Source organism: Alnus glutinosa, chromosome 7, assembly GCF_958979055.1.
Source record: "Alnus glutinosa chromosome 7, dhAlnGlut1.1, whole genome shotgun sequence".
NCBI classification, from domain to species: domain Eukaryota; kingdom Viridiplantae; phylum Streptophyta; class Magnoliopsida; order Fagales; family Betulaceae; genus Alnus; species Alnus glutinosa.
The window spans coordinates 4,016,626-4,077,573 of NC_084892.1; the positions used below are offsets into that span (position 1 = coordinate 4,016,626).

Sequence of the window (60,948 nt, forward strand, 5' to 3'; positions counted from 1 at the left end):
GTTAATTAGCTTATAGTTTAATTGAACTTTTAATTAATTTTCTTTTACAATATAATCTTATTGTTTTTTCCAATTTCATGCCAAGTCAATAGTATGTAACTACTTTGACTTGCAATTACTAATTCATCTTGATATCTTCCATTATAAAGTACAATTGCATTTATTACAGGATTTCTCATTTTTCTTTTTGGTATTAAGTGAAAGAAATGGACTTTGAAAGTTTTTATTTCTTGATGAAAATAACTGAGGTATACAGTGATATATATACATAGCTAATGCATGTAGTTTACAAGGCAATCTCATAATTGTGGGATTGTTAATTACATCGAATAATCGATGATAAGAGAGAAAGATTTATGAGTATGTTGTCTTGTGTGCAGAATCCTTTGATGAGAATGATTATCATTTCACGTGCAGCATTGCTTCTCATGTTTTGCATAATTTACTTGTTGTGCATTCCTTATTTGTAAGTTGTCAATTTCTCTGATGAGAACTTCCCTTGTTGGTTGGAGATCTTTTCTTGTTGGGTGTCCCTATTTTCCCTTAGCATAGCTTGCCGCCTTACCTGTTATAGGATGTTTTTCGGGATTGACAGTGGAGTGAATTGCGAGTTCATGATTGACAGTGAAGTGCATTGTGGGTTGGCAGTGGCTCGTTTGGGAAGTATTGCCTTAGTTTTAACTGAAGAAAATTATTTTATAAGAAAATTTGTTAAGTAACTGATCTACGACATTGAGAACTCAACAAAAACTCATCAAAATTGAGATCTCAATAAAACGAGAAATTCTATAAATATATATCCACCTACTACGATTGATGCACAGTGCTAAAGCATACTGTGGGGACCTTAGTAATAGTGCTCCTATTAGAATACCAGACATAGTGGTTTCATTAACTGCTCACCGTGTAGTGAATAACCACAAAAATGATATAAAGAGTGATATGATAAATTTTAGATATATGGTGGACAAGTTCACAAACGATCATCTGAAGAAAAGTGGGTGTGAGATTGAATTCATTCAACTGGCAGTTGATTTAATTTCTTATTTTCTTATTGTTTTTAATTCAGCCAATTAAATAAGGTAGCTTCTTGCAGTTCTTTCATCCCATTTTTTTAAATGGAGAAAACCGAATTAAATTTATTACCTTGGTCATGCACTTTCGAAAGATTAATCAGAAACTGTTTGATAAGAACTTGAAGCAGAACTGTATAGAATTTGGGCTACACAACATAAAAGACTAGACCAAGAAGATCACAAACGGCGTTTTACATACAACACTGAAACAGTCACCGGCTATTGATCCAAGAATAGAAGGCAATGAATATTATGGTGAAATACCAAATTACACGAGAAAATGTTTATATTCATTGCACTGACTACTACATGTATGTATACGTATGTAATTTTAATTTGTTCAATTGATATAATTCCACAAATTATACTAATGCATTTTATACTAATGCATTTTTTTTTCTTTTGCTATGTATTAAAGGAATCATTCTCAAGACTACTATGATGATTGGCTTAATAAGATATTTACTTCAGTATGCTCAAAGCTTCTGGATTGTGTTATCAACTAGTTGCTTTCACATAATTTTCGAGATTCTAATTTTCATGCACTTCTAAAGCAACAAGGTATGGGTTTTGCTTCAGAAAATTACATTTAGTAATGTGGGCGGCAGAGGCCGTGGGCACGGTGGAGCTTCAATATATTAGCCGTGGAAAGAGTAGTGCTGATGGTAGAGCTTTTATTAGCCGTGGAAAGAGTTCTGCCGGCTCCTCGAGGAAGAAGAATCTGAAATAGTATAATTAACTTTGATGCTTATCTTCTCATTACCTCTATTTAGTTTATTGGTAAGTTACATGTACACGGTGGGATCTAAACCCATGGCCACACTCTTCAGGTGCTACAAAGTGAGGAAGTACCATTTGAGATGAAACTCGTTAATTAGCTTATAGTTCAATCGAACTTTTAATTAATTCTCTTTTATAATATAATCTTATTGTTTTTTCCAGTTTCATGGCAAGTCAATAGTATGTAACTACTTTGACTTGCAATTACTAATTCATCTTGATATCTTCATTATAAAGTACAATTGCATGTATTACAAGATTTCCCATTTTTCTTATTCGTATTAAGTGAAAGAAAGAGACTTTGAAAGTTTTTATTTCTTGATGAAAATAACTGAGGTATATAGTGATATATATACATAGATAATGTGTGTATGTTTACAAGGCAATCTCATAATTGTGGAATTGTTAATTACAGAGAATAATTGATGATTAGAGAGAATAATTGATGCGTATATTGTCTTGTATGCAGAATCCTTTGATGAGCATAATTATCGTTTCACGTGTAGCCTTGCTTCCCATGTTCAACATAATTAACTTGTTTTGCATTCCTTATTTGTAAGTTGTCAATTTCTCTGATAAGAACTACCCTTTTTTGTTAGAGATCTTTCCTTGTTGGGTGTCCCTAGTTTCCCTTAGTATAGCTTGACGCCTTAGCTGTTATGAGATGATTTTCGGGATTGACAGTGGAGTGGATTTCGGATTTATGATTGACAGTAGAGTGTAATGTGTGATTGGCAGTAGCTTGTTTGGGAAGTATTGCCTTAGTTTTAATTAAAGAAAATTATTTTATAAGAAAATTTGTTAAGTAATTGATCCACACTGCCAATGAGATCTCAACAAGAGCTCGTAAAAATTGAGAATTCAACAAAACGAGAAATGATATAAATACATATCCACCTACTACGATTGATGCAAAATGCTAAAGTATACTGTGGGAACCTCAGTAATAGGGTTTCTATTAGTATACCAGACTTGATGGTATCATTAATTGCTCACCCTTAGCGAATGACCACAAAAATTGTATAAAAGGTGATATAAGAAATTTTAGATATATGGTGGACAAGTTCATAAACGATGATATGTAGAAAAGTAGGTGTGAAACTGAATTCATTCAACTAGTAGTTGATTTTAATCTCTTTTTTTCTTGTTTTTTTTTTTTTTTTTTTTTTTTTTTGGGTGCCAATTAAAGAGGGTAGCTTCTTGCTGTTCTTTCATCCCATATTTTTTAATGTAGAAGACCGAATTAAATTTATTACCTTGGTTACGTACTATCGAAAGATTAATCAGAAACTGTTTGATTAGAACCTGTAACGTCCCGCCTTTTAAAAAAAATGCGTAAGTAAAAATTTCGATTTCCACGTGACATTACGACATTATTAGAGTTAAATATTGGCAGCGGAATATATATATTTTTTTCTTTACAATAACACATCAGAGCTGACTGAATACCTCAATATATAAAATAATAACCTTTGTTTTGATAATATAAATACATCTCAAATAATAACATACGTGCCACAAGCGGCACTTAATAAAATATTAATAATACCAAAATATCATAGCATCAAAGAGAGATACAAAAAGAGTTTGACATATGTACATGAAATGATAGACTAAGCAGGGTAGTCCATCACATCCAAGGGTCCACAACACAGGAGGCAACCTAACCTCAAAAGACTGCTACTCAGATCCATCTAAGCATCGGGATAGTCTTGATACTCTTCATCCTCAAATCCTGTATTAATAAATAATACAGATAGAAATAATAATACAAAAATACTTAAATGAGTCAACTGTTTCCAATAATATTATCAATGCTGATTTATTTATGAAATGCAACATAATGAAATAAAATAAAATAAAGATTATATATATATATATATATATACAATTCATGGCCTATGGTTGCAAGTCATAGTCATAGATTGAATATGTATATGTATATATAAATAAATAAAGAAATGGCATGACAGTTTTAAATGCAGAATTTTAATTGCATCTTTAAATCACTCATCTCGTGATGGATCCTACGGTCCGTATTAGCGTGTTGATTGGGACCCTGCGGTCCCCCTTTTACAAGTCATCTCACCAAGTTTTATAAATATTTTACTGGAATCCTACAGTTCCAACATAACTGAAATCTTACGGTTTCAGTGGTTTGTTTATTATTCATTCACGGGAACCTAAGGTCCCACTGGCAGCCATCACCCCCTCGCTGCATACCAGCTTTGTTATTAACCAGGTTAGTTAAAACAAGAAAATATGCAAATTCACATGCGCAACCAAATAAATAAAACAGTAAACACAATATTAAAGAAAAGGTCCACCAGCATCACCCTCAGTAAGTATAAAGATATTTATCTTCTTTTGCTTCCAAAAGGGTTTCCATACAATTGGTGACAAAGGCTTCTAGAAAAATGGGTAAAACTGCACCCTTGCTGTAATACACGAAACAGAGTATTTTTTTGCTTTCCTTTTAAAAGATATGTAACCCGTAAGAGCAACAAGGTGTTTCTTCATTTTGTTTTCTTCATTCTTTTCCCTTTCATTAACATCATAAACTGAACACACAAGGATACATTGCAATACATTTTAATGCACACAATAGTGAATCAATATAATTCACTAACAATACATTCCAAAACTATTTTAACTTGCAAATCTTAACTTAATTTCCTATTATTATTCTGACATAGTAACAGCAAATAAAATTAGTCAAATTACATTACTAATCTTTTTATGCGGACTTTGTTACGGCATTTATCAAGACCCTTAAATAAAATTAGTCAAATAAAATTAGTCGAATGCTCCTGTAGGATTTTTTTTCTTTTTTCTTTTTTTTTTTCTTTTTTTTCCTGCGTGAGAACTGGTTTTTACTCACGTTAAATTAGCTTGATTAATTTGATTTGATGAGGACCCTGAAAACATGTATGCACAAAAATATTTTATTTTGTGATGAATATTTATTTAAAGTTATTTGTTGAGACTCCACATAGAAAAAATTATCTACAGTAAAAATTATTATCCTGAATAAATAATTAATGTAAATATCCCCACTTGAGCATTCTTTTTAAAGCAAATTAGTGATAAAGAAACAGTAGCTAGCTAGCTAGGTAAGAGGCCTTCTATAAACTGGCTTAAATAAACAATGCCATAACGGTCAAGATATATACTAGACCATTTCTTCATTTATCGTTGTCAATTCTTAAAATAATTGCAAGTATTTTTATATTCCATGTGATTTGATTTTTGACCCTATCTGTTTGCAATTAAGTAGCATTACTCCTGTTCCTCTAAGCATATAAGAATGAGGTGAAGTGTGTGTATCTACCTAATTAAACCCCTCAAAAAAATTCTGGTTTTCACATGTGATTTAACTATCATGCACAACATGGTTTTAACAGAAAATTCTAATAGATGGTTAAAATTAAAAAAAAAAATTGAAAGATGGATACACTAAATTGAGAGTTTTTTAAATTTATGAGACTAATTGCAAATGTGATGAATGTTTAAGGGGGTTTAGTGAAGTTTCTCTTTTATTTTATTTTTTATTTTTGAGAGAACCCTTGTCCAACACAAGCAAATTAATTAAACTATTTAAAGGATTTTTGGGTGTGTTTGGCAAAGAGTTCTTTATTTTTCTTTTGAAAAAGCCAACTTCATTTCATCACCTTAACAAATAACTTTCTTCATTTTTCTCTCAAAAAAAAAAAAAAAAAAAAACAATTTTTTGTACTTTATATTACACCAATCGATTTTTTTTTTTTGTTAGATTACCCCCCTTTAATTTTACTTTTCATGTAATCTTCCTTTTCTGCCTTCTCCTTCTTGATATATTTATTATTTATTTATTTATTTCTCTTCGAAGATACAACAGGCCGGGGAGAATGAAGGGGGAATTTCTTCATCCTTTATTTGTTGATGAGTAACACTAATATCCTTGTTTTTGTTAGAAAATATAAAAATGATTACATTCAAAAACTCTCAGATCAGGGGAAAAACAAGAGAATGGAATTTAAGGTAAAAATTTTTGACAAACCGGTTTGTAAGAAATTTCATATAACTAACATATAAGAGTGACATGTGTCATTTAAACATGTGAGAAACACATGTTTTTTTATTAATGCTATTAAAAAAGCATGTGAGAAACACATGCTATTTATTAAAACAATATGTTTTTCTCCCATGTCAAAGGACAAATGTCACTCTTATATGTGAGTTGTATGAAATTTCTTACAAACCAATTTGTAGAAAATTCATGTCCGTCCAGCAATAGCCATTGTAAGAGTCTCAACGACAGTAACAACCATTGGAAGAGTAGTAAACCTACAAACGCCAGAGAGCCCACCAGTCCAGCGCCAAACTCGCTGCCACCACTTGCTTTGGCCGATCTCGCTCTGGATTGTTGTTCCTCACCGTCACAGTCGCTGCCTTCGCCACAAGCGCCGCTGCAATCGCCTCCATCTCACAGAAGAAGTACATATATGGGTTCTTCGTGGTTCAAGAGTCTTCCTTTTGTTTGGATGGATAAGGAAAAGTTTAGTTTGTATGGTAAAAGGGGTGTGAGCTGTCAAACTTTGTGTATTCCAAAAAAAAAATCAAAAGGAAAATCGAAAAAGAAAGGAAACTGAAAAAAGAAAAAGAAAAAGAAAAAAGTGAAAATTTATTTTTTATTTTTTTTAAACAAAAAACAAAAGAGGCCAAGTTGCCCATTTCAACCCATAGTTGGCTCTCATTTCAGCCCATAAGTTGTTCTTATTTTGGCCCTTAGTCTTTGTGGTATTGGTTAAAACCTAAGCCTATTTCAGCTCATAGTTGGCTCATCTTTTTTTTGGTACTTGTGGTATTGTTTAAAGCCCATGCCTTTTTTAGCCCATAGTTAGCTTTGATTTTGGTTCATAATTAGCCTTTTGAAATTTAAGTCGCATCTCTAATCACTGTCTCCAACCGCCTCCGGTCATTGCCATCGATCTTTGTTATCTCCAAACGAAGAAGATTGATTTATTGCAAACTCAAGCTTCTAGCATCCTTGCACCTTGAGTTTGAGGAGGGATGTTAGAGTATATTTGCCTGAAGTTAGGGATTTGATGAGAATTGTATTGCCTTTGATATAGATTAGATTACCATGAATTTAGGGATATGTTAATATTGAATCACCCTAATTAAGGAATTTGATTATGATTATATTTCATCTGTAAGCTCTATAAATTTTTTATATTGTAAGATCATCTAGAAATAAAAGCATAATGTAGTCAAATAAAAGCATAATGTAGTCATTTGAGCTTTATTCTATGGACGTAAGTAGTAGACCTAACCATATAAAATTATTTATGTTTTATTTTATTATTTTTGCTATTATCTTTATTTTTCTATCTAATTATTTATCTTTTCTTTCACTAATTACGTACATTTTCAGAATGATAGGATTTTCAAAATGTGTATCTGATCGATCATATGATGTTCGCTGCATCTTAGTTGAGGTCTATTGTAAGTTGAAGGAGAGGATGTTAGATGTGAAGGTTGTTTGCGTCAAATGTCAATAAAAATAAGACGGACCGCGCCATTTCTTGCTTTTTCCCTCGATATTCCTTTCTTTTTAAGCGCTTGGCATATGGTTGAAGCATTTGACATGATTCTGACTCTTGGGCTTAGATTGGTACTCGAAAATCTAAGCCCAAGAGTAGTTAAGGCCCATATATAATTGAATTTCCTTTGTCGATCTGGCCATTACAAACAGACGGTCTTTATCTTTGTCCTCATAATTATGTTTTTTTTAAAATTATTATTAACTTTTTGTGATGAATTGCTATTAAATTTTGATCCAATAATAATTTTAAAAGTCACATTAATTTTGAAATAATAAAAAGATAGACAAAAAAAATAGTTCCTACCATTGTGCTGCTACTAGATACCCATTAGTCCTGCCTCGCTTGTCAATGCCCCCAATGCAAGTTATATGCATGAACGAACGCGCAAAGGATCAAATGAAAGCCAAAAATTTGGTTAGTTTAAGAGACGATCGTGGGACTTACCTATTTCGGGCAATATAAAATTTGTGATTCACCTGTTCGTAGTAAATGAGCCTTACAATCTTTTCTTTTAAACTGTCTAAACTTCTATAAAATTCAATCCAGGCTTACGACTCAGTTTAGGCCTTATGTTTCCCCAATGCTCAACATGGAGCTTCCAAAACATTCAGTATGGCAGTGTTGGGCAATGAAATATGGAGGTGCAGGTATAGGCCTATTTAAAGGTTTAGCCTTATTGAATTTTAATATATCATGTGTTTAAGTGATTTTTCATGTCAGTCAATTTAAACAAAAAAATGTGTATTAATTTATTAAAAAAATGTTAATAAATGAGTATGAAGAATAATAATACTCACTATCGACCTTTCTTTCTGCTACACCTATAACCTTTTTATAACTTGTTAATACGTGTAAATATATGATAGGAGTTACGTTAGTCATTACAAAAAAACATTAACAATCTCCAATCATATCAGAACGTATGTCGTCATATTGTAAAATAATTAGCTTTTAAGATCAAAGCACCTTAAATCTGTGTTTCTTTTTCTCTTTTTCTACAAATTATCTTCCGTTGTGTTTTTTTATTATTTATATTTAACATGATATATATTTAGTGATATGATATTTGTATATCTTTTATACATCTTATTTTTAAATTTATCATTAAATTTCACAAATTCAATGGTAGATTTAAAAACTTAGTTGTATACATGGAAATGTACAAGATATGTAGGAGTGACATACAATTACCATTTCTCATATATTTTACCTACTCAGTGATATCCAGTACTTGAATTTTACCTCTTTATTAATATTAATAGGCAATTAGCCATGTTGGAGTTGTTAGTTATTTTATTATTATTTTAATATTTTTAAATATCTGTTTTTATTATTATTCTTATATATACTTATAACCATTTCAAGTGGTACAATTAATTAAACACCTTGAGCCTATTCAACACATTTCTTCCGTTATTTTTTCGGTCCCAAATAATAGTCAATCATCTGATATATAAGAAAATTTATGGGTTAAGTATGATCAGTTTCTATATATCTTTTTTTAATTAGATTAAAAAAATAAAGTCCACTATGCAGTATCTGATCCATTAGTTCACACAACGATTATGGAGAAAATTAATGGGAATAAATATTAATTGTACTCTTTATTTATTTACAAAAAAGTAAGAAACAAAAATACATGAAAAGAAAAAACCATAATATATATATGACATAGTATGAAAGAAAAACGTAGGCATCAGTACCTCACCCACCAGGGAAAAAAAACACCCAAACCATCATGAAGACATCAACATAATAGAAAATCAAAAAAAAAAAAAAAAAACATGAACAAGACTCAAAATGATCAGAAACCGATGTCGCACTTGGTAGTCTCGAAACCAACAACTGATATTCCATTAGAACTCAAAGGAACCTTCAAGTCGCAATTGATCTTGGGCTTCATCCTCCATGTCTTGACCTTGCCCAACTTAAATCTAACCCGGAGATTGAGCTTAACATGAATATCAAAAACCCCAAGATTCTTCTCCGAATTAAGCACGGAAAGCTCATTAGCTCCAAGCAAAGCAAACTGTTGCCCTTTAAACACCGGAGTTAGAACGGTCGTGTTCTTGTGGCCTTGGTAAAACGGGGTCAACGCGTCCGTGCCAAACCTCTGGTCCTCGTAGAAAGCGTTGGCTTCGATGCGATCGTAGTATATGCCGATCTTTTTGTTTGGGTTTCTGATGGTGACGTCGAGAGCGAGATTGTAGTAGAGCATGTTGGTGGTGGTGGTGAAGTTGAACTGGGTGAGCGAGGCATCGGTGACTTGAAACTTGATCCTGTTGGGGCGGAAGACGAGCCAGAAGATGAGCACCGCAAGGCCTACAACGACAACAACGCCGCCGATGAGTTTCAAAAGGCAGCCGCAGCAGCCGCACCCTCCGTCGTGGCCCTGGCTGTGGTAGGATCGGCTGGGTGGCGGGACTGAAGGGCCGTAGTAGGCTCCGTTCAAGTGGGGTTGTTTCTCTGCCATGGCAATGTGAAGGAAGAGGCGGACACACACAGAGTTTGTTAAAAGAAAAATGGAGTCGAAAGAGGGGTGGGTATAGAGTTGGTGTATATAGGGGTTGCTGAAGAGAGTGGGAATAATTAAAAAGAAAGAATTGTGTAAGGACTTGGGGTACGTAAGCCGCGCGCGGTGCTGTTTTCTAATATGGAAAGGATTACGGCACAGCCGCGTGAGATCGTAGTCTGAAAACCCGTACTCTTAAAGGTTAGGTGAATGGAGAGGTGGTTCCTGGTAGCTTCGTCCACTTCGTTTTGACAGATATTTCGAAGGACGACGTATATTTCTTGCTGGTTTGGGTTAAAGTACGTGTCATTTTTAGTATCTGAAAAATTATGTATGTATTTAATAATATTATTAAAAAAAACACAACACTTTAAATAATCGAGTTAATTTCAGGACTTCCAATGCCAAATTTATATTCATATTTGGAGCAGGTTTATTTTTTATTTGTTTGTTTAAATATTTTTAGCAATAAAAAAAAAAAAAAGGCCTTTCATGCTTCGATCCGTACGTGGAGTTTGAAGTGATTTTTTTTTTTTAAAAAAAGGAAAATTGTTATTCAATTCCGGCTAGGATCCCAATCCAGAAAAACAACTCAATAAATAAATAACGTAAGAGTGGTTTCTCCCTAGTGACGACATTTCATGATAGGTGATTCCTTATTTCTTTTTGTTTTTACCTCTTATTTTATTGCCAAAGAACTTAGAAAGCCGAATCCGACAATAAATAGCCCACAGACCCAATTAACAAAGGTTTTGATCAATTTAAGTTCACATCGTAAGTTACTTAAAACGATATGTCATCCCATATAACATAAATATAATAAATAAATCTAAAGAGTAATATTATTCTTTACTAAATAAAAGTCAAGCAGTCGAACAATAACCACTAAAAATCATCTCAAAACGAGCATCAAATAAGAAAGAGGGGACAACAAAACAAAACAAAACAAAAAGGTATGGCATTGAGAACCCAACACTCCATCTCTTCTAGCTCCATTGGGCTTGAGTAGGTGCCACTCCAATAATCTTGTACAATTCTAACAACATTTGTTAAAAAAAAAAAAAAAATCAACTATTGAATACGGAGAATTCACATTTAGAAAATAGATCTAATTATCAATTTGAAAAAAAAAATTATTAAAATTGTACAAAAATTGTAATAAATAATTTCTCTTACAAATAATAGTTCAGGCCAGCCGTGCAAAAATCAAGCGTATGCCAGAAGAAAAACTAGATGCCTAACGTACGTAATGATACGGGGTTGCTCTAGCTTCAATTCTGAAGTTTATCATGACTGTTATAAATTGATGGGAATTAACCACTTATAATAGCAAGGGTAATATATCGTATCATTATAATTATGTACTCATCAATTTCATGTTATATGCATCAAATTCAAAAAATAATGCTCCGTTTGTTTTGACGTAAAATGATTTCCGTTGTAAAATATTTTCGACGAAATCATTTTTCAGAAAAAATGATTTTCTCGAAAATATTTTTCGGCGTTTGACTCGTACAAAAAAATTACCAACGGTGAAAAACAAAATCTGACAACTGCTGCTGGAATTCAGCAATCGTCGCCGGATTCCGGCAAACTGACCAGAATCCTGCCAATTGGCTAGATTTCAATCGTTCTCTTGCTAGATTTCGAACAGAACGACCGGATTCTGGCGTCGGCGATCGGATGTTGCTGGATTACGACACCGGCAGGATTCCAACGGTCAACATTATTGCTAGATTCTGGCAGTCCGATACCAAAATTTGGACCTTCAACGGTAGACTCGAGCTATCAACAAACTCCAATATTAAATGATGGCAGATTTCTACAAACATGCCGGCAAGAATAAAGAGTTTAAATTTGAAAAACGATTTACGATTTTCAAAATTCTAAATCGTTTTCTAAAAATTAAAGAAGCTTTTACGGTAAAACTAAAAATGATTTTCGTTAGCCATTATTTTCGCTCCTATCAAACACCGTAAAATGCTAAAAATATTTTACGCCGAAACAAACGAATTATAACATTACTTCATAATATAATCAAGAAAGACAAACTAAAGAGGCTGTGTGAAAAATTAAAAAATAATTGAAACGTTACGTATGATACCCACATCCTTTCGTAATTTTTGTGGAATGTAATATGTATCATAATATTAATAGGCATGCCAGCTCAGTATAGAGTATATGCACCCGCTGCAATTATCCAATTTCATGGACAAACGCTATTATATTTATACAATAGTATTTTTATTTTTTATTTTTATTCTTAAAAAAATAATTAGTAATGCTCTAACTTAATAAAATAGAGAAATGATTGATTTCATTCTCTTGCATATTTCTTATCCATTTCCGTATTTCATTTTCTTGCACATTTCTAATCCATCTCGGTATAAAAAATGTGTAAATTTATTATTGTATTTATGAGACTACATGTGGATTCCACAAATTCAATAGCAAAATTTATAAAAGATGTGTAAGAAAATAACACCAAATAATGTGACTTGTGAAAAAAGAAAATCACGGGCTTTTGAGAAGTTCAACAAACATAGCCTAGATTTTTGGATAAGCTTAAGTAAATTAAATCAAGTGAATTAAGGCCTTTATGTACTTTTTATCATTTTAACCTTTTAGATTCTAATTTTTAACTTGATATATTAGTGGCTCCAGCCTCAGCTATATAGGTCTCAATTCAAGTTGTACAGAAATTTCCTACAACTTAGGCGATAAGAATTCTTTTTACCCAATATTTAAAAAGTAACATATTATTTAGAAAAATATGTGAAAAATACATACTATTAAAAAATATATATATTTCCCTCGTAATAAATGACACATATCACTTTCTTTTGTTTTTCACAAAACTTTTTCTGTCCATTTGACACTTATCTTCTAAACGTAAGTCTTTTAGAAGCCAATGACTTGTTCTTACGAAACTGGCCAATTAATAATATATTCAGTCTCGTTTTTAACTTATTATAATATTGGGAAACATAAAATAAACAAAAGTCTAGAGGCATTGCATAAGCATTGTCGAAAAACTCAAGAATCGTGGCTATATTTATGATTAATTTATTTATTTACACGCATAACGAAAGTAACAGATAAAAATATGATAAAGTCCAATAATAAAAGCATATCATCATGATCAGCAAATACAATCCGTATGCGTGAATAAGCTAGAAGAATGATAACATACACAATAAAAAATAATAATAATAATAATAATAAATAAATAAATAAAAATAGTGGACTCAATCAAACATAAAGAAGGTCGGACGATCAGAAATCGACATCGCACTTGGTATTCTGAAAAACAACTGCTGAATTTCCAGTAGAACTCAGAGGAACTTTCAGGTCGCACTTAACCTTAGGCTTCAACCGGCCGGTCTTCACCTTTCCTACCTTGAACCGGATCCGGAGATTGAGCTTCACGTCAATGGTGTAAACCCCGGCAGTCTTCTCCGCATTGAACTGCGAGAGCTCATCAGTCCCAAGCAACACCAATTGCTGCCCTTCAAACGCCGTGTTCAGATAGCTCGTAGTCTTGTGCCCTTGGTAAAACGGCGTCAAGCTTTTCGTACCGAACCGCTGGTCCTCGTAGTACGCGTTGGCCTCGATGGTGTCGTAGTAGACTCCGATCTTCCTGTTGGGGTTTCTGACGGTGATGTTGACGGCAAGGTTGTACTGCAAAGTGTTGTTGCCGGTGAAAGTGAACTCCGTGAGCGAGGCGTCCGTGACGTAGAACTTGACGTTGGTGGGGCGGAATATGAGCCAAAAGATGAGAGCAGCAAGGCCAATGATGACAACAAGGGAGACTACGAGCTTCAAAAGGAAGCCAAAGAGGCAGCAGCAGCCGCACCCCCGGCCACGGCCATGGCGGTGGTAGGATTGGGTTGGTGGTGGGACTGCCGGGCCGTAGTAGGCACCGTTCAGGTGGGATTGTTTCTCAGCCATGGTGTTTTATTAAAAGAAAGCTAGCAAGAGAAAATGTGCTGTGGAATTCTATAAGATGATGGAAGAGTATATATGGGAGATAATATGAAGGAGAAGGGTTTGATGCGCGCATGTATTTATAGGGTTCGAGAATGGAGCAGGAAAGCCTCGTTAGCCGCGTTACATGGTTTTTTTTTTTTGAGCTTACGGCACGGCTGCATGAGAGCGTGACGTCGGTTCAGGAATCAGGATCAACGCGTTTGCTTTTGAAAGAGTGAAATGGGGGAGTTTCGTGTTCTCTTCCTACGAAATGTTGTGTGTGAACTGTGAAATTAATTAGGAAGATTTCTCAGAACTCTTTTTGATGCGCTGTACGCGTAGTATATCATTTTGGACCATGCATGTCAATTACTTTGATATTCTTGCCCTTAGCTTCTTGAATTAATTTAATGCCTTTTAATTCAGTTTTTTAATACATAATCCAATATTTAACTGTTCTGCCTTTTTCATCCAATTTCATCTCATAATTTAGCCATACACAACCTTGTGACAATTGCAGTTTTATTGCGGATTTGGGTCTCAGATTAGCGTTGCTTACGCCTTTGTTTCAATGCATGTTTATATAAGGTATTTATAGCATTCATCTATATATATATAGATGAGGTTTTTATAGCTTAGAACTGCATTACTCTATGAGAATTAGAAGCGTTTCTTCTTCTTCTTCTTCTTCTTCTTCTTTTTTAATTTATTTATTTATTGTTTATTATAAATTGTGTGGATTTCCAGACTCTAGAACTGTGGAACACAAGCAAGAACATGCAAGACAATGACTTTACATGCGCATGACAAACTAGTCTATGCCTTAGCAGTAGTATCAAATGTTACGGGTTTAAATGGTAACTTCAGCTAGTCATGACAAGTGTTTTAAATTAGTGCCCTTGGCAGAGAACAAGGAGTTTATACCCACCAATAATAACATGCCACGTCACTTTCGTATACCAGAACACATCAAAACAATATAGGTTGAAAACACCCGATCATGCCAAATTCATGAAAAATAAAATAAAATGAAGCTCCTCAACCCGTCAGCCGACTACCACTTCGCCGTCATCGGACGGCTGGTCCTCCAGCCACAGAGATTCGATGACCACCGGCGAGCCTCCAGATCCTCTTTCCCGCGACCTCCCGACACCGTCGACAGAGATCCGGCCTGAGCCTCGTCCTCTCCCGGGATCTCTCCCTCTCGTCAGCCATTCTCCCCTCTCGCCCCTCTAGTGGTTTTCGGTGATCAGATCTGGTCGGTGATCACATCTGGTCCGATGATTTCGTGCTCTCAGCATTCTGGTTCAACCGGAGATGGTGAATGGCGATGTGATCGAGGTCGAACCAGGGTCGGCCACGTGGTGGCGCGGCTTCCACCTAGGCTACGCCAGTTTGTTGTCTAGGTCAGGGTTAGTGGTTGGGGCTGGGTTTCCAACATGAAGACGCCCATCTCTCTCCCTCGATCTCTTCATTTCACTGCAAGAAAATTGGGTGTTTTGCCTGTATTTGATTTTCTTGCTCTAGGCTTACGAGTCAACTTCTCATTAGCAAACAAACAAAGACTAGTTTCTACCACGACCGAATTAAAGTTATTCCCGTTTTAAATAACTTTCAATTTTGGTAGCTTCAACTAGTCATCAAAAGCAAAAGTCCCAGTTGGGATATCGCCGAGAAAATGCTGCAATTATGATATGGGGCATGACATATTTTAAATAGCTTTCAATTTTATTTTATTTTTGTTAAGTGGTTGATAGTATAAGTAACTTAAAACAGTATATCATTCGAGATAACATAGATGTAATAAATAAGTTTAAAGAGTAATATTATTCATCACTCAATTAAAGTCGATTGCGTGGCAAGCAGTCAAGCAATAACCACTAAGAACCATCTCAAAATGAGCATCGAGTTAGAAAGAGGGGACACCTAAAAAAAAAAGGGTATGGCATTGAGAACCAACACTCTCTTCTCCACTGGCCTTGAGTTGGCACCGGCCACTCTAATAACCTTATTTTACAAATAGAGATATGATTCGTTTATAACTTCTGTATAACTCTTGTACAATTTTAATAATTTTTTTAAAAAAAAAAAAAAAAAAAAAAAAAATCAACTCTTGGAGACATAGGACCCATATGTAGAAAATAGATCAAATGATTAATTTAAAAAAAAAAATTGTTGAAATTATATAAAAGTTATACAAAAATTATAAAGTATAATTTCTATTTCAAATAACAGTTCAGCCAGCCGTGCCAAAATCAGAGTATGCAGGAAGAAAATCGTGAAGCCTATCAACGACTCCATGGCCCAATGGATAAGGCGCTGGTCTACGAAACCAGAGATTCTGGGTTCGATCCCCAATGGAGTCGAACTACTAAAGCATTCATTTTAATTGTTTAAAAAAAAAAAAAATCCGGCCAGATGCCTAACGCAAAGAGACGGGGTTGCTCTAGCTTCAACTCTGAAGCAGTGAAGTTTATCACGACTGTTATAAATTGTTGGGGAATCCACGTATAATAGCAATTGTAATATATCATTATAATTATGTACTCATCAATTTCATGTTATATGCACCAAATTCCAAAAATAAGATTACTTTAGAAAATAATCAAGAAATACAAACTTATAAAGAAGCTGTGTGAATAATTAAAAAATAATTGAAACATCTCCTCGTAATTTTTGTGGAATGTAATATGTATCATAATATTAATAGGCATGCCAGCTCAGTTATATACACGGATACACCCGCTGCAATTATTCAATTTCATGGACAAAAGCTATTATTTATACAATTGCATTATTACTTTTTATTCTTAAAAAAAATTAATTAGTAATGCTCTACCGTAATAAAATAGAGAAAATGATTGATTTTATTCTCTTGCATATATATAATATCCATCTTTGTATTTCATTCTCTTGCACGTTTCTAATTTATCTCGGTATAAGAGATGTGTAAATTTATTATTAAATCTATGAAATCACATGTGAGTTCCACAGATTTAATAGTAAATTTATTAAAGAGATGTGCCAAAAAATGACACCAAATACATCTCAAAAAATTAAGTGCCTATCTTTTTCATATTCCTCTAATTATATAGCTTATAAGAGCATTTTTAGTAGCCTCACCAAATTAGTTTTTTAGCTATTTTGGTGAGCCAATTTGATGAAAACTCTTACTAGTCAAATTAGACCAGGCATTTTCACTCAACAACCCACTCACCAAATTTTGTTTCAATTTCTCTCTCACATGATTAGCACACTTTTTTCCTTTTTTCTCTCATTTTCTTCTCTCATCTCCCATCTCTCACACGATAATGTCCTTATTTCATGGATATAAATGATTTTTTATAAAAATATTATATAGAGAAAAAATAAAGAAATATGAAAAAATTATTATTTAAATAGAATAGTGAATATTGACTAGTTAAAATGGTGAGGCTGCTGGGGGAATTTTAATAAAGTGGCTCATCAGAATAGAAAAAAGTAATTTTTAGTTATTTTGGTGAGTAAAATTTGGTGAGGCTACTAGGAATGCTCTAAGGTATATAAAGTTTCTAAAAAGTATGTTGTATTTTGTATTTTGAAAAATATTTGTGTTTTATTTTTAAAAATTGTTCTGAGTTCTATGTTTTAAAAAGTGAATTATTTGTTAAAATCTAATGTCATTTAAAAGATTGTTATACGACAACTATATGTACAATTAATTGAGATGTGTGACTTGTGAAAAAACAAAATCTAAGGGCTTTTGAATGTTTGTGTTTTTAAAACAGATTAAAGGCTTTTGAGAAGTTCAACAAACATAGCCTAGATTTTTTGATAAGCTTAAGTAAATTAAATCAAGTGAAGGCCTTTATGTACTTTTTATCATTTTAACTTTTTAGGTTCTATTTTTTAACTTGATAAATTAGTGGCTTTAGCTATATAGGTCTCATTTCAAGTTGTACAGAAATTTTCTACAACTTAGGCGGTAGGAATTATTCGTACCCAATATTCAAAAAGTGACAAGTCATTTAAGAAAACATGTAAAAATACATGCTATTAAAAATAATATATATTTCTCTGACAATAAAAGACACATCACTTTTTTTCTTTTTTCTTTTTGGCTAAATTATAAGAACTCTTACTGCCCAATTTGTAAAACATTTTCTGTCCATTTGACAAATATCTTCTAAACGTAAGTCTTGTAGAAGCCAATGGCTTGTTCTTAACTTCTTAGGAAACTGGCCAATTAATTAATGTCTTCAGTCTCCTTTTTAACTTATTATAATGGGAAACATAAAATAAACAAAAGTCTAGAAGCATTGCATAAGCATCGTTGAAAAACTCAAGAATCGTGGCTATATTTATGATTTGTTTATTTATTTACACGCATAACGAAAGTAACAAATAAAAATATGATAAAGTCGATCAGCAAATACAATCCGTATGCGTGAATACGCTAGAAGAATGATAACATACACCAAAAAAAAAAAAAAATGAATAAAGAAAAAGAAAAAATAGTGCACTCAATCAAACATGGAGAAGGTCGGACGATCAGAAATCGACGTCGCACTTGGTATTCTGAAAAACAACTGCGGAATTTCCAGTAGAACTCAGTGGAACTTTCAGGTCGCACTTAACCTTAGGCTTCAACCGGCCGATCCTCACCTTCCCTACCTTGAACCGGATCCGGAGATAGAGTTTCACGTCAACGGTGTAAACCCCGGCAGTCTTCTCCGCATTGAACTGCGAGAGCTCATCAGTCCCAAGCAACACCAAATGCTGCCCTTCAAACGCCGTGTTCAGATAGCTCGTAGTCTTGTGCCCTTGGTAAAACGGTGTCAAGCTTTCCGTATCGAACCGCTGGTCCTCGTAGTACGCCCTGGCCTCGATGGTGTCGTAATAGACTCCGATCTTTCTGTTGGGGTTTCTGACGGTGATGTTGACGGCAAGGTTGTACTGCAGAGTGTTGTTGCCGGTAAAAGTGAACTCCGTGAGCGAGGCGTCCGTGACGTAGAACTTGACGTTGGTGGGACGGAATATGAGCCAAAAGATGAGAGCAGCAAGGCCAATGATGACAACAAGGGAGACTACGAGCTTCAAAAGGAAGCCAAAGAGGCAGCAGCAGCCACACCCCCGGCCACGGCCATGGCGGTGGTAGGTTTGGGTTGGTGGTGGGACTGCCGGGCCGTAGTAGGCACCGTTCAGGTTGGATTGTTTCTCAGCCATGGTGAATTAAAAGAAAGCAAGAGAAAATGGGCTGTGGAATTCTATTCTTCTATAATATGAGATGGAAGATCAGTATGGGAGATATGAAGGAGAAGGGTTTGATGCGTGTATTTATAGGGCTCGAGAATGGAGCAGGAAAGTCTCGTCAGCCGCGTTACATGGTTTTTTATGAGTTTACGGTACCGGCTGCATGAGAGCGTGACGTCGGTTCAGGAATCAGCATCAACGCGTTTGCTTTTGGAAGATTGAAATGGCGGCGTTTCCTGTTCTCTTCCTACGAAATGTTGTGTGTGAATTGTGAAATTAGGAAGATTCCTCAGAACTCTTTTTGATGCGCTGTACGCGTAGCATATCACTTTGGACCATGTCAATTACTTTAATACTCTTGCCCTTCTTGAATTAATTTAATGCTTTTTAATTCAGTTTTTTAATACATAATCCAATATTTTTAACTCTTAAACCAGATCATGAGCGACGGACTTTAATTTAAATAAAATAAAATAAAATAAGACAAACTTCTACCTCAAGGGATTTACAAAATTAATTTATTTAGAAATTTTTTTCTTTCCTCTCTTCCATTATTTAATTTGAGGAATGCTAGAATTCTTTTTGTGTTCTTCTGGTATCCATCTAAAAGGACATAAATGTAATAAAAAAAATTACATCTATGTCACTCAGATAGATATAGATGTAATTTTTTTTTATTATATTTATGTCATTTTAGATGAACAGCATAAGAACGGTAGAAAGAATTTCAGCATCCTTCATTTAATTTAACTAAAACCATATATGTATGTCTAGGCCTTTTGCATCCCAGTATTTTATATTTTTATGCGTGGATAATTTACGAGAATTTATTAAATTTCGTTCAAAAATATTTATTTACTATATATATGATAATGGGATGTGCCTAATTCCATCTATATGTAATATTTCTCTTTCTTTATTTACTATATATATATATATAAATAAAAAGAAATAAAACTCCAGGATGTGATGTGGGTCGATAGAAAAATGATTTTGAACAGGCCTTTTGCAGATAGATATGCACATACATTTTCCAATGGGCGATTGTTGATTAGTCGTTGGTAGGAATCACCCGTGTGCTCGAGTTGAATTCAGCAATATTAATGTGTGCTATTCTAAGAGATAAGTCTTACACGCACGTAATGCGATATTGACTGCTATTAATTGATCAGTAATTTTCTATGAATTTGATCGATCCGTTATACACTATTGCACATAAGACGGTGTGTAACTCTACGGATTTAATTTTCAAAAAAAAAAAAAAAAAAAAACTCTACGGATTTAATAGGATTAATGTTCCATAAAATCGCTTTAATTGACAGGTAAATTTATTTCCCACATTATTGGGTGATGTTCAAATCTCCTGAATTATCTAAACTACTAGTCCACTAGTGTGAAGTGATCTTAAGGGTACATTTTCATTGTATTTAATTATTTAGATCTTTATTACATTAGATGGTATTTATAGAGAATTTAAAGTAAATAAGAAAAGGTAGGTAATTTACGTCAATTGATGGAAATGGACGATCTTCGGTGGAAACAGCGGGCCAAGCGTTGTTGGTGCAAGCATGGAGATAGAAACACTAAATAATTTCATGCTTGGGCCAATCAACGAAGACGAAAAAATCAAATTGAAACAGTGATGAATCAAGAGGCAGCGTAATCGGTTGTCCCAGCAACAGGATATTGGAGAAGCTTAATTTTATTGACTATTTCCAAAAGCTTTTTTCTACTGCTAGACATGTGGGAGTGGATGAGTGTCTAGCTGGTGTTGTTCCCCGAGTGACAAATGAGATGAACATAATGTTGACCGGAGCTTTCTCTCTTGAGGAGGTTAATGTAGCTTTATCTTAGATGCAGCCTTTGAAGGCCCTGGGACCTCATGGTTACAGGGTTTATTTCTATCAGAAGCATTGGGAGATAGTGGGTGGCGAGGTAAAATTGGTTGTTTTGGATTTTCTTAATAATGGTATTATGAACCTCTTATTAACTCTACGTACATTGTTTTAATTCCAAAAAAGTCTTTTGCTACTACTGTGTGTGGTTTTCGGCCTATAAGCCTATGTAATGTATTGTACAAATTGATAGCAAATGTTTTAGCCAAAAGGTTAAAATTGGTCTTGCCCTCCATTATATCACAACACCAGAGTGCTTTTTGTCTTGGGTCGACTTATTACTGACATTCTAGTGGCGTACGAGACTCTCCATTTGATGGATTCTAGAATGAGGGGGAAGAAGGGATTTATGACTATCAAACTTGATATGAGTAAGGCTTATGATCGGGTGGAATTAAATTTTTTTAGAGGAGATGATGCCGAAATTGGGTTTTTTCGGAGAGGTGGATTGATATTATTATGAAATGTGTTAGCTCAGTCTCCTATTCAGTTCTTATTAATGGTAGTCCTTTAAAAAGGGTGACTCTCACAAGAGGTCTCAAACAAGGGGACCCCTTATCCCTGTATCTATTTCTTCTTTGTGTGGAGAGTTTGAGTTCTTTGTTGCAGAGGGTTGAAAGGGATGGAAGGGTAACGAGAGTTCTTATTTCCGCTGGAGGGTTCTATTTGACTCACATTTTCTTTGCAATGACAATCTTCTCTTTTATCGAGCAAACTTTACATAATGGGGGAATGTGCTACAGATGTTGCATACCTACGAGCTAGCTTCGAGCAAAAGTTAAATAATGAGAAGACTTCCATTTTCTTCAACATAAATACTAGGAGGGAATTCAAAAACCATATTTGCTCATCTGTGGGAATACAATGCTACTTGTTTTGAGAAGTATAAGGGCCTCCCGGCTCTCGTAGGCAGATAAAAAATGCAAACTTTTGCAAGGATAAAAAGTAGAGTGCAACACAAGCTGGATGGGTGGAAGGAGAAGTTTTTATCCCAGACAAGGAGAGAGATTCTTATTAAAGCAGTTGTTCAGGCTATCCCTACTTATAGCATGGAGGTATTCTTATTACCCAATGCTTTATGTAACAAGCTCAACTCGTTGATGAACAGGTTTTGGTGGAGCCACCAAAAGGGGGGTTCGGGTATTTCATGGATGAATTGGGCTAAGTTGAGCTTATCCAAAGATATTGTAGGATTGGGTTTTCGGGATTTGGAAATCTTTATTCTCACTATGCTTTCTAAATAGGGATGGAGATTATTCCAAAATCCCGATTCTTTGGCGGCTCAGATTTTGAAGGAAAAATATTTCCATGCGAGTGATTTTCTTCATGCAAATTTAGGGCGGCGCCCCTCGTTTGCACGACAGAGCATCATCAAAGCTAGGGCGGTTTTAGAAGAGCGGCTTGTTTGGATAGTGGGTAATGGAGAGAATACAAGGATTTAGGGAGACAAATGGCTTATTTTCACCTCTTCCCATCTGATTTGTTCACCCGTGAAGGAGCTGGAGCCGGATGCAAAGGCTAGTAATATTATTGACCAGAATTCAGGTTGGTAGAATTTTAATTTGATATGATAGGGTTTTGAGTCGGTTGAGGCAGAGTGCATTTGTGCAATGGCTTTGAGTCTCCTTTGAAATCCCAATTGGCTAGTTTGGAGTGGCACGAAGAACGGGCTTTTTAATTTTCGGTTAAGAGGGCCTACCATTTAGAGCTACAATGGAGGGCCAAGATCACAGGTGAGAGCTCTTCTATTATGGAGGACCAGGAGATATAGAGGAAATTATGGGCATTGAAATTGTCTAGGGTGACAAAGAATTTTCTGTGGAAAATATGCCATAACCTGCTCCTAACTAAAGAGAGGTTGTTCCATAAAAATATTGTTTCTGACCCTCTTTGTCCCTTTTGCCTTTCAAAAGCCGAAACTAGTTGCCAAATCTTGTGTTATTGCCTTTCTTCTTTGGCCGTGTGGCAGGACTGTAGCAGTGTGTACATGAATTGTCAATTACAGGTTGTGAAGGGAGACGCAATGTGAGGATTTTGTTGAAAAAATTACATGAAGAAGAGCTCAAAGAAGTCTTCATAGTGGCTCATCTTATGTGGATGAGAAGAAACTCCTTTATTTTTGAAGGGGATTTTCTTTCTCCCTAACAGGTGGCTTCCAATGCAAGGTTTGATGTTGGACAATTTCAAATGGGCAAACAATGACCAAACTGAGGCTGAAAGGCCAGAAGGGGGGCAGGTAAAAATTAATTGGGACGCATCTCTAGACCTTTTACAAAAAAGAATGGGAGTGGGGGTGGTTGTGCGAGATGAGGACAGCTTTGTGGTAGCAGCAATGGCCAAGACCATTCCTTTCATTACGGACCCAACTGTTGCAGAAGCAGTGGCTGTGTGGCAGGCAATACAATTTTGTGGAGAGTTGGGGTTTTAGAGAGCAGTCTTTGAAGGTATTCTTTGATTGTCATTTCAACTTTGTAACAAGATTCCTCTTGTATTGGCTGGGCTGCGGGCAATTGTTGGATGATAGCAAGACTAAGCTTAATAATTTTCCTTTTCATGATGTGCAGCATATTCAATGGGACATCAACACAACGGCCCATCAAATGACCAAGGTAGTTTTATCATAGTGTTTAGATCAAGTCTGGATAGAGCAGTGTTCATTCTTTTATTTGAAGTATTGTACTTGATTAATGACATCTATTATCATTTCTTTCAAAAAAAAAAAAAAAGAAAAAAAAAGAAAAAGGTGCATAGGTCAGCAAACATCGATCATGTTGCACAATCTCATCCAATCGGCTTCGTAATGTCCATCTACTTTCAAGTTCTATATTTTCTTATCTCACAATATCCCCATTTTATCAAAGGAAACTGTTTGAGGTACGTATTACACTTTTTATTACAATTTCACATGGCAGTACACAATTTATGAAACTGATTGTTACTTGGACTCGGGCGGAGGGATGGGGTCGAGAGGGGTCAAACGACTCTCCCTTCAACCCCCAAAAATTACTCTTAGCCCTGTAGAAAATCTTCTAAAATGTACTAGTTGTCCACCCTTAGCTACTCATCAGGGACAATTGACATTATCCTCAACCATTCTACCACCCACTCATAAGCAAACGATTGTAGCAGCAAAGTCTTGATTATTTTTTTTTCTGCACAGTTTCAGCTTTCAGGCTTTTAGGCTTTTAGGTTAGACGAGAGAAGAAAATGACCCTTTATTATTTCTTTAAAACGCGTCATTTCAATAAGTTTTGTTGTTAGACCGTTAATTAACCACACGATCATTTAACTCCGAACACATCGTTTATCCCTTTGTTTTTTAACGCTTTAAGGCAGCGTGAGACTCCAAAGTCCAAACGCATCGTTTAAACAAGGTGCTATATTTCAACGCGTCACTTTTCTTTTTTTTCTTTCTTTGTATTAACTATTAAGTAATGGCGTCAGACTTGATTTTGTTTGAAAGTCACCAAACCGACTTAAAATATTTTATATATATATGTGCCATGTTGATCTATTTAAGGGGCCGACGAAAAAAGAAAATCTAAAGTATATATTTCAACTATTTTCTTTTTCTAATTGTATATATTTCAACTATTGAGTTGTGAAATGTGATTCTGCCAAATTCTTCTTATGGTAGTTTTTTAAGTCTCCTTTTTTCTGTTTTTTTTTCAAGCCATTCAACAATTTGGATTAATTGCTTAGCTATTTGTTTTGAGACAGTGAGAAGTTTACATTAAAAAGACTGTTCAGAATAGAGCAAAAATTCAACTCTTTTTTTTGACAATTTCTCCATCTTGAAAAATTTCAGATACATAATCAGATTTTTACATGGATTAATGATTAAGCTTTTATATTTTGATTGTTGTTTTAAATTAATTATTTATGAATATATATAATTTTTGTCACATATTTAAATTGTATGAAATATGTAATTGTACTTACGTGATGTTATGGAGAACCACTTTGATTCGATTCTATTAAGCTCCAAAATAACAAATTCTAAATAAGCTCATGCCGAGATAGATATGACAAATTTATAAGTAGATTCTTGTTTAAATTTTAAACAATAATTAAATTTTGTTTAATTGTTTATTTATTTTGTTAGATATAACTTTAATATCTTTAAATAATTTTTCTTCAACTTTATGTTATAATCATAATCCCTCTAAAACAAAAATTCTATCTCCGTCACTGCCTGGACTATTACGTGTTATATTACGTGTTTAGTTCATAATTTTAGAAGGTTGATGAGGAACTCGTGCAATGATATTGTCAATTGCATATGTAATGGGAAGCTCCATTGGGACCGGATCCGGGCCCCAAAAGTCAATACATCGCCATAATTCCTTGATTATTTCACTATCAAGCCTAAAACCAGAATTTCCCACATGCGGCTTAAGACACGTGGCGCTACACAGATGATTCCATTTTTTCAAAGGGCCGCCGGATTTCCTTGTTCACAATACTTTTCACCTACGACGATTTTCACCATTTTTTTTTTCCTAAATTAATAACAATATTTATCTGTTTAAATAAATAGTCGGGCGGTCCAAATTTATTTTGACGTGTCAGTCTTATATGGATTCAATTGACAAGATTACAGCAACAACACGTTTCTGACACTTTGATCGCGAATTGATGATTTGTTCACCTGCTATCTATGCTTATTGAGCGTCAACGAGTCAACGACAAGACTTTTCTTCCAAATTGTTACGCGTCTTTTGAAACGTGAGACAAACACCAATTGAGTTCATAGAGAAGGAAAAAAACCACCGAATTCTATATTTTATTTATTTACCAATGAAAAACTGACAAATAAACTCAATGACAAAAACATATGCCCAAAAAAAATATATTAAAGACAAAGGTATGGTAATATCGTAGAAATAAATAATAATAATAATAATAATAATAATAATGTAAGAGGCGTGCTGTGATGATCAGAGATCCAAACTGCATTTGGTAGTCTCAAAGCTACTTGCATTAGAGGTTAAAGGAACCTTTAACCCACACTTGATCTTGGGCTTGAACTTCCCAATCTTGATCCAACCAACCTTCGCCCTGATTTTAAGATTCAGCTTCAAATCAATACTGTAGATCCCATCACTCGTCGCCGAATTAAAATTGGAGAGCTCGTCAGTTCCCAGAACCACCACATGCTGGCTGTCGAACGCGGTGCTCAATACAGTCGTGTTCTTGTGCCCTTGGTAGAACGGCGTCAAATCCACCGTGCCAAATCTCTGGCCTTCGTAGTAACCGTTGGCTTGGATGGTGTCGTAGTATATGCCAATCCTCTTGTTGGGGTTTCTGACGGTGAGGTTGAGCGCCATGTTGTACTGGAGCGTGTTGGTGGTGGTGGTGAAACTGAACTGCGTGAGAGACGCGTCGGTGACGTGGAACTTGAGGTTGTTGGGGCGGAGGATGAGCCAGACGATTAGGGCGGCGAGGCCAACGATTACGAGGATAGTGAAGACGATTTTGAAAATGAGGCCGAAAATGCAATCGCAGAGGCAGCCGAAAAGGCACCCAAAGCAGCCGCAGCAACCACTGCCGCGGCCGTGGCCGTGGCGGTGGTAGGATTTTCGCGTCGGTGGGATTGAGGGGCCGTAGTAGGCACCATTCAGGGATTGTTTGTCTGCCATGTCTGATTGCTGATGAACAGAGGGAAAATGGAAGTAGTGTATATCTGATCTAGAAAGAGTAGGCTTTATAGAGTTTACACATCGCCGCGTGGATATATAATGGAGTTGGAATTGGAGATATTTATTTGCCGAGGAATTGACAAGCCGCGGTGTGTGGCTTAGGTAGGCTTTATTTTAATTTTTAACGCGCTTGCTTCGAAGGAAAAACTCTGTCCCATCTGGGGTGTGTTCTATGTGAACCGATCAGCTTCCGAATCCTTTGACTTCCGAATCCTTTCCTACTCCAATTAGGCAAGAGTTTTCATGAACGTGCCTTTTTCCTCTATTAATGCTGATCTAATCCATACTTCTTTTTCAACTTGTAAGCTTAACTTTCTTTATTTTCTTTTCCAACCAAGCACTGTTTCCGAAATTTTTTTTAAAAAAAATTACCTTTAGGTTGAACCGTGATTCTCTTCTATGGACTCCAACCAATGTTCTTTTTTCTACTAAATCTGGTCACCATCTTTTCTCCTCTTTCACACCCTCCCACTTCTTCTCCTTTCCTCAAATTTAGTTGGAAATCTCTTTGGAAGCTCAACCTTAACCATCATTTAAAGTTGTTTTTATGGAAATACATGGTGTTCTCTATGCTTTGGCCCAATCATTTCCATTATCCGTCTTTTTTTCCCTTCTCAAATTGCTCAAGTGGTTTGGCGACAATCTTTTTGGCCAATTAATATTCTTAGTTTAAATATTACACATATGACATAATGGCTATCTATTGTTCTTAACCCAAAAAAGATTGGTATTCCAACGGCAGACTCTCATTTGTTTCAAATTTTTGCTATGGTTACCTCCGATCATATATGGTTTTATCGGAATAAGGCTCATCATGAGGGACTTTGTTCCCAATGCCCTTGTTATTTCAGCAAAAATCAATAAACTGGTTTTGGAGCATCACTCTACTTGGAATTCTGCTTTGGTGTGTTCCCTTGAAGTCTAGAAGAAGCCCTGCTCTCCATTTATCAAAATAAATTATGATACAGCTATGCGGGATTCTTTTTCTACTCAAGCAGTGCTTATTCGAAATTCATTTGGCACCATGCATTACTCATGCTCTTATTAGTCCTCCTTGTGCTGCTCTTTATGGAGAAGCTCTTGCTGCATGCATTACTGGTTGTTCAATTGACTCTCTCTTTACATGCAACTTCTTTTATCTTAGAAGATGATTTTATTACAGTTACTCTGACTCTTCAATATCCAAAGATCACACAAGACTGGTGCATTGCTTCAATCGTATCTCACATCCATACAATCATTCCACCTACTACTAGCTGGTCAGCTAATCATGTTAATCGAAGTGCAAGCTTTTATGCCCATTATGTGGTATCACGGGCTGCAACCAGACTTCATTATGGCTGCATTTTCATTCTATCCTCTTTAACTGGATCCTCTCCCACCTGTTTTGAAAGGGCACCCTCTTCGTCTTTCTTAGTTTCTTAATTTTTGTTCTTTTCATCTTGCATTTATAAAAGAATAAAAAAATTGGAATGTGGGGTTGCATTATAAAAAGAGTGAGCTAATCTTTATGCTAGATTTTCACGCAGATTATGCACCATGCTTTAAATGATTTTTCATGTTTAAAAATAAAATAAAAAATATTAGTTGCTAAAAATACATCTCATCAATTTGTGTAAAGATGAAAAGAAAATTTAGTATGAAAAGTAACATTATTCTTATAAAAAAAAATTATTATTTTAAGGTCAAATCGTAATTTTACTAAATATTTAGCCATATTTTTAAAAATTACGTTTTTAATAACTGCATTTTGAAATAAAAAGTTGCTTGGTTTGTTAATACTTTTTAGAGGGTAGAGGTAAAACTAGTTTTCAGTATTTTGTGTTTTTAATTATTTGTTAAAATTTTAATTTTAAAAATAAAAATCAAAGAGAAAATAGTTTTTTTTACCAAACAAAGCTAATTTTTATAAGAGAAATTATACAAATTCATCTCACATCCATGGATCTCTTACCCATCTCTTTACCATAGGATTTGTGAGACCCACATTGGGTCTCACAAATCCTATCGTAAATTTGAAATTTGATTATATTAAAATTGTTATGGGATAAACATCTAACATGTACCCCAAATACATATGTTTTGAAAACACTAAACCAAGTAGACGCTAGACCTATCTATCTCTTTTATGAGCATAATTAAGCTTATCAAGTGTATAATAAGTTTGTTTCTTCTATTAGGTAACAGCTCCATACAAAAAACTCTCAAATTAGAGAAGTTTCATATTTTTCTTTTCTTTTCTTCTCGACATGTCCACGCAAAAGGGGATGAGAGATTCGAACTAGTGACTTCCGCTTCATGAGGCGTGGTTCCTAGCCGATTGTGTCACCCATTAAAGATAGTTTCATATTTTTCTAACTTCTATATTCGAACCCCCATGTTTACATTGTGAAATTTGAGCCTAATTCCCAACTTCTTAAGCCCAACATAAACGTTGGGTATCACAAAAATTAACCCTCGTTGATACAGATTAAGAATTTTTATAATTATTTGTACAAATTTGAAAGAATTCGAATAGATAATTGTGAAAGACCACTCATGAAACCTACATGACCAAATAAAAATTGGGCTGTCAAACTACAACTACTTATCTGATCAGGTGAATCACATAAGAGCACTAGTAGCAGTTACCCTATATTAGTTCCCTTCCCTATATTTAGGGAAAATTTCATGAAAAACATCAAAAAACCTCCCACAGCAGATACCCTATATTTAGATGAGGGGGTTGGGAATGAATAGTAATTCCCTATGTATACATGTCTACTATTCCTTCCCTATGTATTATTTTAATATAAAAGAAGTATAATTAATTGATATAGGAAAGAGAGAAAAAGTAGGAAAGAGAGAAAAAGAATAAAATAAGAGTAAAAAAATAATATTTAATTGATATAGGGAAATGTAAGGGAATCTATTGTGGGGTATTTTTTTATAGGGAAGCAAAAAGTAGTTTTGTTCCCTAAATATAGGGAAAATGATTGGGAATCTGCTGCTAGTGCTCTAAGTGGTATTTCGTAATTACCTGTCCGAATTTGAGAGAATTCGGACAATTAATTATATAAAGGAGACTTATCCCGTTGAAACATGTAGACATTTAATGGTTATGGAGAGTAATATAAATTACAATCACTGATGACAATACACTGGTTCTGTATAACAAGAGACCCATTTCATCTTACAAAATCGATCAAACTAGTAGTCTAAAGGATGCAACACAATTTATACTTTTTTTTCATCCATTTCAAATGAACAATAAAGGTTGTTAGAGTGTTTTGAGTGGTTTAGCCACTTCTAAACTGACTATTGAAGTGGCCGAAGCACTTTCTTGATGGCCATTAAAATAATTAAATCATTTTTTTAGTTAAAGAAAATGGTTCGATTACCCCTAAACCAATTAATTGAGAGTGATTGAACTACTCTCTTTAACCAAAAATTGTTTAGCCGCTCTTAAAGAACAGTCTCCTTTTATTTTTGATTTATTTTGTTCTTATGATTTTTACTTTCAAATCAAAAATAAAAAGAGACGCATAGGAGCGGAATCTCGATCCAAATCATCAAACTAGTTGTCTGCAGATTTAGCATTGACTGTTCATTTTTCTACATATCTTTTATCTATCTCCTAATAGAATATATGTAAATTTATTATTGAATATGTAGAAACTATATATAAATCTCATAAATTTAATGACGAATTTATAAAACAGAGATAAAAAAGAAAAAAAAAATGAAGATAATGAAAACAAATCTTTCACAAATAATTCTTGTGGTATCCGTTGTACCTTGTGATGCTGGTTCCGTGTCTCCAATTGTCCCTTTTTGAACTAAATAGACACAAGATGACAAGCACATCTGCACATGCCTGCCATCACAAAATAATGAAAGAGCTAAAAGGCCAATACCAAACGGCTCACCGGTTGTTTATGGCTGAAACAAATTCCAAAGAACAATTTAGGAGAACGGTAATCCCAATTAGGTGAATTTTAATAATGTCAATTTCTTCTTTTCTTTTTTTATCAGGGTATCCCACAATTCTATAGCCATGATGTACCTCGTTCGCTGAACGACTGGCCCACACAAGGTGGTAGTCGAACCTTCTGAGCGTAGTAACTACTTGTCAGGACTGCAAACTAATCCTTGGCCCAATGTCTGATGCCACTTCAGGCATTGGGCCTTAAATCGCAGGTAGATAGTCAGAAGCCCGAAGACCCCCCCTACACAACTTGGGTGGCTGGCCCCAAGAGAAAGTTTGCACTTAAAAAGTTTCGAACTCGTGACCTCATGAGTATCACACCCTAGAAGCTCCAAGCCTTAACCACTAGGCCAAAAATTATATATAATAATAATAATAATGATGAAATTGACATTATTAAAATTATAATCTCTTTGCATCGTATTAGAATCTTCTTAATTTCAATTGAAATAAAGAGGGACCATTTTTATGGTTTAGAGTCATGTTTATATATATAATATAGGGTAAATATATTGTCACGACGCCACGTATTGAAATTTTTAAATGACATGACGCTATATATATACATATGTGATTAGATTTAACAAAATAAAATCTAAAACGTAAAATTGAAGAAAATTCCAATAAAGTCTCAAACAAGCCTTTAGGCAATAGTTTTCAAAATTCTTAACCAAGAAAGGAGCTAAAAGCTCTTACGAGCAGGGTCCGGAGTCAAAAAATAAATTGCTCGTAAGGCCAATAGGTTAATTTTTTTTTTTACCTCAACTTTTTTTTTTTCTTTTAGAATTAAGAGAATGGTCATAGCCTATACCGACCCCATATTTTTTAACGAACGCATCAAACATATTGAGTTGAATTACCCTATCGTTTGGGACAAAATTCAGCAATACACTTACCAACTAGCTGTCTGAAGGCTAGAATAAAAGATTTAATTCTTTTACCAGCCAAATTTTTTGTTTTTGTTTTTTTTTTGTTTTTTTGTTTTTTTGTTTTTTTGTTTTTTTGTTTTTTTTAAGTTTTTAATCACACGTTCCTTGACGTACCAAAGAGCTTCTAATAAGGAGAAGTAACTTGTGGTGCTGTTTCCATTATCCATCATATCTCCAATTGTCACTGTTAACTGTTTCAACTAAACAGACACAAGCTGACAAGCACATGCCTGCTCTGCCATCACACAATGATATGACTTAACTAATGAAAGAACTAAAAAAAAAAAATTGAATAAATAAATAAAATAAAGAGAAACGATTTTATGAATTATATTAAATTTTACATATGTAATGATATATTTATTAAAATATCATTTAAAATTGTTAAATAATAACAGTTTACAACCCATTAAATTTAATAAATCAAATTTATAGATAATTGCACCACTGATATTTGAGGTTTGTCTAAATTACGAATAATTTTTTGTAATACTATAATTACAAATCATTCCTTGAACCTGTTTTCTGTTCACCAAATAATCAAAGTCCGTTAGTAAATTACAATATAAATGATATTTAGAGGTTGTCTCACTATTTATATGACGTGGCAAACTAACGTATTCTATTAATTTGGTGGACGAAAAATGAGTTTAAGAAGTGATTCTTAATTATAGTTTACCAAAAGGATCTTCCATTAACTTTTTGTATCACAAGGAGTGATCTATAATTTAGGTTACCAGTAGTGCACTTATCCCTACAATTTAAATCATAAAACGGAATTAAAAGGAAGAGAATCGTATTCTCTTTATGATTCCTCTTTCTATTGTTTAGATTAGAAAACATGATTTCTCTTTCTATTGTTTAGATTGTTTTTCTAATATTACTATTTAGGACAGCAAGTTGAGAAAAACTAAATGCAATTAGCAGTTTCTCTAATTTTTGGGTTTGAATATAAATTAAGATTGTACTTAAGATTTCTGGATTAATATTAAAGGATTTAAAACACAATTACTAGAATAAATTGCCAAGTGTAACGTATGGAAAGAAAAAAAAAATGGGAGAAATCTCCGCGCCTTAATTATCACGCAAAATCTTTTAATTCCATTAAGGAATCCTTTATTAGCCATATTAGGTACTACAGTCAGGCGCACCATGCGTGTGCAGAGCACGGAATCGGTTGGGCCCATGCGCTGTGCGCAACGGTCATATCTTGGGTGGATAGCTCTTATCCTCTCGACCTTTTGATTTTTGAGGATTACACGTGTATTAATCTGAGTGAGCAACTAAAAGTCAGACAGTTAAGTGATTCGCCCAATAACAAAACAACGAATCAATACGTTGAATGACAGCAACGCACCAAATACCAATTCCTAGGCATCATCATCATCATCACCAAGAACCGGAAAAAAAGTGCAACCACCACTAACTTTTTATATGTACGGAAACTCAATATGATTAAAAAATTAACAATAATAATGTTAAGAAAAAAAAATGAAAGAATAACAATAACAGGGAAAAGGAAAATCAAAGGCTCGATCAAAAAGAAAGAAGATCCGCCGGAAGATTGATCAGAAATCGAAGCTGCACTTGGTAGACTGAAACGTTGCAGGTGATGATGTGCCATTAGACTTGAGAGGAACGTTTAAGTCGCACTTGATCTTGGGCTTGAAGTGGCCGACCTTGAACCAACCGACCTTGAACCTGATGCGAAGATTTAGCCTGAGAGTAATAGCAAAAATCCCGTCGGCCTTATCCGAATCGAAGTTGGAGACCTCGCTGGTGCCCAGCGGGACCAATTGCTGCCCTTTGAAGACGGGGCTGAGAACAGACGTGTTCTTGTGCCCCTGGAAAAACGGTGCCGGAGTCTCGGTGTCGAACCGCTGGCCCTGGTAGTAAGCGTTGGCCTCGATGCTGTCGTAGTAGATGCCGATGCGCCTGTTGGGGTTCCTGACGGAGATGTTGAGGGCAAGGTTGTAGTGGAGCGTGTTGTCGCTGGTGGAGAAGTTGAACTGGGTGAGCGAGGCGTCGGTGACGTGGAACTTGACCTCGTTGGGGCGGAAGATGAGCCAGAAGACGAAGCCCACCAAGGCCACGATGACGAGCAGCGTGAAGAGGATTTGGAAGATTAGGCTTAGAATGCAACTGAAGAGGCACCCACAGAGGCAGCTGCAACAGCCGCAACCACCTTTCGCCATGCCTGACGGTCTTTCAGAGATAGAAAATTGCTTGCCTTTTCTCACTTGTGAGGAAAGAGCAAAAACCAATCGCCGATCTACGCTGTAATGTGGAAAACAGGAGGAGAAGAAGTGTGTATATATAAAGGGTTAGAGGAATATACGTTACGGCTTAGGATTAGAGGTAAGCCGCGTTGTGTGTGTGTTTTAATTTAATTTAATTTCAAGAAGACAACCGGAGAAGGATTCAGGCACTACCGCGTGAGATTTGTTATTGTGTGTGTGTGTGTGTGTGTCCATGTGAACCTGTCCTAGATATTGCCCGGTAACTACTTCCTAATAGCCAATGGAACAATTGACTTTTTATTATGATCGTTTGGTTAACTAGCTACTTCGATAATATCTCGGTTGATTTTATCAGAAAAATGCCCAAAATACAAATTCACCAGGTTGATTCCACCATAAACGCATGTCATTTGTCATTCCAGCTAAGATTCTGAAAATAATAAAAAAAATATATATATGTGAATAAATTATTTCACGCCAGCGTGTCAACATTGTGTCATAAACAGCAAAAATAACTCTTTATGAATGGAACGAGATATTTATGAGCCTGTTTGGTAACCTATTCTAATATTTTCAATTTTCATTTCATTTTTTTTTAAAATATCAAATCAAAAATATTTTAATTTTTTTATATTTTTTACATCATATCAATAATTTTTTATTACTATTCAAATAAAAAAATTTACTACAAAATAAATATTTTTACTTTTTTATAAAATATTTTTAAATTTTATATCATATCAATCATTTCATACTATTATCATCAAACGATGAATAAGCCAATAAGGAACCAAGCCATATTTTTAAACTACAATATGTAAATAAAATTCAACACCAGGAGTCATGGCCCTAACTCGGTAACTCCCTCAGTTCAGCCTGATAAGGGGCAGAACTATATGCTCTCAAGTTTTCTCCATTTTCTTCTTTTATTTTTTTTTAATTTTTTAATGGTACAAATAGAATACTGCCAAAAAAAAAAAAAAAAAAGGGTATATATGGCCATTGTGCCTTTATTTGTAGACTTTTTTTTTTTTTTTTAGATATGTTATTTGCACAAGTCTTACACAACAATACTGATGTGTACAGTATTTTTTTAAAAAAAAAAAAAAAAAAAATCAACCATTGAATATTTAGAACTCAAGTGTAGAAAAACAAATCCGATGGTTGATCATAAAAAAAAAAATTAGTAAAATTGTGTAAAAACTGTACAAGAATCATTACTCAAATGAAAAATGCTAGACACATCAATATTGTTGTGCAGCTATCATATCTCCGCTTTATTTACCTTTCCTTCGTGTGTATTGTGTTTATTTACTTTTAGATGCACTATTTTTCCGTTGGAACATTTTTTTTGTTCTTTCCTTTTTCAGGTGGTCGGTCTATAATATTGCTCGAAGGGAAATTAGTATATTACCATAATGTATTTTGAGATTTTGGTAAATCATTTCTTAGGCTTTTAATTTTTTGTAATTCACTCTCACAATTCTCTCGAATGACAATCGAATTCTTCTATATTATATTCCATTATAATTTTCATAGATATATATATATATATATATATAACTTCAATTATACGCCAGGCAGACAAGTTGAAAAGAAAATTACGAAAAAATAGGCACACGAAAAGTCTTTTTTTTAAAAAATAATTAAAAAAAAAATCCTTTGTGCATACCCACATAATACCAAGTGGCCAAAAGTTCCTGACTAACTTTAACGTCATCCATAAAATTAGCTTGATTTCCGTAGAAGATGTATTGTTTACACTTTACACCTTACAGCAACCGTCCTAATCATGAGAAAAAATAAAATCTTTGGTCCATGTTTCAAGCATATGTTTCCATATCAATTTAATAAATTTATTTAGAAGAATTTATTTTTTCGATCCAATTTTTTTTTTTTTTAAAAAATAATTGTCATTGTTGATGGTTGATTACTTGAATGGTGGAAAAAGGAAACTTAGTGGATTGAACTTTTGACACAAAGAGAATGAGATCAGCAACATGGTTATTGATATGAGCCTAGCCCAACCTGATGCAACTAGAAAAAGGTTGCAAGGCCCAAGAAAATTAAAAGGTTTAATTTCTAATCGGTCAGCATTCGCCAAATCTGCCAAATGGGCTTTCGCGGCTCCCGCAAATATCACTTGCAACTTGCAAGATTATGGATCGCTTGGTTTGTGGAATGAGTATTTCACTACCGGCTTCCTTTGTAGCTGAATGGGTGGTCGGCTAGCCACAAATGTAATGTAGGTTAATTTGTTTTTTATTTTAAAAAAAATATTAAAAATAAAAAATTGAGAGAATATAGAAAATAATGAGTGATTTATTATTATTTTTTTCTTCTAAAAAATGTAGTCTATTCATAAAGGAATAGTTATTCCTCATTTTTTATCGGAATAGTATTCTTCTTCGTAAGAGAATAGGAATAATTATTCTAAGAAATAGATCCCTATCGAACAAAGTAATGACTATTTCATAAGAATGGTCATTCCATTCCATATGTCTATTCTGCAAGCCAAACAAGACCTTAGTAAACGAGACATTTTAGCATTCACACCCTGATAGCCAAGACATTTGCTGAAACAAATTTCCTTGATGTTGCCCAAACCAAGGGAACACCAAGAGTGCTACCTTAGACTATTGCTTCCTTTAATGTTATTTTAATATCAAAAGTCTTTTTATTTTCAATTTTTCATCTAGCATTTATTTAAAAGAAAGTTTAAATGGTATAGTCGATAGAGAAATGATAAGAGAAGCTATTGTGAAGTTTATTTGAATATGGAAACAAAAAGTAATTTGGTTCCAAGATTTAAGGAATATATAAAGGAAGCTTGTGCTAGTGCTCTGGAGTAATAATTAATGCTAAAAGTCTCTCATGTGTCACTTTTGTTAGTTTTGTGTCCATAAAAAAATGATGTGGCTTTTAAAATTACCATTGAGCTTGTGATTAATCACTATTGAATTTTGATCAAATGAAGATTTTAAGAGTCACCTCATTTTTAGAAAGACACAAGAGTGACACATGATGGACTTTTAAAATTACTCAGTGCTCTAAGATGTATGTGCTTGAAAAAATTGGTAGTTAAAATAAAAACAAAAGTAATTTTTTTTAGCTAAAATGTTAAAAATGAAACGATGTGGCTGGGCTTGGGCTGGGAACACACGGAAAGGAATCTGTAAGATGTCCAGGCCCAGCTACCGCCTTGATTTTGGTTCGGACAGTCCGGATCCGGTCAATCGACAATAATTATCGTTTTGGTTAATCTCTCTGGTCGTGAAAACATTTTCTACGTGAATTATTGGACGGTGAAAAGGAAATGCCACTCACGGCCATTAAAGAAAAAGAGGTGTGATCGACTTAAAATAAAATAAAAGTGAAAATGACATATCAACTAAAAATCGACCCATTTGGTTTGCCATAATCCTAAAGGTTCTTAATTTTGAAATTTCCTCGTGCTAAGAGATTGGTGCATGTGTTTTTTTGCCATGAAACAACCTCTAGGATACATAGGATACTGGTTGACTGGTTCCATTTGCTAAAAATTCTATTTTCTGCCTTTTCTTTCTCTTTTAGAAAAAAAATATTAACAAATAACTTAAACACAAAACACTTTCAAAAGACACAAAAGCAGTTTTCACTTTTATGTAAGATGAAAACATTTTTTTTCAAACGAAAAACAAGAACAGCCTCCAAAATATATTAACAGACGGAGACACTATTTCTTGCGTGTGTGTTTGTCTTAGTCTAGATTGAAAATTGTCACCAAATGAAGGTCAATGGGTGATATGCCTGTCTATCTTGTTTTAAACAGGAACACAAAAAAAATAGTATTAAGAATCCTACATTGTCAAGGTATATCTAAGTTATGGGCTTTATAAACTTTGAGCTAATCTCTTATCTGAAGGTGTCTTTTGTGAAAGAGTAAGGCTCAATAAACTTTATCATGATATCAGAGCTTCAGGGCATTGGACAATGTTGGATCTTCTCTCCCGTTGTATTAAATAGGACAATTGTTTTATAAGAAACAAAAGAAAAAAGAAAAAAAAAAGGTTGGAATAAATTTCTCAAATCTAGTCTATTAAGTTTGCATGGATCAAAAAATTCATTTGATTTTCACATGCATTTTTTAATTCTCACATATTTTTACATGGCAATTTATTCTTATTTTCTCTAACACAATTGGGTTAGAATTTTTTGTTCAAAAGAATAATATGTTATATGGTGAGAAGTTCATTGGATTATAATTTCTATCGTGGTAGGACATTGCATCTTCATAATGGCTAGGGCCGCCTAGGTGACTGAAAATGCAAAAACCCACTTGTTTGCCGTGGTAGGAGCATGCAGGATAGGACAATATTGTTTCCCTCAAATTTAAACCAAGTTTATTAAATTGCCGTCCTCCTTAAAACATGTAATATTTATATGTATTTTTAATAAGATTTACAAAGCATGTGACATTTGTCCTTAGAGCACGAATTCGACGTGCTCGTGTGAGAAATCACGTGCTATAAAAATATAAATGATCAATTTAATTGAGTGGATTCCGCGAATTTCAACAGAAAATTTTGTTTTCTATTTATATAAATATCTTGGAACGCCAAAATAAAGAGTTCATGCATGGCACTTCACTGACCGGTACACCGACACTCAACCTAGCTTTATAAGCCATTGCTTGATCATTATCCTTCAAAGCAGAAATAAAAATAATAATAATAATGTTCAAAATTATACTTTTATCCCGCTTTGTTGACCTTACACTGCCAATCTACCCTACCCAATAATACAAAATTAATGTGATTGGCCTATGTGTGACGGCCATTTTGGCATGAACCCCTACCTTGGCTTTCAGAAATAGTGCACATCCCATGCTTGGGTGTTGGGTGGATGAAATATATGACTAACTTTAAGAGAGAGATTCTCTTTTCCCTTTCCCCGTATAAAAATAAAAATGAAAGGGAGATAAGGATCATCGTTTAAACACGTAATGGAAAAGTCCCTTTCTAACAAGCTATTATTATTTAGGTAGGGCAGGTGAGCCGGGAGTGAAAAGGACCACCACCACCACCAGTACCAAGCCCACGCGGCAGATAAACCCACCCCAAACACGCCTAAACTAAACTCCCGATAATTCAACACTTCCGACCACTCTTACTACTTTCGTAGAATGAGTGAATTTCTTCCAAGCAAAATTTGGTAGTCTAGTTAGGGTGCGTTTGTTAATGTATTTTAACTGGGTTTTTTTTTTTTTTGAAAAAATATTTCAATGTAATATAAATGGAAAAAAAAAATGATGAATTATTTGTTAATCTATTTACAGAAAACAAAAGGTGTTTCTTGAATGGCCACCCATGCATGCACCACAGCCTTTCAACATGGGCAACCCAGAGATGAACCGTTTCGTCCTATTCAATATATATATAACTCTAGTGATGTGTTTTCTTCATTTTTTTTTTTTTTCTGTGGTCGTGGCTAATTTTAGGGACTTTTAAAATCCACGACAATACCAATAATTAATTTGAAAACAGAAATCAAATAGAAAAATGATATTTTGTTTATTTAATTTAGTTCATTAAACTGACATTTGTCATTATAATTACTCTCAAATATTGCATTTTTAATAAAATTAACACATTACGTGCATTCTCACATGCATCTAATAGAGTGTATCATTTATTAAATGTGAGAATTAGTGATGTCAATTAAATACTCGATCCAATTTTAAAGAAAATTTTGTCCTTTAAATAAATAAATGAAAAAGGCAACTTAAGTGAACAACGAGGAAGCAATAATAGGAAAATGAAGGAAAATGACAGCACAACCGCCGAAGAGACGCTCATTTCATATCTATTAAAGACACTTCACATTTATATAATGAATACAACTTGTCACCGATTGTAATTTTGCTATTTGTCTCATATATATATAATTTTTTTTTTTTTTTTTATTCTCATTTTCTCAGCTTATTCTTTAGCAAAATGTACAATTCAGGCACTTAATCCGACGTATACCGAAAGAAGACAGAGATAGAATTAAACACAGAATTAAAAAGTTTAAAAAAAAAAAAAAGTGGAAAAATAAGCACGAAACTAACGGCAGAGACTGAGAGAGAGAGAGAGATCAACGATACTCAACGGCCGGGCCCGGGCGGAACCATGTTCATACGTTAACACTGCAACTCGTCACCAGCTGGTACTTAATGGCGTTATTGCCGACTATAACACCGGTGGTCCTGGTGCCAAAGGTTATGTACGCGGGACACCTCACGTAGAGATGGTATCGGCCGGAGATAAAGGTCCCGACTTTCCATCTGACCCGTCCGTCGATCCTGATCGTGAGCTGCACGGCCCCACTGGCCTGGTCCTGGCCGAGCGCGACTGAGTTGTAGGGGGCGACGGGCACTTCGTTGCCGTAGATGAAGGGGGACCAGACGTTGATCTCCTTGTGGCCCTGGTAGGTGGGGGGGATGGCGGTGCGGAGGGTGATCTGCTGGCTGTGATAGGAGGCGTAGACGTCGAGCCTGTCGTAGTAGATGCCGATCTTGTCGTTGGGGTTTCGGGCGGAGAGGGTCACCTGGAAGTTGGAGGTGAGGAGGTTCGGTGTGGAGAGGTTGAAGGCGTAGACGGTGGCGTCTTGGAGGATGAACCTGGGCTTGTTGGGTTGGAGGATGGCCCAGACAAGGAGCACCACCACCAGAACGATGAAGGCGAGGACAAGTATTGCAGCGCACAGCCGCCTGAAGAACCTTCGCCGCTTTTGCCCGTGGCTGCCGCAGTCCTTGGCCGACATGTTGCTAGTGATAGCAGTGAGAGGAAAGAGGTTTGGTAGGTTGACTAGAGGTAGAGGAAGAGGAAGGGAGGGATGGGACCTCCTCCTATGCTTTTGTGAGAAGAGAGTGCCGTGCGACGAACGCCTTGCGTTCGTGTGTTTAAATAAAGCTTTGGCTAGCTGTTTGGGTTTTGAAGAAAGATGAAGATATGGGCACCACTTCTACATGTATGGTGTAGAAAAATATGGTATCTATTCATGATTCATGATACTACTCACTGTATCATGATAACATATTTACTATATATGTAACAATATACATCATTAAATTTATAAATTTTAAACAATAAAATAAATTATCTACATTTCACTCGAATCAGTGAAAATTGTACCCTTTTTTTTTTTTTTTTTCTTTTTCTTTTTGTTGAAGTTGCATAAAGTGCGTAGTTTAACAGATATGATGGTGTAATATAAATTTATGGGATGATAATAGTAAGTGGATTAAAGAAATGGTACTATAAAATTCCGTTCAAATGAGACTTTCAGTGCCATTGGAGGTTAAACATTATCATATTAGACGGGTTTAACATCGGTAATACGTGGAGAACCTAAAGAGCAGTTTTACATAATGCGATTACGTATGTACGTCCTTTCTTTGTTTTTCACCTCCGCTTGGATTAGGTAATTAATATGGCTGCCATTAGTTAAAGCAGTTATTGAAAAAAAGTATAACTCTCTATTTTAATTAATGTTTTTTTTATACTTTCTCGAATAAATTCTTTATTCTAACTTTTTTTTTTTTAAAATATTATTTTGTGTGGAAGATAGTGAAAGAAAGAGGGAGAGAGAGTGTACAATAGAAGGAAATGAAAAGAGATAAAACAATAAAAAATTGTTTGTAGTATAAATGGGGAATAAACTCTTTTATTTACTATTTACACTAAAAGAAAAAGTTATATTCGATCTGTTTATAAACTATTTTATTTATTCTGTTGAAAATACTCTTAATTGAATTCGGATCCAACAATTTTTAATTTTTTAGGCCAAAAATAAATAAATTTCATAAAAACGTTCAAATTATTAACAACACGTAGGTGAGGAGAATCTTTGTCACGGTACAAGTAGATCGAGCCACACTAGCAGCAAAGAGTTTGTACGCAATCCATAAATTGATAAATTCGTAGGTCTGAACGCAGTACATAAATTTTATTGGAAGTTTCAAGTCTGTAAAGCAAGAAAATGCAGTAATGGATGACAAGTGGGATCGGAGTTATGGCCGGCGTCGTCAATTTTGTCGTGAAAATGAAAATGAAAATAAATTAAATTAAATGTGTGGGAAGCTTCCCTTCTGTACGTCAATCAAAACTTAGGAAGATAAAAAGGCAAAAAGTTCCCACTGTTCCTTTTTCATGTGTGCGCTCAAACTAACAGTGTTCAGTCACCGTTGGATGTGGATCTCAGGGAATGCCCTAGCGACACGTTTAACGGCCTCGTGGGCCCACTTATCATGACAGAGAGAAAAAGGCCACAGCACAGCCGACCGACTTTTCCCATGGTTTCCAGAATATTCATACGCCCACCCACTAAAGCCTAAAATGAATGAATGATATTTTTTTTTTTTTGAAAGGGAATGAATGATAATTGGGTGATAATGATAAATTTAACCGCAAAATTTAACAAATCCCAATAACTTTATGTAAATAATCCGATTATATATGATAATTGAATCCAAAATAAAAATAAAAATCGCACTTCTCATTAAATTCTGTGAAGGCTGTAATTAATTACCAATTCAACCAACGCCCATATGCCAAGTTGGCATTTACGTAAGGTGATGACTTCATAAGGTGACGTACTTTTTTTTTCTTTTTCATTTTCTTTTTAAATAATGTTAAATATTCTAATCTAGAAAAAAAACTTTTTCTTCAAAAATTGCAGTGATTGCTTATTTTCTTCATTTATCCTATGGTAAATTGCTTTTTTTTTTCTTTTTTTTTTTTTCTCTACTGGAAATTGAATTTTTATTTCGTGTGTTTGTTTCTTTGATCGCACATGTCAAATTTCACTACAACAAGCAAAGTTTTCTCTAGAAATCTACAAGATTAGGAATAATTAATTGGCAGATCGAGTAAAACTTAAACTACCGACAAACCCATAACTTTAGGTTCACGCTATTTCTATACTCTTAAACGTAATCATGACAGGCAACTGGAGTGAACAGCTAGCCAATATAAAACTACGCAAACGCAACTTGTCGACGATTGTTGTATTTTTCTGTTCATTTTCTCGATTTGCTGTTTAGTGAAAAAAAAAAAAAAAAAAAAAAAAAAAAAAAAAAAAAAAATTCTCACATTTGAAATACATAAAAAATTAAAAAAAAAATTAAAAAAAAAAATTACTTTCCTAAAACCCAAAATAAAAAAGCGCTTTTTCAAAACTATTATCCAAGGTACGAAGCAGACAGGTATTTAATTGAACACAGACAAATATTTATAAACAAAAAAGGAAAAAAAGAGGGAAGCATAATAAACAAGAAACTAACCCTTTCAAAAAAAAAAAAGAAAAGAAACTAACGGCGTTAAATAGAGAGATGGAGAATGCTCAATGGCCCCACCACGTTCATGCGCTAACGCTGCAACTCTGCAGAAACTGGTACTTAACGGCGTTTTCTCCCACCACAATACCGTTGGTCCTGTTCCCGAAGTTTATATAAGCGCGACACCTCACGTTGAGACGGTGACGACCATAAATAATGCTGCCAGCTTTATATCTGACTCCTCCATCGATCTCGATGGTGAGCTGCACGGCCCCATTGGCTTGGTCCTGCCTGAGCAACAGGGCATTGTAGGGGGAAATTGGCACGGCAGTGCCGTAGATGAAGGGTGACCAGACGTTGGTGTCCTTTTGGCCCTGGTAGGTGGGATGGATAGCGGTGCGGAGGGTGATTTGCTGATTGCAGTAGGTGGCGTAGACGTCGACTTTGTCGTAGTAGACCCCCATCCTGTCGTTTGGGTTGCTTGAGGAGAGGGTGACCTGGAAGGTGGAGGTGAGGAGGTTTGGGGAGGTGACGTCGAAGGCGAAGACGGTGGCGTCCTGGAGGACGAAGTTGGGCGTGGAGGGCTTGAACACGGCCCTGAGGATGAGGAACGTCACCAGACTGATGGAGCCGACGATGACAATGCCCCAGAAGATTCTCTTGAGGATCTTGCGCCGCCATGCCCACTTGTCGCAGCAGTGCTTGCCCGACATGCCGCAGGTCGGATCAGAGCTGTGAAGAGCTTGTTGTGCGATCGATGAACGCCTTGTGTGGTGTGTGTGTGTATATATATATACACTGGTTTTAGTATTTGAAGAAAGATGAAGACATGAGCGCGTTAGTTGTGCTTATGCATGCATGGAATATGGTATTTGTTTACTACACAAAAGGTCAATGGAAAAACTATATTTTATTGTTTTAAATTTCTCTTAATCAGTCAAATTGATGCTCTTCTGGATTGCAATAATGGCAATGATTACCTATATAACCTAGCTTAGCGAACACGACGAAGTGATTTAAATTAATCAATTAAAATAACTACACAACTGCATCAGAAAAATCGATCGTACTCATTAAATTCTTTTCTATGGAGTTAGTAATGTTGAGAAATATTGCATGCTTCATTGCTTCATTGCCATTCGAGTTTAAAGATTAGCATACGGCCAAGACCATGTGCCAATTTGGAGCTTAGATAATGTGATGACTTAGTTTTAGTTCTCACCTCCACCAGAGTAGTCATCAGTTGTTTTAATAAAAACATCGACAATGTTTTTTGTACTTTTAACACAAAAATCAAACAAACTCTTAGATGGTCTCGTTACTATAATCAAAAAAAAATTTGATGAGTGAACAGTATTAGTCACCAACAATAATAAGTATTGTTTATTCACCAAATTATTAAAAAACTATAAAAATTTGGTCATTTCTCTCTATATATATATATTTATTTTATTTATTCTTTCTCACGTACAACTTTGTTTCGTTATACAATATTTTAGGTTAAAAGAGTATTTTTATTTTCTCTTAAACTACAATATTTCCACAGTGCTTTAGACATCCAATGCCGTATAAATTTCTTGTTCACACATTCTAACAGGTTTTGTGGAATTGAAGGGGTATGTTTGGATAGCATTTTATTTTTGATTATTTTTTAAAAATATGTTTTTGTAGATTTTTTAAATTCAAATTCTATTCAAGTTTTATCAAACTTTTTTCAATTTTGTTTCGAGTACTCCAAACCATCCAAACATAATTTTAAAAAAGAAATTTTGTTAGTATTCACAATTTTAAATATGGTAAAGAATAATATAATATAATACAAAATTTCAAAAACATCACCATTAGAATAAGGCAAATATTCAAAAACATAACTGTGAAGAAAAAATAAATATTCAAAAAAATTAAATAGAGAAAGAATAAAGAAATATGAGGCTGCTTGGGTGCATTAAAAAAGTAGCTCACCAAAATACAAAACAGTAATTTTTTACTAGTTTGACTAGTAAAATTTGGTGAGAATATTAAGAATTAATACTCTTATTGGTTTCTTTATATCTTCGTCTGTTTTGACTTTAAGAACTATATATGTTTTATTATTGATAAATTTTTATTGGAAGTTAAACTCTGTGAGCAAGAACTTAATCCCTCCTAGTGGATGATAAATTTGGATTGGAGCTCGCTGGCAGTCGATTGTCTCATACGATTATAATAATTTAAATGATATGGTCCTGCCAATTAAAAGCGTTACATTTTCATCCCTATATTTTATTTATTTTTTCATCCCTAGAAAGATGTTCGAACCCTTGGCCTTGGGTGTGCGCTGTAAGTCCAGTCAATAAGGGAAGCTTCCTATGACCTTGCCAGGCTGCCACTCAAAAACAAATAAAATAATTGATGAAAAAAAGATGGATGACTTTTCTGTGCGCATGTGCTTTACAGGATGAAAGTGTCTAAATAGTAAAATGTTAGATTTACAACACCAACATAAAAAGTGCACAATAATATGATAGTGGGCGTAGGAATTAAATCCCGTCTAAATTTGTGAGCGCCTTAATCACCGTTGGATGTTGATCAGATTCTTGGGCCCACTTACCCTGCAGGAGGTGCTGATCCCAGCTAAGCTAATGGACTTTTTCTTTTGTTCGAGAATATACGCCCTACCTGCTAGCTAAAGCCTGACATTGATGTAACGAGGAAAAGAATCAATATATATATCGTATCATTATATTGGTGACAAAAGATTTCGTTTGTAATTAATCAAATTGGGCTAAAACACATGATGAATACACACAAAAAGAAAAAAAAAAACAAAAAAAGAGTTCAATTACAGCATGCTTGAAAGTTCATACATCTCATTTCTTTCCACCAATTATTGATGCTTAAAAAGATCATCATCTTTCTCGTAAAGAAATTAAGCTAGCAACCCTTTTTTCTTTTCTTTTTTAATCTTAAACCTTTCTTTTTCTTTGAGTATAATAAGTTATTGAGTTTGTTCCATAATAGTTTTGAAAAGTTTTTTTTGGTTTTCTTTTGAAAAATAAAAATAAAGAGTTTAATGTGATATAATGGTGAGACGAAGTGTTTTTGTTGCTTTCAAGTTTAAAAAGAGTTTTGTCTTTTAAATTGTTTGTTAATAATTTTAATAAAAATTATATTTTTATTTTTAAAAAATATATATATATATATATTATTAAAACCATTAGGCATTAGTGAAGGAGCTTATCAAGACCATAAATGGTTCAAAAAGTTCTCCTCAGCATGAAAAGAGCTTTGTTACTTGTTACATATATATATATATATATATATATATATATATATATATATATATATATATATAACTTGCTCCAAATTGCTTGAGAAGGATAGACACAACTATTTTTTTTTTTTTCTTTTTTTTTTTGGCTACGTACCAAACTTGACCGCTTCCCACTACTTGCCGGCAACTTCGCCAAGTCCAAGTCTACCAAGTAAAAAAATTTAAAGCATTATAAAAAAGAAGAAAGGCTTTCCAGTCTCTTTCTCATTGTCGGTAATTACGCTGATTTGTTGACAATTCAGCTACCATGCATGCATCATCTCCCTCACACATTTATTTATTCAATTTCTTTCGATTTAATTATAGTAGTAAAGTTAGAGTCCACAAGTTCAGAGAGGACAAGCAATCGGTAGTTAGGACTAACACTATTGTAGCATTCACATCCGTCTCAACACTTTTTCTTTTTCTTTTCTATTTTATTTATTCACTTTTTTAAAGTGCTTATATTCTACTCTCATTTTCATTATTCATTTTTACTACTTTATTTATTTGTTTTAAATAATTTTTTTTATTTTTTATTGAGAATTTCAAATTTTTATCTAAATTATTGATCGAGCTAAATACAACTATTTTTGTTCCCATTTTAACATCCCGTGCGTGTGAAACCATCTTTCAGTCCACTTCTTTCTTTCTTTTTTTTATCTTATTTTATTTTATTTATAATTAATTATCTTATGAACGTGGTGAATCACGTGATCGTCCATTCAAAAAGAGTGGCCGACAGTCTGAAAATTTCCTAGGATGTTATACATAGGTAGTAACCTAGTAGGTAGATCATCTATTCTGGACATGTGGCTGCTTCTGGTTCCTTCCAATTGAAAACGCTATGTTTTTATCCTTGTATTCAATGTGTCCAAACCAGTACGTCCGAGAATGATAGATTACTAATCTCTAATTATATTCCTAGCAACTTGATCTTGACACTTTAATTTATAATAATAAATATGAATAAATTTTTTATTCAAATAACATGTGAAAATTTTGAACATTTTGAATACATATCAATTTAATGAATTGGATTAAAAAAAAAAAAAAATTCTTTAACCCAGATTAGTGAAAAACTTGGTCCATAAAACATAATCACTAGCAAACAAGAGATCGTGAACAAATAGGCAACCACATAAAGTGTTCCCAATTATAAGAAAAAAGAAAATGAACCAAAGTTGATTACAAATCTTGGTCTTTTATTTACACGTACGTACGATAAAAGACTCGATATGAAATTATTGACCGATTACTTGGGTCTTATTGTAATTTAATAATCTAAAGGACCATTTTTAGAAGAATTTCATTTGTTAAATTATTAGTTATTTGAAAAGAGATAAGGTTCGAGTTTAAAATATTTTCTCTAGAAATTAAAAAATTTATAACTTACTCTTTACAAACTAACGTGGTGCTAATATGGTTTTTGTCACGTAAGATACCACATCAATTTGTAAATTAAAGAATTGCAATGAAATTGGTAATATAATTATCTCTAGCATTTTTCTTAATTTAATACCATGTTAAATTATTAATTATCTCAAAATTTTAAATTAATAAATAAGGATAAATTTAATGACTTAGTAAATATTCTAAATTACCGTAATTTATCTTTACTGGTATGTATGTTTTATGTTTATCTTCTAAATATCCAGCATTCAGTTTTGTCATATGTATTTGGTCCATTTCCATTAGTTAGATTCATAAGACAAGGAGGAGTGAGAAGACTAAGTTTGGACAAAATATAAGAATCTTATATATATATATATATATATTAAGGGTGTACATGTTGATGCAAATGCGATTATTTACAGTATTCGCATCTGCGTCCGCAAAACATAGATATCACTTTTAAATTTCCGCATCTGTGTCATTTTTTTACTATCTACATCCGCATAGTTATTGTGGTTATCAAGTGTGACTATTATCTACTATATATTGGTAAAGCACAGTTGAAAATTTATGAGGCTATTTTAAAATCGGTTATAAGTTAATGAGGCTTTTTTTATATTTGTCCCTAACTATAATATATATAAAAATATATATTATAAATAAATGATATCGCATCGGCATACCCTACAACCACTACCCACATCTGCACATGCAAACAGTAATTTTTGCTAACCTCATCCACATCCGCATGTGCTTATAGTGAATAGCGAATACGAGCGTTTATACACTTTATATATAGAAAAATAATTCTCTTATAATTCTCACATAATTGTGGTCCCACACAATGTAAGAGTTGTGTGAGGAATTTTAAGGAAATCACTTCCCTTTTATATATATATATATTTGGCTCATCTCTGACAAGAATTGAGTAGTTAGAAATTTTCTTTCTTATTTTTTTCTTTTTCTTTTTAAAATTAGAATATAAGGTGTACGTATAAAAGATATTATAAAAAAAGTATTTAAATAACAATTGAAAATTGAAAATTCCATGGTACAGCAGGAAAGAAGGGGAATGGTGATCGAGGTGCATATATGGGTTGGATAAGAGTAGGCAGGCTAGGCATCATAGAGAAACAAAGAGGAGATTCGAGCACATGCATGTGGTGGACTTTTGTGGCTACTGTCAAGATCCTAAAAAGGGGTTTCCTTCCATGCACTTGCACTGACATCCAAGCTGATTCTTATCCCCCACGTTTGTTGTACTCAATACTCTCATACAAAGTCCCTACAAGATCTTCTTTGAACCTCCCAAGTCTATATCCTAGATTTTTCCTTCGCTTCCCTTGAAAAATCGGCCTTCAAGCTATTGCTGCCTTCACCCAACCATTTGGGCGCGTGTAATTTTTCAGTGATTTGTCTTTCCTTCTTCTGACTGACGGTGCAACACACCACTGTCTGAAAGCACTAAAGAACACATTGAGAAAAATTATCATTGTCCGACACTCGAACACAATAGTCTCACTCTTGTTCATTGGGAGGCAAGAAATTAAAATAGCTATAAAGTAATGCTCAAGGCTTTCTCCGATCCATACAACTATTGCTTGTCGTCTGACAATCGGAAGGCGTAACACATACATGGCTTCTAGTAATTAACCGAGAAAATGCTCATATGGGCGCTCTAAGTTGATATCGTCTTTTTGCTATACTTAAAAAATTAATTTCATATTAAAAAGATGAATTATTTAAATAGAGTGAATAGATTATAGAGAATCTTATAAGCGAATAATTTCTTAATCTTAATCTTAAATAGGGTTGGACTTTATATATAATTTTAAAGAGTTATAATTACAACTTTCAGCTTGAAGTGACAGAATTGGCCGGTGTAACTAACTCTTTGTTGGATGGTTAGACTTTTCTTTGAGTTGGAATTGATGCCACTGATTTATCCCTAACCATTTGGGCGCGTTTAGTATACTCTCTCTTCTTTGCTGTGAGGATTTTACTTCAACCTTCAAACTGATGGGCTAATGGTTGGTGAAAGAGACAAGAACAAAATAAAAAAAAAGGTGGATTGGAATAAAGCATGGGTGAGAAGAACTAGTCTCGATTGGAGTGGGGAAATGGAATTCTCAAGGCAAGAAAACTCCAAACTCAATAATAGAAGTGAGAAAAAAGTGGTTTCTGGAATCAAAATTATTACAGTTTTTAATCAAAACTAAACTGATTAGATTGCTGATTAAACAGCCATGAAAGGGCTTTCAAGAGCTTCTTAACTAACCCAGAAATAAAAGTGAAGTAGCGGTACTCGTACTCTCAAATATTCACTTTCTAACGTGATAATCAAAATTACCTTAAACGCTATAAATATTTTCATTTGATATTAATTCGAGAGATAGCGATCGAGAAATTTCTCGTAAAAGTAAAACATGCAGTGATATCTTGATCAAGGCCCAGATTCGTTTGGGTGTTTCCATCACTATGATTAATGATTATACAAATTATAAGTAATAAAAAATGAATTGAATGAAAAAGACTTACATGTTACGTAAATTAATTAGAAATAGTGAGTTAATTAATTTACTCATAATGAAAGGCAGATAGATGGGCCTCATAACAATGACATCCACGTTCATGTACGTCAATCTACAAGGCAAGTTTAAGAAAATAATCAATGTGACGGCAACTGCAAGTTTTCCTCGTTCTTTTTTAATTTTGGGGTTATAGGTTCTTATTCTTCGTTTGTTTCGGCGTAAAATGATTTCTAAAAAATGGTTTCGGTATTTGGTAGGGGCAAAAATAATAATCAACCGAAAAATGATTTCCGTTTGATAAAAAATACTTAATAAATTTCGGAAAATGATTTACGCTTTTTAAAAGCGTAAATCATTTTCCGTAGAGGGTAGATGTAGTCGATTCTCTTTTAAACAACGCAGTCGACCTTTACGTTCAAGCAGTTGACTATTGCCGAATTTTGACAAGTCAAATTCTGACTCCAGTAGGTGCCAGAATTCAACAAATTAAGCCGGAATCCGGCGACGTCCGGCAGATGTCGCCGGATTCCGGAGATACCATGCCAGATTCCGGCCAGAACTCCAGAGATTCGGCCATCTGGCCTGAATCCTGGACGAATCCGGCCGTTCTGGCCGGATCTTCAGCCATCTGGCAAGGATACTAGCCAGGATCCTGACCCGACCCCCGGCATCTGGCCGGATCTGGCTGTTCGGGCCGAATCTCAGGCCAGCTGGCCGGAAATTGGCCAGGACGGCCGGCTTTCGGTCAACTGGTCGGGATCCGGCCGTTTTGTGCCGGATTCCGGCAACTTTTGCCGGAATTTGTATATGTCAAATAGAAAAAAAAAATATTTTTATATTAATATTTTTTATTTTGTGAATAAAATTTAATTTTTTTAAATTAATTTGATTAAATTAAAATATAAAAAATATTTGTAATTTTTCGTACGCGCCAAACACAGACAAATGATTTTGACGAAAAATATTTTTCTGAAAAATGACTTCCCTGAAACTATTTTACGGCAAAAACCATTTTACACCGAAACAAACGGAGCATTAATTGATTATCCCTGAAAAATGAGGGGTGTTATTAGACCCCAATTTTTATTTTTTATTTTTTTATTTATTTATTTTATTTTATTAATGTTAGAAATGAGCAAAGCAGACCTAAGCATAGCTCAATGATTCCACATCTACACAAGTTTGTTAGCTCAGTTCATGTCAATTTAAACAATTAGAGGACGTCCTGCTTCTACTAAACGATACGTAGTAATTAATTTTTAACTACACATTTATTCTGTTACTATTTTAGTCTATTAACATGGTAGTGCCGATCACTCTTTGTAGTGCTAATCACTCTTTGAATCAGTCCTTATTAAAGAAGAAATAAAAAAATTAAATGACTGATTAGCACTGTCACATCAGCATTACTCATTACTCACTACTCATTTTTAATATTTATGCACATGAGTAATATTATAAACTGCACCTTTATAATATTTTGTTAATTTGTCATTGACAATCAATCGTTGAATCGACCCTTATTGAGAGAGAGAGAGAGAGAAAAAGTATATACACAACACTTCTATTTCACTTTGATCATATTATGCTGATGTGGCATTGTCAATTCACTACTGATTTTTCTTTTTTTCTTTTATATCAAGTGTTGATCTAAAAGTGAATTAACAATGTCACGTCAGCATACTAGGATACCATTACTCTAAAAAAAGAAAATATCAATGTGACAATGGCTACCAGACCATGTTACGTCAAAATGGTAAAATAAAAATAAGATAAAAGTGTAGTGTATAATATTATTAAAAAAAATATTAAAGGATGATTCGTAGTGCCTTATCAACAAAGTAAGATAAATAAAAATAAAAATAAAAATAAAAATAAAAAGGAATAAAAAAATGAGTGGTGGCATTACTCTAAATAACAAATATTCCCTCAAGGCCAAAACTGAATAAGAAAAAGAAATGGTAGACCAGCTATACTACTCTATAACTCACACGTGTTATGGATGCGATTGGTATCAATTCCTGCTTATTTACCCGAGTCTTCCCCACAAACAAATCCGACGGCCTTTGTGCATAAACAGGATTCCTGCATACTCTCTCTCTCTCTCCCCCCACTAAGGGTCTTAATCATGTTCAATTATGACAACAAATATGGTCCCTCTTTTCGTGATTGGGAATCTTGTCATTTTTTTATTATAACAGAAAATAAAATGGCCATTGTGATTTCCATTGCCAAGCCTTCTTCTATAAAGTTAAATGCTGGGCAATTAGGCTTGTCGGACTAAGACAACAATCGTTCCACACGCTAGCTACCATAGGTAATGGGGAAGCGAATGACCGGAATGGGGTTCAATTAACGGTCTATATTGCATGCAAAATGTGTAACTAATGTGAAAGGACAAATAGGCCTCATACTTGTCTAGACAGGTGGATTCTACAACCCGAGCACCTCTATCCAAATTCCAAGGTGTAGAACCCACCGTCTACGGTTCGATTCATAATCGCATCTGCTACAAATGTTTTCTGGAAGCATCCTGTAACGGAGCATACCGAAAGGGGAATATGTAAAGATAAAATATATGATTAGAACATGCACAGCAAGAAATCCCAATAAAAAATACGACCCATGAGAACAAAACGATGTATGGACCAAGTGTTGCTATTGCCACTTCCAGATTATATGCATATGGAATATGTTATCTTGGGCAGGCTGTCCACCACGTCCTCAACCTCCGTCTTTTGTGCCCCGTGGCCCTATCTTGGACTTAGTACAGGGACAAGGAATGAGAAAAATATCAGTTATTAGATAGATAGAGAGAGAGAGAGAGAGGAAACTTGCAATAGATAATCGGTAATCATGACACAATTCTTCCTGTTCTATTCCCCCATCAGCAACAGTACATATATATAGGACTTCTGTACAAGCATAATTCCACTGAAGTCCTACAATGTAGCCACTCATATACAGCCACGACTCAACTAAATAACATCACATGAACAATAACCACATGTGAACCCACTTACTATCTATATATACTTCTTATTGTTTCCCATATCTCCCGCTTCTTGCCTTCTATTGTCCCATGCGGCCATCACTATCGCTTGGGATCTAAAACATACGGAGTCTAAGTTACTTCACAAATATGAAAGAAATGATCAGAGTAATTTGTTACACTAAAGGAACATTCCATATATCTTTCAATGCAAAAGCTATTAATTTCACCTGCTTTTTATGGTTCATCAAAATGGGGGAAAGAATAAACTATTTCACAACATGGCTCGCCTCAGAATGAATATTTCCAGGAAAGATGAAATTAGATCAGCAAATGGAAGCATGAACCTTCAACCTGGAGGCACTTACCGTGGCCAGGCCATGTACATCTGGAACTAAGATAGACACATTTAAAATGAAAGATACAACCAAAATAGGAAAATATTTGGCAATCCCTCATCGGACATCTCTGCTCTATGCTAGCATCCTACTGACACTAAAGAGTTCTACTGACACCTATTGATGCTAAGAGTGTTATGCCACAAAATTTAGAATGCTAAATTTAAAGGGAGTCGTGAAGTGAAGAACCTAGAGTGCTCAAGAGGTTTTGGTTCTAGCCGGGACAAGGCAAAGCGGCCTAATGTGATGTATTAGTCTCTGGGTTTTGTAGGGGTTTTTTGGGTTTCCTTCTGTTTTAGGTTTTTTAGGTGTTTTTCCCCTTCCCTCTCTTTCCTTTTTTGGTGTTCTTTTGTATACTTCATGTATGCTTAGGGGCGCCTTTACGCTTTTTATAAAATTCTCTACTTACTTATCAAAAAAAAAAAATTAAAATGCTAATATGGCAGCTGAGAAACTGGATAAGACCTTCATTATTCCTTCCAAAGACAACCCAACATGTCAAACATTATGGTTCCCAAAAATCGTTCAAAATAATAAACCTACAAAAAGATCAAAAGCAAAACTGTATGATTAATCTCACCACATGGAACTCCAATCCATCAAAATAGCAAACAGAGAAACAAAATCATCATAATCTTTTTCATTTTTGGATAGAAAACCTAAATTAGCTACATATAATCAAAGCCACACCAGCTTCATACTTTAAAAAGAAAAAAGAAGAGAAAATACAAAAAACACTGTAAAAAAAAAATATAGCACAATATGAATTCTAAACCAATGACTAACAAATCAGATTTACTTTTTCTTGGTGAAAAGCAAAAGATAAAAAACGTCCAGTATAGAGTAATACCTACTAAACCAACATTGCATGTCCCAATCCCAAAATCTATATTTGACCAATTGCTAACCTCACCACTCTAACAAGACCACCTCAACAGATTCATCCTCATGTGTGATGGCTCAATGATGCAGGGCACCTCTTAAACCTTCCGAAATATAGCACACTAACATATAGATTTGTTATATATAGGTTTAACAGTGAGGGGAAATTGTTAGTAGATGGAATTGGGAATAGAAATTAGGGTTTTGCAGCTCTATTATCCATCTTTCTGAGGGATTTATCAGAAACACACGCTGAAGAAGTGCAGCAATTAAGCAGAAAATTGAAGAATAAGATATAAAATGAAGGAAAGAAAAACAGAGCAATGAGCAAGAAGATTCTAGGCACAATGGCATCAAAACACAGTTAGTCACAATGAATTCCTGATAATCTGCCTGAGAGAATCGCAACCATTTTTCTAGGACCCTAAAATACATTTAACTATAGGCGGCTAAGCGCCATGGAATATTTTTTCACAAATTATTGACCAAAGCCAACTAGAAGTAGCCAAAACAGATTAAAACCATTGACATGTTTGCCACTACAGTAACATGAAAAACAAGAAGTCTATAGTAACTAAGCCTCGTTATTACTGTCAAGATAGGAACCACAGATATAAGAACACTAACAGAAAAACTTTCTCAAAATAGGAGAGCCCCAAAGAACAACCAAAGACACTATCTTGTAGGGGCTCAGACTCAGAGGCTCACGTTACCATGTATATTTTGCAGCCTCTTCTCTTCACCCACATATTGACACACCAAGCCAAAAGAATAATCAGACTTTTCTTCCATTAAGCAAAAGTAGAGAATGCATTCTAGATTCCAGAAACAAGTTACTGAAGATGATTGTCATTGATGCCCCACTTATTGAAGGGTTTCAAAAGGACGGCTGACAACCCAATTAGTGGTTCCATCAAAGCAAATGCACTAAAAAAGAATTCAGAATAGAACCAACTTGAACTTCAAAGTACAAAAGAATTGAGTTATGAAATCTACAACACCTTAAGATAGCACAAGGCTTAAAAGCTATCCCAGCCAATAACCTGCTTTTATTCTTGCATAAGCTCGGATGATTTGCTAGAAAATAAAACCACAATCACAGAGACTAAGGCCTCCACATGATTATAGCAAATCTTACTAGCTTCTCCTTTTGTTTTTCTATGTAGAAGCTGATATTCCAATCAACAGCCTGGATTATGATTTAATATTCCATCCGCCAAGAAGGGTAGCAGTGCAGCAAAGAGAGTAACATATAATTTGAGGTCATAAAAGGTTCATAGCCATAGTTGATCTCCAGTCGGATAATGTAAAGGTTAGAGTCATTGAGAAGAAAGATAAAGAAATTCAAATTTTTAGAAACCAGCATATTATAAATATATGATTGGGATTTTCGGTAGGTAGAACAACATAATTTTTTTAATATTTTTAAATATCTTGCCTAAAAATGTTCAAGGCAATTCTTTAAAAATGATAATTTGAATTTAATTAAGCATAGACAATGTAAGGCTAGTTAAATCTAAACTAAAATTACAAGAGAGGGAGAGACTCAACTTTTACAAGATATAGTTCAAATGCAAAACTGTCATGGTTCAGGACTGCACATGCCTCAAGCATAATCCACACCTAAAGTGCGATATTACAAATACTTTTGAGACGCAAACATTAAGTTGGGCATTTTCGTTAAACCTCAACTCAAGGCCTGTTCAAAGCTCAAAACTGACACCAGCCTCAAGACCAAGCAAAAAAAAAAAAACCTCAAATAGGAAGAAATTTTACATAAATTAAGATGCTTCGTCCGATTGAATCTCCACTACCAATATTAAGATTCAAGGAATTGCACATTAACATAACAGTACTCGTAAACCCTACACCCAGTTGGATTTCACAACATGTTCTATTGCATACTAACCGAGCTCGTGAAAGTAAATCAAGTACAAGTCATCCACACTACAGGAGCATCAAACACAATAGAGAAAAGACACAGCAAAGTACTCCAAGTTCCTCAACTCAATTCAACTCCACCTATCTCATTTTCACTGCCTTAATTCCTCCAATAAAATCAGAGCCCAAGTGAGACATATGTAGCAAGCTCCATTTTGGAAGCGAGAAAATTTATTAAAGGAATAACATGCAATTTAGAATCGCGCATGATGTATAATATTATTTATATTACTGGTTTCAAACAATGGGATTAACATTGTCTATCATACTACAAGAGTGACAAGACCCATTTGAAATTTTTATGAATAACTACTACTCACAGTCACAGATCAACCTCGCAAGCCCCGGGTTGACCCGTCAAAGACCCTGACCCGTTGTTCGTCCCAAACCCGATTTGGACCTGATCACAGTAAACCCGCAACAAGCACTGCCTCGACCTCCACCAAGACCCAGTTCTAAACCTGACCCAAGCAAACACTCTGACTCCGAATCCCACCGACCCACGAGCCCTCTCGCCTGAAATCTTGGTCACCACGTCCTCGCCCACGTACTCGCCCACCACTGAGAGCCCGACCCGGATCCGGGTCTCGTTTTTCTTCCCTTGGAAGAGGGGAGCCAACGTTGTCGTACCGAGTAGTAACCCGTCCGGGCCGTTCCCGTAGACGAGCGAGGCCTGGACGCTCTCGTAGTAGATGCGGAGCTTGGTGTTGGGGTTGCGGACCAAGAGGGTTAGGTTCCACGTGGCGGTTAACTCAGAGCCAGTCAGGTTGAGTGGGGACACGGAGGCCGAGTCGACCCGGAACTCGGGAAGCTGGGGCTTGAGGACTAGCCATGTGATGAAGAAAACCACGCCCAGGATCGCGAACAACGCGGCCGCGGCCATAATCAGACGGCAAAAGAACGAGGACCCACTGCGGCTACCGGTGGGGCCCACGCGGCGTTGGTAGAGTCGTGTGTAGGAGGGAGGTTGGACCGCATAGGGGTAGGCGGTCGGGGCGGCTGGGTAGCCGGCTGCGACTTGGCTCGACTGAGCCGGGTATCCGATGACCGTTTTGTCATGGGATCCGCTTGTTGTTGGCGTTGAAGACATCGTCGTCATGGCATCACGTAGAAGAAAGAAAAATCTGGAAGGGAGAGGGATTGAATTGGAGGGTTTCCGGGATGACTCTTGTTTTGAGGGAGAGACTAGAGGTCACTACTCACTAGGGTGAATCAGTGACGTGGGCTAGCTCGAAGAAATTACTTGATAAGGACGGATGTAGGGAATCTTTAGTTGGCTACAAACACCTGGCAGGTGATAAAAGACGGATGAAAATCGTGGTTGGATCCGCCCTGAATTACCCAATTTTTTATTTTTATTTTTATTTTTATAGATCAATTTCCCAATTTTTAGCATCCTCTATAATATATTTTCTAATCTAAATTTCTATCATTATTACACGTCATTTTCTTATATATTTCTTTTGAAAATTTATTATTAAATTTGTAAAATACACATGTAATTCTTATATATTCAATAAAAAATTTACAAATATATTGTACGGAGTACCGAGAGAATGCAACCAAGTCTTATTCCAAAAATTCTAAAAGATCTTAATCGATTACTTCAACGTGGAAATAAATTAAATGCTACTTTTCTTAATTTGTAAGTTGATAAGATTCTATCTCTTTTTTTTTTCTTTTTTCTTTTTGAAAGCGATAAGATTCTATCTCTAATGACACTAAAAGCGGTTCAAAACTAATTGAGATCTTCTGTAACTTCTTAAATTTTAGGTAAAAATTTAAAATATGTCAATTTCCTAGATTTATAATTAGTTCTACGTGGCATCAAAATAAATTCAAAAATTCTTAAAGTATACCAAATAAATAAATTACTCCCTACAATTAAATTATGTACATTAATTTAACAGATTTCATTCATGGAATACTAATTTAAATAAAATACGTGTTATAATTTTATCGAGGCTGAGTCTTTGATGTGCCTCAAAATCAAAATTTGTTTTGGTGTCCTTCATGGAGACTAGCTCAGTCACGCCTTTCTTTCTTCTTCTTCTTCTTCTTCTTCTTCTAAGTTTTGAAAATACTTCTCAATTTTTACATTTTTTAAAACCCTTTGTCAAAATTCAAAACGCCCAACACTTCTTAAAATCCGTATAATGGGAGGATTAGACTTTTTTGCTACGTGTCGTTTTGTTGTTGTTTTTTAGGTGACAATAAACTATATATATACACTTCAGAAGCAAATTTCATGTGAGTTTTTCATGCCAAAATGTTGTGTGCATTGTTATTGTTTTCGTCCCCAACATCAGCCATCTCTCTGCCTTGGCAGTTGGCAATAACAAGAATATTTGTTGTCAATCTCTACTATGTTTCATTTTTCTTCTCCTGAGCAATACTTAGCTTCCTTCAATGAATTCTCCTCTGCAATGTTTTTTTTTTTTTTTTTTTTTTTTTTTTTTTTTTTTTTTTTTTTTTTTCTCTTATATATATATAGTCAACTTTGATAATTTTTTTTTTCGATGAATGGACAATTGATTATACATTATAGTTAAAACCTAAGATATTTTATTTCACACCGAGTCTTTCTTGATTAACAAGCGTAAAAGGGTGCGAGGAGAGATATGTTTGTTAATATATTTTGAGCTCGAAAGGTTTTTGTTTTTTGTTTTAAAAATGGTTGTAATGTAACATACATATAAAAACATATTTTGCATGTGTAATAATAAGTGTTTTGTGTTTTGAATTGTTTTTCAATCTTTGACTTAAAGAACCGAAAATAAAGTCGTTAACAAACATAGTTAATATCTATAACAAAAAAAAAAAATATTGATATATCATATATTTATAAGAGTAATAATACTCTTTATACTCATTTATCTTCCCATGTTAGTCACGTATTTAAAATAAATATATATATATATATATATGAAAATTACTTAAAATATGTTAAGTCAGCCGGCTGCCGGCCGGTGTAAAAAGATCGAGTGTAGTCTAATTATAAAGTAATTAAAGTTAAGAAGTTGACAAAAATTTAGAAAAAGTAAATTTATATATACAACAAATTAACAAGTTACAGAATCTCAAAAGCAGAAAAACCACTTCATCGACCGATCCACCGGCCTCTGGTTTTACGACAATCTCCATGCATAATAATGGAAGAAGATCAAGGTAAAAACATAAAAGTAAAAATAAAAAGCCTTAATATTAGAATTCACGCTTTAACTGTACACACCCTAGACTGCCCCGGAGGTAACATTCGGTTGTTAGTTGCGTGACCCGCATATCTAACCTCCAAATCATCACAGTAAACTTTCAGGTTGCCGCGCCTTGGCCCCCACCATCCACGTTTGAACGTCGACCACACCATCATCCTTAAATTATAGCTCACCGACCCGCCGTTTCGGTCCTGGTCCATCTCCAACCACTTTACCCACGCAAGCTGATCATCGTACGAGTTATTCGTGGATAGCTTCACATGCAATACGGCATGTCCCATCGCATCCAGGAATAACGAAGGCTCCGCATTCAAAGAGGACGACAAGATGTTATCTTTGTAAGACACCCAACTCTTAATCTTATGAAAGTAAACTTTCAGTCTGTGGTTGGGATTCTCAACATTAACGTTGGCGTCCCAATTGGCCGTGAAATCCGAATCGGAGGTGTTGAATTTGGAAACGGAGAACGTGTCCACTCTGAAAACCGGGAACTCCGGACGTAGAATGAGCCACGCCATGACGGCGCTCACGAACGAAAGAAAGACAAATATAATAATCATCCCGACACAGCCGCGACGGAAGCCTGAGCTGCGCGAGGAATTTAAGTGTGTGGGGTAATTATAATAGGCTGCTCGCCGTGGCTGATCATAAGGGCAGGCGCCGTTGTTGCATGCGTTCGAAGGCAAGTAACCATGATAGGCTTGTGGAGGCAGGAAGCGTGGTTGCACATGTGGGTTCAGGTTCGGGTAGCCTATAACGGGCGTGTAATCCGTCCCCGGTGGCAGGGCGTGACCTGTGATGGTTGCCAGAGGGTGATTCCGGCTCGTGTCCAAAGACTGACCTGATTCTTTCTTGGGTCGGTCTTCTGGCGGAGAAGCCATGATGGTTCTCTGTGGTTTCTCTGCCGTCCCCAAGAATGCCCCAAGAGAATGAATTGACAGGTCAAAGGGAATGTGAAAAAAATAGGTAATTCCGAGACGCGAGAACTGCGTATTCAACGTTGCAAATTTGCAATTGCAGACTAATTCTATGTTAAGCAGATGATGACAAATGCAATTAATATAATGTTTCGTTTCGTCCATGAAATTGAGTTGGCATGTTATAATTAGAG

General features: G+C 34.8%; 9 protein-coding genes, 1 long non-coding RNA gene and 1 other non-coding gene across 11 annotated transcripts; 1 reads left to right on the plus strand and 10 right to left on the minus strand.

The window, feature by feature from the left end:
• Window positions 1-9,023: 9,023 nt before the first annotated feature.
• On the minus strand, window positions 9,024-10,095 carry LOC133874245 (NDR1/HIN1-like protein 10). Its single transcript, XM_062312119.1, has one exon. The coding sequence runs from the start codon at window positions 9,915-9,917 to the stop codon at window positions 9,249-9,251; it is 669 nt and encodes a 222-aa protein (XP_062168103.1). The 5' UTR covers window positions 9,918-10,095; the 3' UTR covers window positions 9,024-9,248.
• Window positions 10,096-12,980: 2,885 nt separating this feature from the next.
• Window positions 12,981-13,998, minus strand: LOC133873776 (NDR1/HIN1-like protein 3). Its single transcript, XM_062311530.1, has one exon. The coding sequence runs from the start codon at window positions 13,905-13,907 to the stop codon at window positions 13,233-13,235; it is 675 nt and encodes a 224-aa protein (XP_062167514.1). The 5' UTR covers window positions 13,908-13,998; the 3' UTR covers window positions 12,981-13,232.
• A 2,220-nt stretch (window positions 13,999-16,218) lies between these two features.
• TRNAR-ACG (transfer RNA arginine (anticodon ACG)) lies at window positions 16,219-16,291 on the plus strand. The gene has a single exon. It is a non-coding gene; the product is annotated as a tRNA-Arg (tRNA).
• A 1,946-nt stretch (window positions 16,292-18,237) lies between these two features.
• LOC133873553 (NDR1/HIN1-like protein 3) lies at window positions 18,238-19,227 on the minus strand. Its single transcript, XM_062311274.1, has one exon. It carries the CDS (start codon window positions 19,128-19,130, stop codon window positions 18,456-18,458), a length of 675 nt encoding a protein of 224 aa, XP_062167258.1. The 5' UTR covers window positions 19,131-19,227; the 3' UTR covers window positions 18,238-18,455.
• A 6,591-nt stretch (window positions 19,228-25,818) lies between these two features.
• LOC133873169 (NDR1/HIN1-like protein 3) lies at window positions 25,819-26,783 on the minus strand. Its single transcript, XM_062310902.1, has one exon. The coding sequence runs from the start codon at window positions 26,692-26,694 to the stop codon at window positions 25,993-25,995; it is 702 nt and encodes a 233-aa protein (XP_062166886.1). The 5' UTR covers window positions 26,695-26,783; the 3' UTR covers window positions 25,819-25,992.
• A 6,268-nt stretch (window positions 26,784-33,051) lies between these two features.
• LOC133873583 (NDR1/HIN1-like protein 10) lies at window positions 33,052-33,948 on the minus strand. Its single transcript, XM_062311316.1, has one exon. The coding sequence runs from the start codon at window positions 33,843-33,845 to the stop codon at window positions 33,219-33,221; it is 627 nt and encodes a 208-aa protein (XP_062167300.1). The 5' UTR covers window positions 33,846-33,948; the 3' UTR covers window positions 33,052-33,218.
• Window positions 33,949-39,697: 5,749 nt separating this feature from the next.
• LOC133873116 (NDR1/HIN1-like protein 1) lies at window positions 39,698-40,829 on the minus strand. The gene has a single exon (XM_062310838.1). The coding sequence runs from the start codon at window positions 40,674-40,676 to the stop codon at window positions 40,047-40,049; it is 630 nt and encodes a 209-aa protein (XP_062166822.1). The 5' UTR covers window positions 40,677-40,829; the 3' UTR covers window positions 39,698-40,046.
• Window positions 40,830-43,071: 2,242 nt separating this feature from the next.
• LOC133873032 (NDR1/HIN1-like protein 1) lies at window positions 43,072-43,986 on the minus strand. The gene has a single exon (XM_062310744.1). It carries the CDS (start codon window positions 43,902-43,904, stop codon window positions 43,275-43,277), a length of 630 nt encoding a protein of 209 aa, XP_062166728.1. The 5' UTR covers window positions 43,905-43,986; the 3' UTR covers window positions 43,072-43,274.
• Window positions 43,987-53,266: 9,280 nt separating this feature from the next.
• LOC133874084 (uncharacterized) lies at window positions 53,267-55,365 on the minus strand. The gene is made up of 2 exons (XR_009901200.1): window positions 54,650-55,365; window positions 53,267-53,517 (listed from the first exon to the last, which is right to left on the minus strand). It is a non-coding gene; the product is annotated as an uncharacterized LOC133874084 (long non-coding RNA).
• Window positions 55,366-56,815: 1,450 nt separating this feature from the next.
• Window positions 56,816-57,846, minus strand: LOC133874083 (NDR1/HIN1-like protein 10). The gene has a single exon (XM_062311913.1). It carries the CDS (start codon window positions 57,719-57,721, stop codon window positions 56,945-56,947), a length of 777 nt encoding a protein of 258 aa, XP_062167897.1. The 5' UTR covers window positions 57,722-57,846; the 3' UTR covers window positions 56,816-56,944.
• A 1,987-nt stretch (window positions 57,847-59,833) lies between these two features.
• Window positions 59,834-60,718, minus strand: LOC133872667 (uncharacterized). Its single transcript, XM_062310246.1, has one exon. It carries the CDS (start codon window positions 60,716-60,718, stop codon window positions 59,834-59,836), a length of 885 nt encoding a protein of 294 aa, XP_062166230.1.
• Window positions 60,719-60,948: the final 230 nt, after the last annotated feature.

Bases quoted from the DNA above. Each gene is read 5' to 3' on its own strand.
- LOC133874245 (XM_062312119.1), bottom strand. From the start codon at position 9,917: ATGGCAGAGAAACAACCCCACTTGAACGGAGCCTACTACGGCCCTTCA.
- LOC133873776 (XM_062311530.1), bottom strand. From the start codon at position 13,907: ATGGCTGAGAAACAATCCCACCTGAACGGTGCCTACTACGGCCCGGCA.
- LOC133873553 (XM_062311274.1), bottom strand. From the start codon at position 19,130: ATGGCTGAGAAACAATCCAACCTGAACGGTGCCTACTACGGCCCGGCA.
- LOC133873169 (XM_062310902.1), bottom strand. From the start codon at position 26,694: ATGGCAGACAAACAATCCCTGAATGGTGCCTACTACGGCCCCTCAATC.
- LOC133873583 (XM_062311316.1), bottom strand. From the start codon at position 33,845: ATGGCGAAAGGTGGTTGCGGCTGTTGCAGCTGCCTCTGTGGGTGCCTC.
- LOC133873116 (XM_062310838.1), bottom strand. From the start codon at position 40,676: ATGTCGGCCAAGGACTGCGGCAGCCACGGGCAAAAGCGGCGAAGGTTC.
- LOC133873032 (XM_062310744.1), bottom strand. From the start codon at position 43,904: ATGTCGGGCAAGCACTGCTGCGACAAGTGGGCATGGCGGCGCAAGATC.
- LOC133874083 (XM_062311913.1), bottom strand. From the start codon at position 57,721: ATGACGACGATGTCTTCAACGCCAACAACAAGCGGATCCCATGACAAA.
- LOC133872667 (XM_062310246.1), bottom strand. From the start codon at position 60,718: ATGGCTTCTCCGCCAGAAGACCGACCCAAGAAAGAATCAGGTCAGTCT.